The sequence below is a fragment of the Mercurialis annua genome, linkage group LG8 (genome assembly GCF_937616625.2).
Source record: "Mercurialis annua linkage group LG8, ddMerAnnu1.2, whole genome shotgun sequence".
Classification (NCBI taxonomy): domain Eukaryota; kingdom Viridiplantae; phylum Streptophyta; class Magnoliopsida; order Malpighiales; family Euphorbiaceae; genus Mercurialis; species Mercurialis annua.
Window position 1 is genome coordinate 34,359,136 of NC_065577.1, and position 72,089 is coordinate 34,431,224.

Here is a 72,089-nt window from a genome sequence, read left to right on the forward strand (position 1 = left end):
TGGCTATTCCTTGGTCTCCTCTCAGCGTCACTACTCCCTTTTCGGTTGGTATTTTCATTGCCAACGCTCTTATGCTGGTTACTGCTGCCGAATCATGGAGGAAAGGTCTTCCTAGGATGGCATTGTATGTCAGTTCCATGTCCACTATGTTAAATAGTGACATGATTTTCTTGTTTATTCCTCTTTCTGGGCCGATTATTACTTCTAAGGTGACTGCTCCCAGCGGAGTGATGGAGGGGCCACCGAGTCCAGATAGCGGAATTGGGACTCGGCGTAGCCTTGACGCCGTTCCTCCCAGCATTTTGTATGCTGCGTTTGTCATGAGGTTTACCGCGCTTCCTTCGTCGATTAGGATTCGCTCCATGTTCCAATTTTCAATGATAGTAGTCACCACCAAAGCATCGTTGAGGGGTGCTTTGACGTGTTCATAGTCTTCTACATCGAAGATCACTGGCGGCATGTGAGTTTCTCGTATGTTCATTACTTCCTTCCTCTGCTTCCTCCTGATCGTGGAGCTGCTATGTCCTCCACCGTTAATCATGTGTATGGTTCCCAGAATTTTGGATGGGCGCTCGTCTTCTTTTTCTTTCGGCTTGTCTTCTCTGTTTCTTTTTTCTCCCTTGTCATTGCTCTTCTCTTTTCGGGCCACAAATTTCCTCAGCTCGCCTGTGTCAATCATTCTTTCGATCTCGACCTTTAAGTCTCTGCAGCTATCCGTTTCATGTCCGTAATCGTCGTGAAATTTGCAGTACTTTCTGGTGTCTCTTATCTCTGCTTTCATCTTTGGTGGCCATACCACGTTTTTGACGTTTTCTTTGATCCACATGAGGACATTAGTTCGGCTGGTGTTTAGCGGAGTGAAGTTATTCTCGTCATCTCTGGGATCATATCTCGATTCATATCTTGTCTGGGGGGCGAATCGTCTGCTCTCTTTGGGTCTTCCTCTCCTGTCATCAGGTTTGGACTTGGTTTTTTCTCTGGATCTCTCTTTTGATTCTTTTCCTTTTGCTTCCTTTCCGCGGATCGCCCTTCGCCCTTCGTCTAACTCGAAGTATTTCTGGGCTATGCCCATTAAGTTCGAGAAAGTTGTGGGTTTATTGACTAGCAGCTTGTCCACCAGTTTTCCGAATCGCGTCCCTTCTCGCAATGCTTCTGTCGCCATGTCGACGTTCAGGTTGTCTATCTTCATAGCTTGCTTGTTGAATCGTTCGATGTAGCTTCGCAGGGTTTCTCCTTCTTCTTGGATGCAGGCTCTTAGGATACTGGTAGTGGTTTTAGCTGGGATGTTTGTGAGATATCTATTAAGGAACTATGTTGAAAGCGAAGCGAAGCTTTTGATCGAGCCTGGTTTTAATTTGTTATACCATCTCTGGGCTGTGCCCGTGAGTGTAGTAGGGAAAACCCTGCAGAGAATGGCGTCTGATACGCTGAGTAGCCCCATGGTCGCTGTGAACCTAGAAGTATGGTCTCGGGGGTCTCCTTCCCCATTGAAAATTGGCAGGATCGGCAGCTTCATGCTGTGCGGGATGGTTTCCTCCATGATCTCGGGCGAGAGGGGTGATCCTTTCAACCTGAGGTCGTCTATATCCAATTCTTCAGATTTTAGTTTTTTGAGTGCTTTGGCGATCTTCTCTTCTAAATCTTCTTCCACCACATATGTGGCCTTGCTTTTTTGGGGTGTCTCTGACGATTCGCCCTCTCCTTCTTGGTGTTTTTTCTTAGTCTGCTCTTTCCCTGCATCTCTTTCTTGTCGCTTGCTCCTTGGCGGGGCGTCTTCTTTTTCCTTCTCCCTTCGTTCGTCTCTCTTTGAATTCAGACCGCTCCGGGCGTCCTCCTGGTTGTGCTCATTTCTGGGTGTCTCCGGTGATTCCTCGTTAGATTTGTCTCTGTTCGGACTTTCTTCGTCGCTGGTTCTATTTTCTCGCTGGTTTCTTGCTTCGTTTCTTTCTCCGTTCCCTCTGGTTCGGGGTTCCTTGCTTTTATTGTTTTCTGCCCTTGTCCCTCGTCGGCCTGGGTTTGCGTTTTCTGTTCTTTCTCTTCTTCTGGGAGCTGTAGGGCTGAAATTTTCCCTTAGGATTTTCATAGTTTCTTCGTGCCTGTCGTTTGTTCTTTTGGCTTCGCTAGCCAATCTGTCAAGATTTGCTTGTACAGATTCTAGTATCTTTTTCAGTATTTCGTTGTGTGGATCTTGTGCTGCTGCGTTTGGTGCTTGTTCTTCAGTGCCCAGATTGAAAGCAATTGGGTTGCTTCCCCTTATCGGATTAGTTTGGTATTGGGGTGTTGAAAAAGAGGGCCCTCCGGTATTGCTTTTTTCCCCGGAGTTGTGAAGCCCGTCTTCCGTCACGTTGATTATCTCCGGAGTGCTTTTTGGGTCCATTGGTTGTTTGTCTTTCAGGTTTACTCTTTCAGAAGTCATCTTCTTCAATGAGATTTGTTTTTGAGTTCAGAAAAGCTCCTTCTTTTGAAGTTTAGTTAAGCTTTTCCCACAGACGGCGCCAATTGATGGAGTCTGCCTTCTGAACCGGTGAGTAAGACCTGCAAAACAGGGTAGAAGCTAACCGGACGGTGGTTGTCCGATTAACTCTCCGATGCTAAAGTCAGTCTAGAGCTTTGAGCAGCGTTTTGAGTATATGAATGTAATTGTGTTTCTAGGCATACCTCATGCTCCTTTTATAGTAGTCGAATATACCTAGTAGAGTTGTATTAGGCAGGTGAATCCTACTTTATAGGGATTCGGCAATATCGTAGAGATTCTCCTGATTTGTCGTGATCTACCTTAATCTGATAAGAGTCCTATTTAGGAACGTCTTCCTAAATAGTCTTATCTTCCTAAAGTAGAGCTTATCCTTCCATATGTAGTGTTTGTGTCCGAATAGGACAATACTTCCATACTTAGTCGATTACCCGAATCCCGGACCTGACGCGCTTTCGGCGGATCATGTGGGATTCGGTCTTTGTAGGCATATCTTCGAATTTCTAAGGATTCGGTCTTTATTAGCATGTCACCGAATCTTAAGAGATTCGGCTTTTCCTTCATATCTTCGGATCTTTAGGGGAAGTCCGGTATCACCTGAGAGTGGATCTCCTGCAACTCGGCTCCATTATACTTACAATAGGATTCGGTATCCATCAGTAAAGCAATAAAATATGCCTTTAAAAGAAGTAAAAGGTGAGCATCATGAAAGTAATTAAAATAGCATTATTGGTAAAGCAATAAAATATTGGAACATATACAAAAAGCTAATATCAGAGCTTTGTTATATAACAGTTATGATACATATGGCTTATTTTTTCAAATTGAAAATAAAAATGGCGCACGGTTCAACTACTATGTATATAGTGTAATTTCCTCCATGGTGTAAAAATAGGCCCCTTCCATTTCAATTTCTTTGATGGAATGGCCCGCTCTAACTAATCCATAGTTACCTTCAATATTTTTAAAATTGAAAATTTTCAATTCGACCGGTTCAACTACTAGTTTAATTGGTTAAAAAAAAATTAAATATAATTTAAAGTTTGGACATAGTTTATAGTCAAACTAGTTGAACCGTTGTCCATTAGCTGTTTTAACAAAAATTAAAATTTTCAATTTTCAATCAGTTAGACTAAATTGCTGGTTGATTTTCAGTTCAACTGATCTGACCGATCTGGTTTTTTATTCGCTGATTTAACCATCTATGTAGCCCCAAAATACTATTTTTTGTTGAATTTATGAATTTAACTTATTCAGATAATTAATATTAAATTTTATTTATTTAATTAATTTATAATATATTCTTATCAAAATTTTAAATTGTTATTATCTATCTTGAAATTAAATTAAAAATGTAAAAAGTATAATGGATGTATTATTATTTACTATTTGTATTTCATAATTTTGTCATGAGAATAATGAATGTATTTTACACATAACTATCTTCATGAATATATGTTAACACTAAAATGTCATGAAAAATATGATACATTTGAGTTTGTGAAAGCAATAATCTTAAAAAGGAATCCACTATTTAAGATTATAAAATATCTACCATTCATTTGAATTTGCAAAAGCAATTAGGAAATATTTATAGGAAAAATTATAAAATTGCAAAATTCAATCTATTTTTTTTTTTGAAAAATGCTTCTTTTAAGAAAATGTGCTATATATTTTTACTTTCTATGCTGTGTATCAAAAATTTATTAAAATTGTATTATCTAGGTATTTTTTAGATATCTAATATGTATCTGTGATTTATATTTTTAGGGGGAAAATGTGAAAAGTATTTTTTTATCTTTTATAACAAAGATGAATTTTTTGTGTGATTTGTACGTATATTTCAAAATTAAAATGTTCTTTTAAATAATTTTGTTATTTTTTTCAAATATTTATGGGCAGAACAGTCTCCTTAAGGCCATAAGATGTCTTTTTAAGATATTGGAGTAAGCTATTTTAAGTGAAATTAACTTATATTTGGATAAAATTAATTGTTCATAAGAGAAAATGTTGAAACAATTGCTGTAAAATGAACTGAGTACGATAAGGGTGAGTCGCGGACTAGGTCGCTCTTTTTTAGGCGTTTCGCGGCACAGTTCGGTGGTGCAAAGCTGACTATCAACCGCGGCGTCCCTAGAATAAAACAACCGGAAATACTGATTACACTGCACTGTGGAATCAGCTCTAAAACACTTTTTTTGTATTGCTCTGTATTTCTGTGTATCTCCAAATGAAAAATGAAGCCAGTATTTATAGGCTAAAAAAATATAGCTGTTGTGTAAATAATTAGTACAAAAAACGTTTTCTGATTAATGAGGGAAAACAGCAACAGTCAAAAACGTGGGGAGGTAAAATCAGAGAGTCAAAACAGTTACAAAAGAATTGAATAAAAAAAATATTAATACTTTTGTATCCAAAAAATAAAGTGCTGGCCGAACCGAACCACCCACCCACCCAGACCAGGCCGGACGGCGCGCGCGTGGTTAATACGGAAGGATGTAACTCCTACCCCGTTCACAAAATTGGGTACCTCTTGAGGCCCAAACCCATATGAGAAAAACCAAACTTATAAACCTAATGTATTGAGTTCTCCTAAGCAATGTGGGAAAACCACAAAACTCTCTATCTTCTCATTTCAAGTTACAAGGCACTTTTTTTTTAATTTTTTAAATTCAATAACTTTCCAACAATCCCCCACTTTGAATTTTCAAAATAGTTTTTCGAGCAATTTCTGTATCAATAAGATTATGCATAGACAAAGGTATCTTTCGATTTGAACCTTTGCGTAGTGAATAAGATTCTGATTCAACAAGAGTGACTCGTAGTCTTGAACTCTATCTCGGACATCAAACCACGCACGTTCTTTTCATAAGTGTTTTTCTAAAGCCCGTGCATTTATGGCCCTGCACGTCTATCCCAGTTTAGTGAACGCTCTAAAAATTTTGCCTCAAACTTCATAGGAAGCGGCCCCACTTCCACATTCACAAAGGTGAAGCTATCAAGAGTACTCCTATAGCTAGGTACTCCACTCCATATGGAGTATAGACTTCATTAAGAAATTCTATTAACTCATCCTTTACTTGCTTCAGGAATCATGCATTAAAATTGCATGTTCTAGCTCATATTCATTCATAACTTGTTATTACTCATTGAACCTATTTTTTGGGATCTCCAGTCAGTTAGGTCGGGTTACCATTATGAATGATTCATTGTATAGGCATTAGTCCCATTCCTTTTGGAGTTTTATGGACTTTCTCTCTAGCTAATCCTTTCGTCAAAGGATCTGCTAAGTTATCATCAGTGCGTACATGATCCACTCTAACAGCCCCTGTTGAGATAAATTCTCTAACAGTGTTGTGCTTACGACGTATCTGTCGTTTCTTACCATTATAATAACGGTTCTCAATTTTTGCAATAGCCGCGGTACTATCGCAATGGATCAACACAGCTGGTGTCGGTCTTTTCCATAAAGGAATCTCAGCTAGCAGGCTTCTTAGCCATCCTGCTTCTTCACTAGCAGCAGCTAGTGCTATCATTTCTAACTCCATCGTAGATTGAGCCAGAATCGTTTATTTCTTCAATTTCCAAGAAACAGCTCCTCCGGCTATACTAAAAATATAGCGGCTCATAGTTTTGGAATCATCGGACAAAGTATTCCAATCTGCATCGCTGTATCCTTCAAGTACAGCGGGATGCTTCTGATAATGTAAACCAAGATTCATGGTTCTTTTAAGGTATCTCATTACCCTTTCAATAGCATGCCAATGCTCAATAATTGGTCTACTAGTAAACCTACATAGTAACCCAACGACATATGCAATGTCGGGTCTAGTACAATCAGTAGCATATCGAAGGCTGCCAATGATGCTCGCATAATCAGACTGTCGTACACTATCACCAGTGTTCTTGAATAATTTTACACTTGGATCACATGGTGTACACGCAGGTTTACAGTCAAAGTAATTGTATTTCTTAAGAATCTTCTCAACATAGTGAGATTGATCTAAAGAAATTCCTTCTTCAGATCTAGTTATCTTTATGCCAAGAATGACATTCGCTTCACCTAGATCTTTCATATCAAAGTTGGCACTCAACGTTGATTTCACAGCATTCACAACATGAATATTTGATCCAAAAATCAACAAGTCATCGACATAGAGACATATGAAAGTACAAAGTTCCTTTTCAGATTTGTAGTAAATACATTTGTCACTTTCATTCACTTTAAAACCATTTGAGATGACAAGATTATCAAATTTCTCATGCCACTGCTTAGGTGCTTGTTTTAGACCATACAAAGATTTGCCTAACTTGCACACCTTCTGTTCCTGACCATGTATCACAAAATCTTCAGGTTGGTCCATGTAGATTTCTTCCTCCAATTCACCATTTAAAAAGGCAGTCTTAACATCCATTTGGTGTACAACAAAATCATATAGAGCAGCGATCGAAATCAGCACTCTAATGGATGTTATTCTAGTAACAGGTGAATAGGTATCAAAGAAATCAACGTTTTCACGTTGTCTATAACCTTTGGCTACAAGTCGAGCTTTGTATTTGTCTACTGTGCCATCAGGTTTCAGTTTCTTTTTTAAGATCCATTTACAACCTATGGTTTTGCAACCGGGAGGCAGATCAGTCAAATGCCATGTCTTATTGGACTCTAGTGAATCCATCTCATCATTGATGGCTTCTTGCCATAAATCAGAATCTAAAGAAGTTAGAGCTTCCTGGAGGTTTGTAGGATCCTCCTCTAAAGAATAGACATGGAAATCAGTTCCAAAATCTTTCGAAATTCTAGCTCTTTTACTTCTTCTGATTTCTGGTTCTGTATCATCAGTAATCTCATTATTCATGACCACAGGAACATTACTAGATGACTCGCCCCCACTATTTCCTAATTTAAAAGGAAACTTCTGTTCATAAAATTCAGCATTTACTGATTCAATAATAACTCGTCCAGTCAAGTCATAAAATCTATATGCTTTACTATTGACTGCATACCCAATGAAAACACATTCATAGGCTCTGCTAGCTAATTTTATTCGTTTCGGATCAGGAATCCGAACATAGGCTAAGCAGCCCCAAGTTCTCAAATAAGACAAATTTGGTTGTCTTTTCTTTAGGACCTCATGAGGTGAAATCTTATTGTTCGATTTAGGGACTCTGTTGAGTACATAACATACAGTCAACAAAATTTCACCCCACCAACAAGAAGCAGCTCCAGAATTCAATAAAATAGACACTACTGCTTCTGTAAGTGTTCTATTTTTTCTTTCGGCTTTACCGTTCATTTTAGAAGAATAAGGAGCTGTTATTTCATGCACAATACCATGTGAGTTATATAATTCTATAAACAAGCTAGATTCATATTCAGTACCTCTGTCACTGCGAAATCTTTTGATTTTCTTATTGAATTGATTTTCAATTTCTGTAACAAATAACTTGAACATGTCAAGCGCATCACTTTTATTTTTCATCAAATACACTTGTGTAAAATCAGAACAATCGTCAATAAAAGTGATAAAATATCTTTTACCATTTCTGGTCAAGGTACCATCAAGTTCACATATATCAGAATGTATTAAATTTAAAGGTTCAGATTCTCTAACTACTGATTTATGTGAGTTTTTTGTTATCTTAGCTTGACTACAGAATTCACATTTTTCAAACTCAGTTTGGTTCATTTTAGGAATTAATCCTAGGGTACTCATGTTGTTAATTATTCTTTTATTTACATGACATAGTCTAGCCTGCCAAATATTAAAATCACAAACCATGTAAACAGAAGCAACATCTTTATTAATAATTTCAATATTCAGTTTAAACATACCCTCACAAGCATAGCCCTTTCCCACAAAAATACCATTTCTAGTAATGGTGTACATATCTCCACCAATGGTTTGAAAAAATCCAGCTTTGTTGAGAAGATATTCAGACACCAAATTCTTCCTCCTTATAGGAGTGTGCATCACATCCTTCAAGATTAGTATTTTTTCTGAAGTCAATTTCAGTTCAACACTTCCAATTCCAGCAACAGTAGTAGTGTGGGTATCACCTAGTAATACTTTCTTATCATCCACAACAGTGTATGTTTTGAACATAGAACGATCATGGTAAACATGGCGATTAGCGCCCGTGTCAACCCACCAACCACTTGATCCACCAACAAGGTTGATCTCAGCCATCATTTCTGTTATCATAGCCGTAAAAGGCTCTTCAGTCTGCCATATGACCCGGTTTTCCACAGTTAAAGCATAGAAATGGTGGCAGGTCATTCTTAATAGGTGGTGCATGTTTCACAATATGGTTCCTAGAAGGATTATCATTCTGGTTCGCTTTATTGCGATTCACATTTTGGTTTAGGTTCGAATTGCGATTCTGATTCTTAAAATTCTTGCCATTAGGCTTCAGACTCATCGAACTAAACTTTCTTGTGTTGTTAGAAACAACCAACACTTCATCTTTTAGATCATGTTTTCTCGCCTCTTCCTCAATCCGAAGATGAGTGATCAAATTTTCCAGCGAGAACTCTTTTGTTTTGTGCCTGAAAGAATTCTTAAAGTCCCTCCACGAAGGAGGTAATTTGTCAATTAAAACAGCAACTTGAAACTGTTCATCAAGAACCATACTTTCGGAAATGATCTCATGAGCTATTTTCTGCAATTCATGGGATTGCGCCTCGACAGATTTTTCATCACTCATTTGATATTTGAGGTAGCGGCTGACTGCATACTTTTTAGTCCCCGCCTCCTTGGTATCATATTTCTTTTGCAGCGCCTCCCAAGTTTCCTTTGCAATTTTTCCATCATTGTAGTAATCATAGAGATCATCACTTAGTGCATTGAGAATAAAATTCTTGCACAAGTAATCATTAGTCATCCACTGTTGAAGTTCACCGTTCCGGCAGTTTCATCAACAACAGGCATTGTCATTGTCAAAACACAAACCACCTTCTTGATGGTTAGGGAAAATCCAGTCTTCTGTTTCCACCTTTTGAAATGCAAGCCTTCAAACCGGAATGGTTTGTTGGCATCAACAGTAGAAGAAACGTAGGCAGCAACCTCATCGGTATTCATGGCAGCAATTGTAAAGGGCCACGTCTAAAAATTGTTGAAACAATTGCTGTAAAATAAACTGAATACGATGAGGCTGAGTCGCGGACTAGGTCGCTCTCTTTTAGAAGTTTAGCGGCACATCTCGGTGGTGCAAAGATGACTATCAACCGCGGCGTCCATAGGATAAAACAGCCGGAAATACTGATTACACTGCACTGTGGAATCAGCTCTAAAACACTTTCTTTGTATTTCTCTGTATTTCTGTGTATCTCCAAATGAAAAATGAAGCCAGTATTTATAGGTTAAGAAAATATAGCTGTTGTGTAAATAATTAATACAGAAAACGTTTTCTGATTAATGAGGAAAACAGCAACAGTCATAAACGTGGGGAGGTAAATCAGAGAGTCAAAACAGTTACAAAAGAATTGAATAAAAAAAATATTAATACTTTTGTATCCAAAAAATAAAGTGCTAGCCGAACCGTACCACCCACCCAGAACAGGCCGGACGCCGCGCATGTGGTTAATACGGAAGGATGTAACTCCTACCCCGTTCACAAAATTGGGTACCTCTTGGGGCCCAAACCATATAAAAAAAAACCAAACTTATAAACCCAATGTATTGATTTCTCCTAAGCAATGTAGGAAAACCACAAAACTCTCTATCTTCTCATTTCAAATTACAAGGCACTTTTTCTTTTAATATTTTAAATTCAATAACTTTCCAACAGAAAATTAACATGGAAATGACAAATCAGAAGTACTGCAACCTGCCAAAAAGTGTCCCGTTGCCACATCGCATGGATTGATTATTTTTATTTTTGTTTTATTTGGGGATAAGCTGCCACATCGCATGGATAAAATGTAAAATGTGATGTGTTGTTTCACTATTGGATGATTAGCTGAGCGTCGAAGCTGGCGGAGACAACGTCAAAAGACATGTTGAGAGAAGCAATAAAAAAGGCAGAGTCAGATGACATGTCACCACTTTTTATTAATTACGTACTTTTAATTTTAGCTTAAGCATTATAAAATATTCAACTTTTGCGATCATCAATTATATTCAAAATTTTAACAATCAGCCTGTTTAACTATTTTTGAGTATATTAATTTCTTTTTTAGCCATTCATAAATCAAACCAATTTTTCTAAAAATAGGATAAGCTAACATGGCAATATCCACACTTTTAACCAACCAGCCACTAAACCGATAACTATCCAAACAAACTAAAACTAAAACTACTCCAACACGCTGTGTTTTTCTCAAATTTTAAAAATAATTTAATTAAATTATTATTATAATTATAATTTTTAAATATATTTATTAAATATACAATTAGTTTATATTTTTTAAAATAAATCAAAATCTTTATTTTTATTAATAAAAAACTAAATTTATAAAATTTATTTCAAAAATAAAATCTATCCCATAATTTGAAATTCCGCTATTCTCTACTCCGGCCACCGCTACCTTCTCCTCCCTCTTTTACCCCGGTTACCAAGCCATGGCTGGAGAGGTCATGGCTTTATTCTTCTCCATGGATTGAGAAATTCGGTCTTGAAGATCTATTCGTTCTTCTCCACCTGGAATAGAATAGATTTGTTCTTCTTCAAGTTGAGAAGAACATCCCACATGAAGAAGAACAGGGTCGAACTCCTCCTACCATGGAGACGATGGCCTGAGAGATAGAGGGAGGAAGAGGGCGAGGGTGGCCGGAATGGAAGACATGGAGGGTGACATATTTTTAACTGACGAGATAAAATACTATTTTAATTAGTAAGTTTAGAAAATATATTTTTTAGGTTTGCTTGTTTGGATAATAGTTGGTTCAATGGCTGATTGGTTAGAAGTGTGGATATTGTCATGTCGGCTTAATTCATTCCCCATCCCTGAGATGGCAACCAGATGGAGGTTGTATTGGCACAAAAATCAGTTTGATTTACAAATTGCTATAAAAAAAAACTAATATACTCAAAAATAGCTCAACAAATTGATTTTTAAAGGTTCAGATATAATTGACAACACCCACAAAAATTGGCAAGTCTTTAATTTTTAGTTATTTACACAAGCAATTTAACGATTAGTGACTGCCGAAGTCTAACGAAAAGAGTTATTGCATCACTTTGAAAAACTTAGACTGCTCAAGTGGTCAAAAAATAAATATATGCTTGTGTATTCTTTCTAAAATATTTGGGGGCTTTTTTAGTATATTTTATCTTTCTATTTTCAAATAACTTGAATATAAAGTTTCTAATTTATTCTTTTTTTCTAATCATTTTAAAATAATTTTCATAGAAAATTTACTATTATTAATGAGGATAAATTGTAAAAATATTTATTAATAAATGTTTTTTAATATTTATATGAATAAAATAGAACTTTTAAATGAGAAGAAATTATATATTTAAAAATATTTCTAAAAAAAAAAACTATTAAACATAAAATTCAAAAGAAAACCTGTTCATTTTAGAGAATAATAATTGAAATAGTTATTTATAATTTATAGAAGTGTATTTTGGCAGATATTCTAGATCAATTATTTTACAGGCCATGAACTAGATCAGAATCATTTTCAACAAGTCCATAATAAGTGATCCCATTTTTTTCATCGGGTCCCTTTTTAATGATATATAAAAATATTATTAAAAAAGTAGTTTATTGTAAAATGTTTACCTTAGTAGTAGTTTATTAATATAAGTTTATTTTAGCCCGCGTTTGATAAAACTAAAAAATTAAGTGCTTAAAATTAAGTGTTAAATTATAAGTGCATAAAAATAATAATTGCTGATTTTTTAAGTGCTGAATTAAATGAGTTTATTTGATAATTGTGATTACTAAAAATTATTAAAATTATTAAGTTTACATATTAAATCTTTGAACATTAATTATAAAAGTAAAATTATTAAATAAAAATTATATATTATTTAAATGCTCATAATATCAAATAAATAATATTTAAAAAATATTATGAATATTACATATATCATAAAAAAATAGTAAAATTTAGTTGCATATGTTGACAATTAGTTCTTCAAGATTATCTAATTTTCCCCTTTATTTTGAAAATTAGTCCTTGAAATATATATTATTCTTAAGACTCTAAAAACATTTAAATCTGATAACAAATTTTGTGCGTTACAAACAGACGTCCAAATTATATTTTAGAGCTAAAATATTATATAAATGACATATATACTTTAAAAATAAAGGTGAAACAAAATATTTATAATATAAATATAAATAATTCATAATTTTAAGTGCTGGTGTATGTATAATACGCTCACTGTGATATTAAAAAAAATTAAAAAAACTAATTTACGTTAGATAAAAATTTTTTATTCGTGAATAATAATTGAAAATAACAAGAATATGAAGTTTATTCAATAATAATTTATAACTAAATGTGTTAAGTATAATAAAAGTCAACTTTTTTGATTAATTATTTTATGTAATTTTTAACTTAACTAAATAAGTTAAGTTGATTTTTTTAAGTTATTCACCAGTTCAAAATAATTAAGTGCTTAATATATTAATTTAAGTAATAAATAGGATTATCAAACACCTCCTTAGTTATAAAAAAAATCAAATACTATATATATAATAGCTATTATGATCATGCGATAATTATATAAACATATCTATCTCTTTTACAAGAAGTTTATTTTAATTTTACAATTAAACCATATACTATTTTAGGGAAATGTTTGATTTTAGAAATCAAAAACGCACTCAAGCATCTCAACTAGGTGGACACCCTCTCAGCATTTACATCATGTTTTTAGAAAACCATATATAAAATAAAATCCAAATGTCATACAAATAAAAACGAGAGTATAGCAGAATTTATAAAAAAATATGCCTACTATAAATTCTCTGAATCAAAGAAAGAGTGACCAAAATTTTGGTTCATTTGGAAAATTATCCGGACCAATTTGATTTGTTTTGATTATTTAATTAGTTTAGTTAATCGACATTTTGAATTAGTTTAGTTTTAATGTTAGGATTAATAGATCATAAATGATGGAGTCTGCCTTCTGAACCGATGAGTAAAACCTGCAAAACAGGGTAGAAGCTAACCGGACGGTGGTTGTCCGATTAACTCTCCGATGCTAAAGTCAGTCTAGAGCTTTGAGAAGCGTTTTGAGTATATGAATGTAATTGTGTTTCTAGGCATACCTCGTGCTCCTTTTATAGTAGTCGAATATACCTAGTAGAGTTGTATTAGGCAGGTGAATCCTACTTTATAGGGATTCGGCAATATCGTAGAGATTCTCCAGATTTGTCGTGATCTACCTTAATCTGATAAGAGTCCTATTTAGGAACGTCTTCCTAAATAGTCTTATCTTCCTAAAGTAGAGCTTATCCTTCCATATGTAGTGTTTGTGTCCGAATAGGACAATACTTCCATACTTAGTCGATTACCCGAATCCCGGACCTGACGCGCTTTCGGCGGATCATGTGGGATTCGGTCTTTGTAGGCATATCTTCGAATCTCTAAGGATTCGGTCTTTATTAGCATGTCACCGAATCTTAAGAGATTCGGCTTTTCCTTCATATCTTCGGATCTTTAGGGGGAGTCCGGTATCACCTGAGAGTGGATCTCCTGCAACTCGGCTCCATTATACTTACAATAGGATTCGGTATCCATCATTAGCCCCCCCGCAAGTGAGCTGAAGTAGTTTGGCATTTATGCCTTAGTGGATTTTGGCTCTTTTGGAGCTGAGTTCTCTTATACGGGCGAGTCGTTTTGTATTTCGGGCGAGTCGTTTCATATGTTTGTGGGTGACGTTTCTTCTTTAGTAAGATGCTGTGTTGCCACGTGTCGGCATTTAGTGATTCAACGGTTAATGATTCAAAAACTCTTTGTATTTAATCTCTTTGCATTTCTTCTTTTCCCTCTTACTTGCTTTTCGAATTTATTCTTATTTCTTGCAGCTATTTCCTTTTCGTTCTTTGTTTGATTATTTGGTTCTTCGTGACTTGTTTCATCCAGATTTTTCAGGTATGTTCTCTTTTGTCGCTTGGATGTTAATATGGTTTTCTTCTTTTTATATGTTCTCCATGATTTGTATTCTGGAAATTCCCTTTCTGTACTTGGTGTTCTTCGACGTGTTCTTCAACGTGTTCTTCAATATATTTCTTGTTTGATCCTTATTCTGTATTTATGTTTGTGATTTCCTGTTCTAGGATGCCTCTTAGTCGAGTGGAAGATGCATGCGCTGCTATGGCTTTTACCAGATCAAAGCTTCGTAGGGATGAAGTCTTAGATATCTATTTTAAGTATAGCTTTCCTTTCGATTATAGGGTAATATTACCTGGTGCCGATATGGCTGCTTCCGATTCTCCAGGATCTTCTTGTAGGGCGGTTCTCTTCGAAGAGCAATTTGCTGCTGGTCTTAGGTTTCCTTTAGATTCATTTTTAGTAGAAGTGTGTAGGGATTTAAAGGTTGCTCTGGGACAACTTTATCCTGGTACGATTAAAGTAGTGCTCGCCTTTTCGGAGGCGTGTAGGCTCCGGGGTTGTGCCCCTTCTCTCAACGTGTTGTATCATTTTGTAGACTTTAGGAAGTGCGATGGTTGCTTCGTTTTCGCCCTTGGCAGAGAAGGGCGATCTCGTATTTATCTTCCTTGCCTAACCAGTCGCTGGCGAAGGCGTTTCTTTATTGTTTACCATAAATTTGTTTTTCTTCATTTTTCGGATGGTTTTTCTTCTCACCAAGTTCGGAGTTGTTCGTCTCCTTTAAGTTTATCCGAGTCAAAACTTGCTTTCGACATATCTTCTTGTGGTGTTGTATCGCGTCCCATTCTAGATGTCTTGGTCAATAGTCATCTTCGGCGTCGATGGTTTCCTTTGGAGGATCCTCCTCGAGGCTTGGCGGATCTTTGCTACTCTTTTGTTCAAGGTATATTAATTTGCTTAAGTTCTTTTTGATGTTTTTTTTGTAGGATGTCTTCTTCTTCTGACGATTTCCTTTCCGGGTTTCAAGTAGATTTGGACGTTCCGATGGGTGGTCCTGACGTTCCTATCGCCAACATTATTCTTGGCGACATTGACGTGGATGTGGCTCCTGTTGATATTCCCATAGCTCCCGTCGAGATAGCGTTGCCTGCGGGTGGTGAGGTTATTGTTGTAGATGATGATGATGACTTGGCTGATCCAGTAGGTGACGAGGCGGTTCCGCCGCTACTTCCCCCTCTAGCATCATTTACCGTCTCGGGGGGAGTTGGGGATGTGACTTCAGAGGGGCTGGTTGTTGCTGATTCGGGAGAGATTTCTCTGGGTCGAGACCCGGATTCTCCGTCTAGGAAAAGACGTCGAGTTGGCGATGGTTCTCCATCGCGGGAGAGTTTTCCTGGAAACTCTTCTTCTGCTCCAGATTTGGTGCAGTGGGTCGAAGGTCAGGATCCTGCTAGTTTGCTGAATCCTAGAGTGCTAGCGGAATATATCCGAACTTTGGCGATTCCTGATGATGTCACGTGGTTTTGTGGTAGGCCGGGTCAGGAGCTTTCCGATCTGGCTTGTTTTCATGGTTTCTCTGTAAGTGCTTTCTTTCTTGAATATAATATGTTTTTTGTATTCAGTTGTTTCCTTATTTGTTTGTTTCTGGCGTTTGTAGGCTCTTCAATCTGTTCTGGTATTGAACGATCGCCGTCAGTGTGCCGAGGAGGAGGTTGAGCGTCTGTCTTCTCTTTTGGCGACTTCCGAGTCTGAAAGGGCAAAATTGAAGGCCTCTTTGGAAGAGCATGATTCCCTTCTGGCGCAGCTTAAGGCGCAGGATGCGATTAATGATCGCCAAGTGAAAGTGATCGAGAAGAAGACCGATGACTTGACTCAAGAGATTGAGGAGCTTATTCGAATCAATTCCCTTGTTGGTGGGGAGAGGGACAGTCTAAGATCGGAGGTTGAAGGTCTTCACATCCGTTTGCTAGATACGAAAGCTTTTTACTCTGCTTTGATAAGCGAGTATCGCCTTGCGATTCGGAGGAAGCTTCTAGAGCAGAATCTTAATATTGATCTTTCTGGGATTAACGGGTTGGATCCCCAGGCCATCGCTCGTGACCTTCTTGTCAAGATGTCTAAAGATCGTGTCTAGTATTTTTTCTTTTGATTGTATTTGCTGATGTACTAATTTTGCTTTTTGTAATTCGCAATTTATGAATATATTTTCTTCGTGTTTCTTCGAAATGTGCATTCGCCTTATATCAATTTTTATGTACTTGTCTTGCCTCGAGGGTTATTCTAAACCCTGTTCTTGGCGTTGCTTTTTATAGAGTTAATCTAAACTCTTTTATTTTTGTTTTTGTTTCGAGTTAATCTAAACTCTTTTTTTGGCGATTTGCCTTTTCTGAGTTAATTTAAACTCATTTTTTAGCCTTTTGTGGCGATTTGCCTAGTTTGGCGATTTTGCCTTGAGTTAATTTAAACTCATTTTCTTGGCTCTTAGCCTTTTGTGGCGATTTGCCATGTTCGGCGATTTTGCCTTGAGTTAATTTAAACTCATTTTCTTGGCTTTTAGCCTTTCTTGAATTTGGTCTTTAATTTATTTTTTCTTCTTTCATCTTTGATTTAATCATTCGTGACTGTTCTTGATTTTTGTTTCTTTAGCGGTTCGTCTGGCTAATCAGATAGTAGCAAAATTGAACTTTTATTGATAAAAAGATGGCATACAAAATATTAAAGATAGATTTGACGCCATCTGGTAAGACGTAAAGTCGTTACCGATGATGGATCGTTTTCCGTTCCTATTCTTCCTTCTTTTCGGTCTTGTTTTCTTGGAGATCCACCACTGACTCGTCATAGCACTTCTTGGCTATTCCTTGGTCTCCTCTCAGCGTCACTACTCCCTTTTCGGTTGGTATTTTCATTGCCAACGCTCTTATGCTGGTTACTGCTGCCGAATCATGGAGGAAAGGTCTTCCTAGGATGGCATTGTATGTCAGTTCCATGTCCACTATGTTAAATAGTGACATGATTTTCTTGTTTATTCCTCTTTCTGGGCCGATTATTACTTCTAAGGTGACTGCTCCCAGCGGAGTGATGGAGGGGCCACCGAGTCCAGATAGCGGAATTGGGACTCGGCGTAGCCTTGACGCCGTTCCTCCCAGCATTTTGTATGCTGCGTTTGTCATGAGGTTTACCGCGCTTCCTTCGTCGATTAGGATTCGCTCCATGTTCCAATTTTCAATGATAGTAGTCACCACCAAAGCATCGTTGAGGGGTGCTTTGACGTGTTCATAGTCTTCTACATCGAAGATCACTGGCGGCATGTGAGTTTCTCGTATGTTCATTACTTCCTTCCTCTGCTTCCTCCTGATCGTGGAGCTGCTATGTCCTCCACCGTTAATCATGTGTATGGTTCCCAGAATTTTGGATGGGCGCTCGTCTTCTTTTTCTTTCGGCTTGTCTTCTCTGTTTCTTTTTTCTCCCTTGTCATTGCTCTTCTCTTTTCGGGCCACAAATTTCCTCAGCTCGCCTGTGTCAATCATTCTTTCGATCTCGACCTTTAAGTCTCTGCAGCTATCCGTTTCATGTCCGTAATCGTCGTGAAATTTGCAGTACTTTCTGGTGTCTCTTATCTCTGCTTTCATCTTTGGTGGCCATACCACGTTTTTGACGTTTTCTTTGATCCACATGAGGATATTAGTTCGGCTGGTGTTTAGCGGAGTGAAGTTATTCTCGTCATCTCTGGGATCATATCTCGATTCATATCTTGTCTGGGGGGCGAATCGTCTGCTCTCTTTGGGTCTTCCTCTCCTGTCATCAGGTTTGGACTTGGTTTTTTCTCTGGATCTCTCTTTTGATTCTTTTCCTTTTGCTTCCTTTCCGCGGATCGCCCTTCGCCCTTCGTCTAACTCGAAGTATTTCTGGGCTATGCCCATTAAGTTCGAGAAAGTTGTGGGTTTATTGACTAGCAGCTTGTCCACCAGTTTTCCGAATCGCGTCCCTTCTCGCAATGCTTCTGTCGCCATGTCGACGTTCAGGTTGTCTATCTTCATAGCTTGCTTGTTGAATCGTTCGATGTAGCTTCGCAGGGTTTCTCCTTCTTCTTGGATGCAAGCTCTTAGGATACTGGTAGTGGTTTTAGCTGGGATGTTTGTGAGATATCTATTAAGGAACTCTGTTGAAAGCGAAGCGAAGCTTTTGATCGAGCCTGGTTTTAATTTGTTATACCATCTCTGGGCTGTGCCCGTGAGTGTAGTAGGGAAAACCCTGCAGAGAATGGCGTCTGATACGCTGAGTAGCCCCATGGTCGCTGTGAACCTAGAAGTATGGTCTCGGGGGTCTCCTTCCCCATTGAAAATTGGCAGGATCGGCAGCTTCATGCTGTGCGGGATGGTTTCTTCCATGATCTCGGGCGAGAGGGGTGATCCTTTCAACCTGAGGTCGTCTATATCCAATTCTTCAGATTTTAGTTTTTTGAGTGCTTTGGCGATCTTCTCTTCTAAATCTTCTTCCACCACATATGTGGCCTTGCTTTTTTGGGGTGTCTCTGACGATTCGCCCTCTCCTTCTTGGTGTTTTTTCTTAGTCTGCTCTTTCCCTGCATCTCTTTCTTGTCGCTTGCTCCTTGGCGGGGCGTCTTCTTTTTCCTTCTCCCTTCGTTCGTCTCTCTTTGAATTCAGACCGCTCCGGGCGTCCTCCTGGTTGTGCTCATTTCTGGGTGTCTCCGGTGATTCCTCGTTAGATTTGTCTCTGTTCGGACTTTCTTCGTCGCTGGTTCTATTTTCTCGCTGGTTTCTTGCTTCGTTTCTTTCTCCGTTCCCTCTGGTTCGGGGTTCCTTGCTTTTATTGTTTTCTGCCCTTGTCCCTCGTCGGCCTGGGTTTGCGTTTTCTGTTCTTTCTCTTCTTCTGGGAGCTGTAGGGCTGAAATTTTCCCTTAGGATTTTCATAGTTTCTTCGTGCCTGTCGTTTGTTCTTTTGGCTTCGCTAGCCAATCTGTCAAGATTTGCTTGTACAGATTCTAGTATCTTTTTCAGTATTTCGTTGTGTGGATCTTGTGCTGCTGCGTTTGGTGCTTGTTCTTCAGTGCCCAGATTGAAAGCAATTGGGTTGCTTCCCCTTATCGGATTAGTTTGGTATTGGGGTGTTGAAAAAGAGGGCCCTCCGGTATTGCTTTTTTCCCCGGAGTTGTGAAGCCCGTCTTCCGTCACGTTGATTATCTCCGGAGTGCTTTTTGGGTCCATTGGTTGTTTGTCTTTCAGGTTTACTCTTTCAGAAGTCATCTTCTTCAATGAGATTTGTTTTTGAGTTCAGAAAAGATCCTTCTTTTAAAGTTTAGTTAAGCTTTTCCCACAGACGGCGCCAATTGATGGAGTCTGCCTTCTGAACCGGTGAGTAAGACCTGCAAAACAGGGTAGAAGCTAACCGGACGGTGGTTGTCCGATTAACTCTCCGATGCTAAAGTCAGTCTAGAGCTTTGAGCAGCGTTTTGAGTATATGAATGTAATTGTGTTTCTAGGCATACCTCGTGCTCCTTTTATAGTAGTCGAATATACCTAGTAGAGTTGTATTAGGCAGGTGAATCCTACTTTATAGGGATTCGGCAATATCGTAGAGATTCTCCTGATTTGTCGTGATCTACCTTAATCTGATAAGAGTCCTATTTAGGAACGTCTTTCTAAATAGTCTTATCTTCCTAAAGTAGAGCTTATCCTTCCATATGTAGTGTTTGTGTCCGAATAGGACAATACTTCCATACTTAGTCGATTACCCGAATCCCGGACCTGACACGCTTTCGGCGGATCATGTGGGATTCGGTCTTTGTAGGCATATCTTTGAATCTCTAAGGATTCGGTCTTTATTAGCATGTCACCGAATCTTAAGAGATTCGGCTTTTCCTTCATATCTTCGGATCTTTAGGGGGAGTCCGGTATCACCTGAGAGTGGATTTCCTGCAACTCGGCTCCATTATACTTACAATAGGATTCGGTATCCATCAATAAAGACAAATTTCCTAGATTTTTTACAATTTTAACCGAATCTTTAAAATTTTATAACTTTCTAATTCAATTTTGCGACTTTTAGCCGATTCGCTGTAATCGATTTACTAGCAATACTAATGCCTCTATCAAAAAAATATGCCGACACGAGATCAATGAATTGTTTTTCGACCTTTTACAGTTTTAGCCAAATTGGAGCGAATTGGTTAAATTGTCGTAAATATTTGAAATTGAGTTATTAAAATTTAAAGTTTTAGTTAGAATTATAAATATTAGAAGGTTTGGAATTTTTATTCATAAGACCTATGATTTTATACTTTTGGTTAGTTTTATTTTAGTTTCAATTTTAGTTTAATAGAAGATATTAGGATAAAGTAAGTATTTTTCTTGCCTGTATAGCTGTTATGCCATGTATCTTTTTACTCGCATGGCTGATATATCAAAATTCATTTTTAATCTTATAGTTTAATAATATGAAAAAAGGGAATTAAAAATATATTGTTGTTGCTTTTTGTGTTTAGCACTGTTGTTTTTTAAAAACCTTATTATATATGAAAAAAATTCGAATTAAAATCATATTTATACAAAATTGATGAAATTCCACGTTGAAAAAAGAAGAAATTATTTTAAAATCCTCCATTTATACCACAATTAACGAGTTAACATCTCTCATCTCAAATCCTACTTATTTATTTATCACTTTCAATTATGTTAACTACTAGATCCCTTCGTGAATTTTCGCATTTATTTTCAAACGGTTTGATACTTCAGTTTTAATTTCGTTAACGATTTGATCCCTCATTTTTAATTTTATTCACGATTTGATACTTCACTTGCAAATGATTTGGTATCTCACTTTTAGTTCTGGTAATGATTTGATATCCCAAATTAATAGAATGGGCTAATAGTTAACGAAATTGAAAATGAGAGATCATTAAATAATTTTTTTATATAAAATATATCAAACTGTTAATTATAATTGTGGGATTTTTATAATAATTGCTCTAAAAAAACAAAAATATTTTCACTCGAATTTTATAATTATATGATAACTGAACTGAAATTATCTATAGTAATTTGATTTCTTTTTCATAATTATCATGAAAGTTCGAATCAAACTTTTTCTCTGATCTCAATTCTCTGGTTTAAGCTTTTCAATGATTAGTTTAGACTCAGCTTGGCTTGATTGTTTAAAAATAAGTCCTAATGGTAAACAAAATTCAAACTTTTACTACTTGTTATAATTATATCCAAACCTTTAAATTTTTGCAATAATATCCAAATTGCATTTTTTTGTTACAATAATATCCAAATTGCATTTTTTTAATAATAATAGTCAAATTGATGGCTAAACTTGTTGTTTTCAATTAAGATATTAGGCTATTATTATGTTTTGATGTATAATAATATAATAAAAGTCCCAAAAAATGGCAAAAAATTCAAAAACATTCACATAAAAAATACAGTTTGGATATTGCAACAAAATAATGCATTTTGAATATTATTGCAAAAATTAAAAGATTTATATATAATTGCAACAAGTTATAAATGTTTGGATTTTTTTTGCCATTAAACCTATAAATAAATGATACGTGTCCTTTTCCTATTTACCCTTTGAATTGTATTATTACTAATACCAAATGTTTTCATGATATTTTAATGTGTAATATATAATATGACATAAGTGCATGATTAGATTATATCATACTGGTTTTGCATTTGCAAATTTTATCATGAAAATTCAGTGAATGTAATTTCACATAAATATTTTCATGAGTGATAACACTAAATTGACATGAAATATGTAAAGAAAATTTAGGAAAGAATAAAAAAGAAATTCACTATGTAAGGATATGAGATCTCTAGCATACATTTTAATTGTGAAAGCATTTAAAAAAAATCTTAAAATAATAATTCTGAAAAATATAGGCATAAGATGTCTTTTAAGATATTGGAGTAAACTATATTAACTTAATTTTATTTGATTGATGAGCTTCAATGTTTAAACAGAACTAACGAAAAGACATAAAAATATTTAATTATAATTCTTATCTAACAGTAAAAGTAGATTATTATTATTTTTATAGATATTAGATGATGAGAATATTTTAATCAAAATAGCAGTGGATCAGAATATGTCAAACTTCAGCAATGAGATACTCTCTCTCTTCCTAATTAATTGACGTTCTAGAGTTGGGCACACATATTAAAAATGTAGTTAATACATATAAAAAATTTTAAAATACCCATAGTAAATGAATGTGTTTACATAGAAAAAGAGAGCTTTTTACCTTTACATCTTCTCCAAACTCAATCTCCATATTCATCAATGGCGAATCTCTTATGAAAATCGCAATTTTATTAACAAAATTTGTATGTGTTGATTTGTTCTTCTTGTACATAGAAAACCAAACTAAGACAGTAAGACTCATCTGAAAGTTATTTAATTGAAAAATATAAAAAAAAAATTGAAATCCAAGTCATTTTTCTCCAAATCCGCTCTCAAATTCATTGAATCTCGATGAGCTTCCTATCATCAAATTCAATGGGTCAAAAAAACAGCACAATCTTTTAAATAATTGGAGATTTCATCTATTATCAAGTCTAATTTTAATGAGAGCATATAATAAAACTTATTCTGGGTTAGTATAATCTAGATAGACAACTCATGAAGTAGGATCTTTAGTTTTTCATCAGCTCATGGGTGGGGCATCTGTAATTTTGAGAAAAAAGCTTCTAAATTTGTTCAAGAAATTTATCATATTTAATGGAAAGAGTTACATTTTTAGAGGTAAAACAAGAGTTATTTTAGGCAAAAAGAATGCTAATTGTTCAGAACGTCAGATATTGTCAAAGTCTAAAACGAAAATTATTTGGGAATAGAGGGAGTATTTTACTTGGAATTAAGTGGTAATATGCCCCCTAAACTTGTAAGCAATGGGCAATTAACATATAAATTAATTTTATGGGCAAATCAATACACGAACTTGATGATTATAATTTACACCATTTTGGCAATTTGCCCCCTCAATTTGTAAGTTAATTGTCTCTTAAATTAGCAATTTGTCCCATTGATTTATAAGTAAATTTGTCAAAATGGACAAATTGTCCATAATCATCAAATTCGTGTACTAATTTGCCAACGAAATTAATTTATGTGTTAATTACCCATTGCTTACAAGTTGAAGGGGCAAATTTCTACTTAAGTCATTTTACTTGGACTGTGTACCATTTAAACTAAAGCAAGTAATTTCTGAAAGAAGTAATGAATTAAGAAAAGCTTTTTTTTATCAAGTTTCTCCACCACCGTGAATCCCTCTTTTTGAAGAAGATTCGCGGCATGTCAAGCCTTGACTTCATTTTAAACTCTTTAATCTTTTTTTTACTTTCTTCTAGTGTAGATTGACATCTCTTTTGAAAGAGAATAGGACTGATAAGTACTTTTAAAAATTGAATATTACATTTCAAATATTTAGATATGCTTAATTGGGAGAAATATTTAAGCATGCAAAAAAAAGATTCCTTTATACCTCCAAAAGTATTGATGGCTATTTTTTTACGTTTATGGATTTATAGTTTAATATTTCTATTTAGCGATTAAGGTTATTGGCAATAACCTATTAAATCAATTTGGAAAAAAACATTGGTGGAGTAAACTCCCTTTGATGTGTTGGAGCAAGAACAAGTATTAAAGCCAATCTATTACAACCAATGTGGTTGTTCATATTTCATTTTATTTCCCCAATTTTTTCAGAACCTTCGGTAACACAGTTAAGACGGCAACAAGTTCTTTGCCCTTTAAAAGTGGGAAAAAATGGATTTTTCGGGATAAAATTTGTGGCGTCAACCTATAGAATTTATCTTTTTTTTATTTATTTTCTAGTGGGGTGTGAGGATTACCTTTTGAAATAAAAATAGATATAAATAAAAAAATATCTAGATAATATTTGTACTAAATATTATCTATAATAGAAATAATATAAAAAAATATAAATAATCATAATCTAAATAATATTCGACATAAATTATAATTATTACAATATGTAATAAATAATAAAAGTATAATCGAGTAAACAGAAATGATAAAAGAAAACCCAAAATTTTGTGAAGAAAGCATAGTCGAAATTGTTGTTTTTTGTATACTAATAGGCCACATCAAAATGGCATGCCTGGTAACTCATGAGATCGTTAATATGGTATTCAAGGTTTTTTGCTTGCTCCCAAACAAAGTTTAATATATCAGTGATGGCTAAAATTCCAACTCCTGCAAGTATGTAAAATGAAATTGTAATGTACAAGATCGTATATATATACATATATAGACAATGTTCACTATTATTTATATTAAATATAGCTAAAGATAATTTTAAATTTTATTTTTATTTTAAACAATTAAAAGAAAAGTAAATAAAACAATGAAAAGTATTGATTAAAGATAGATTGATGACAAAGAACACTAGAATTTCGAACTTTCACTTAATATGGGATTCATTGTTGATTATGGAATCGATTATATTTCAATGACGGTATTCAAAGTTGCTAAAATATTCTCTCGTATCAAGAAAGTATATTCAATTAACATGAGTTTATTTCTCAATCCAAACACTAATTTAATCAAACGATGAAGAAGTACATCATATATATCATGCATACATTTCTAGATATATTTTTATCCTAAAATAGTTAATTGAATTGATTTTAGATCCAAATTCATGCTTCACCTCTCAATACATGGCATAAATTCTAAATAGGTGGTTAATGAATTAAACATATATCAACACAAGAATTAATTGCTTCCTTCGGTCCATAATAATTTTTACATTTGGTCATTTCACATAAATTAAAAAAGTAATAAATATGTCTTATCTTTACATATTTTTACCAAATTGTCCTATTAATTACTACTACTTTTATGTTTCACTAACCCTTTAACCTCACTAAGTTATTTATTGCTAGAAGATAAACTTGAAAAAAAAGCAATAAATGTTTTTGTAAGACTCTAAAATCAAAAATATTATCAAAAAAATTCACAAATGCGACAAATATTATGAACCGGAGTGAGTACTAAAATAGAATATTAAACATCTCTTACTAATGTAAAATTCAATCTATAAAATAAAGGTTAATGTCACAAAAATTCACTAACTTTTACACATTTTCTCAATTTAATCACGTTCTTTAAAACGTCTCATGAAAGTACACCAACTTTCATTTTTTTCCAAAAGTATATATTCATTGGTTAAACATGACTTACACCTCAGCAAATTGCATCATTGAATGAGTGTCACATCAGCCTTGTTTATAAATTTGGGAAAAATATGAAAGTTCATGTATTTTTGTGAGAAGTTTTAAAAAAACATGATTAAATTAAGAAAATGTGTAAAGTTTGTGAATTTTTTTATAACATTGCCATATAAAATAACAAAGAATCACACAATTAAACTACACCGTTCACCCTAATGTAGGAATTTGGCTATACATAATTTGAAAATAAGAAACAAAAATTATATCTAAAGAGTTCATTGAGAAAAAAATAAGAAAAACGGGAGGAATATTAAATGGCCTCCGGAGATAAAGGCACCCAAAAAGGGATACAAAAAAGTCATGTAGATTCCATGATGAGCACCGGCATGATACTAAAAACATGCTGAAACCTCAAAATGGAGATTAGAAGGATGATTGAATCATGAGAACTGAAAAAAACAAATTGCCATAGAAGGTACATGAAGACACCAATAGAAGAAGATGGTGTCGAAGAGAGAAATGAGGGTACGAACCCAGAAAATCAAGGCAATGATGCTCAAAATATGCGTGGAGAGCAAGTTGATGAAGAAGCAAACAGACGGATAGAGTACCTCCGGCCAAATCAAACCAGACTAAACCATCTAGGCAAAGAAAAAACACAAAAAAATAGGAGGAAGAAGAAAGAGATTTCTCTGAATCTCCCAACATGAGTAAAGCCACTAATGTAGCTGAAGATGATCTCGAGGTGAAAATTTCCAAAGCTTTGGGAAAAATCAGGGTAGAATAATTAACTAGATCTGGACGACTTGAAGTTGAAGGGCTCACTCTTATCTGTAGAAATCGCAGAGGAAACGATTCTCATCAATATGAAATTGCCGACCCTGTCCACTTTCAATGGTGACGGATATCCAAGAGACTACGTCTCAAAATTATATGCAACAATAAGATTAGTCAACGTGACCGATGCTATCATGTGTCGAGTTTTCCCGACAACACTTACAAGCACTGCACAAAGATGGTTCAACAGGTTAAAACCTTAGTCTATTAAAAATAATATTATCGTCTTTAATGAGTTTTTGAGAAGGTACTTAACCAATATACCTGCCAGGACTATAACGAGTAGTCTTGGAGCTTGTAGACATGAAGAAGTCGAAACCCTTTGCAGATATATGGAGAGATTCAATTAAGAGAATTTAAGAATAGACAATCGTAATGCTAACATGGCCACGGAAGCCCTCAGAGAAGGAACTCGATTCACTAAACTGGTTAATAAATTGTTGATAAACAAACCAACAACTTTCTCAAGTCTTATACGCATCGCCTAGAAGTACTTCAAGTTAGTTGAAAGGTGAAGATCCATGTGGGGAAAATAGGAAAAGACCAAAGAATTAAGGAAAGGAAACCGAAAGAGAGGCAAAAATCAAAAAACAAAGAGAGGAGCCACCGGCAGGAAGATAACTAGCGGTTCCAGTAATACAACAAGTATGATTGCAGGTCAGATGACAGGAACTACACACCTCTCAACACAAATATGAATGAGATCCTAATAAAGATAGAGGAAAACAGGAGGAAGGATAAATGTTCTCCGAAAATGAAGGCATCCCAAAGAAATACAAAAAGATTATGTAGGTTCTATGATGAGCAGGGGCATGATACAAAATAATACGAAAACCTCAAAATGGAGATTGAAAATATGATCGAATCATGAGAACTCAAAAACAAATTCAAGAAAAAGAAAAGGCAACGAGCACCAAGAAAAGAAGAGGCACATGGATGGAAAACCTAAAGAAAAAAGAAGAAGAAGAAGAAGACTCTAAATATAAAAGGATCACCCATTCAGACGGTAACCTGTTAAACTGAAGATTTCAAACATGTCAAATGCCCACATAATGATGCTTTGGTAGTAACGACAGTGATTGAAAACTCGAATGTAAAAAGAATATTAATTGATGACGGGAGTGCAGTAAATCTGCTAACTGAAAAAACTACAAAAGGTCCTCATCCCCCCACTCGGAACTTGGGGGTCCGCCGATCAACCCTCTAAGAGAAGTGAAGCTGACAGTCATGGTTGGACCAAAAAAGAAAATAAATAAGAAGATAGTCACACTATTTAACATAGTGAATATAAATCTGCCGTATAATACCTTCTTAGGGATACCGTTTTTGCATGATTTGTCGGTAGGAACTAGTATAAGGGATTTATCCATGAAAATCCCGACCGAGAAAGAGGTCATTAAGATAAGGGGAGACATAGGAATAGCTAAAACAATTCTATGACTCATCGGTTGAAGAATTCCATGAGGCGATGCCTATAGAAGAGATCCCGAACCATGATCTAGATTTGGAGGAATGCAAGAAAGAAGAGAAAATGCTGCATCTGGAGTTAAGCAAAGAAAAAAAAGTAAACATTGAGCGAACCTTATCCCAAAAGCACGAGCAGAAATTGAGCTGTCCTGACAGCAAACAAAGGAACCTTCGCCTTTGAGGCCCAAGAAATTGATGGGATCAATCCGTAAGTAGTCACCCGCGACCAGAAGAGGCGTTTCTAGTAAAGTAGAAGAAGAGAAAATTCTCAGTAGAAAAGCAGAAAATAATAGCTGAATAAGTTGATAAAATGTTTAAGGCAGAATTCATTATGGAGGTTCACTATCCCGACTGGATCGCCAACGTTGTAACTACAAAGATAGTGACTGAAAAAAAAACAGAATGCATTTTGGAGTAAGTCAAATTTATAAATGAAAAATTAAAAATTAAAAGTAGAGGAATACTTACAAAAGACTTCTTATGCAAGCAACATTGAGGAAATTCGCGTCGTTGTTGCTATTAAAATTCTTTATGTCCACAGGAATCACCGATCCATCCTTAAACCAACTGAAAATGTCATAGTTTATAAGTTAGGGGTGATCTTGCTGCTCGATCCACTTAAGGAGGTTCATCATGTCATCCATGTAAGGGCCTTTTGCCTTGGGTTTCTTAGCAAGACTTTTCTTGCGCTTTTTTTTTTGTAGGAGGGTTATCGCCCTCATTAGTGGCAGGTCGACGACCGCCAGCATTGGCACTCAAAAATTTGATACTCCAAGGCCATTGGCTTAAACATCCGCCAAGACTTTATTATTCTAGTTTTGGAGTTCGCCAGGGGGATCTTGATCCTCAATAAGAGGATCTTAGTTCTCAATTGGAGCACTCTAGGTTTCACCCATGGGAGTAGACATGTCAACTTCAAAACTAGCGAATAAAAGGTAAAGATCAATTGTCATCCTACAAATAATGAAATAAAAGAGGTTAGAAAAGTACCTATGCTTAGATCTTCATAAGATAATTCTTCAAGTCCTCATAGGGATCCTCAATAGGTAATCCCCGATGCAAAATATATTTTCTAATTAAAGTAACTACATGAGGTTTTGTCATTTGGTACTCGAGCATCAGATCAGAAGCAAAATTAGATTCACATGGTTTTAAGTAAAGAGCTCTAAGGAACTTTCATGTAATTCATACCCTATAGAAATTATCGAAGGAAAACTCGTTATACACAAGGAAATATTTTAAAGTATAATTTTTTGAAGAAAATGAGAATTTAAAGAGGGATAGTCTGGGTCTCACTAGAGTAAACAAATATTTTTAATTTTTTCTACTAAAGAAATAAAAATTTCTAACGAGATGAAGAGAAGGGGTTCTCCCCCCCCCCCCCCGAAGCTTACAAGCTTCAATAAAACAAACCAAGATCCTAATGGTATTAGGGTGAAGTTGTCATAAGAAAATCCCTATAAAAAGAAATATTTGTAAAATGAAGTGTTCTAAAACAACTCAAAGACCAATAATGAAATAATTTTCAAATAAAGTAATCTCATTTTTTGTCTCAGGACAATGATGAGGCCTAAAGAGTCTATCGTGCCTCCTAATATCATAACCAACAGAAAAATTATACTTAGAAAATACAACTGTAAGACTTTCATAAAAATTACATTCAATTTTATTCATCTCATTTGTGGCTTCCGAAAACCCTCTAGAGAGAGAGTGAGAGAGAGAGAATTTGAAAAACTAAAAGATTAAAATAAAAAAATGGAACAAATTTAAAAAGCCATAATAATTAACAAAAAAGAACAATGAAAATTTCTATAAATTAGAAAATAAAAAATTAAAGGAGAAATTGAAATACCAGGATAAAAAGTATAACAAATTTAAAATCAAATTAGAAGCAACACAAAAAGCAAAGAATCTTAAAAAAGATATTTCGTTTGGGCCATGGCGGCCAGTAATCCTAAGAGTCATTAGTTCAAATCAAATAGTAGGTAAAACCGACCGGGAGAGGACAAACAACAAAAAAATAAAAAAATGGAATAAATTTAAAAAGCCATAATAATTACCAAAAAGAACAATGATAGTTTTTAAAAATTAGAAAATAAAAGGCTAAAGGAGAAATTGAAATACTAGGATGAAAGTATAATGGATTAAAAATTAAATTAGAAACAACACTAAAGCGAAGAATTTTAAAAAAAGTTTTCGTTTGGGCCATGGAAGTCAGTGATCTTAAGAGTCATTAGTTCAACTTCAATGATAGGTAAAACCGACTGAGTGAAATTTTTTTGAAAAAAATAACAACAGAAGATTAGAAGAAATTTGAAATATTGTAGAGAAAAAGTGCGAAGTTTGGAAAGAAGAGAGTTAAACTGGTTTTCCAATACAAAGGAGAAAAATCAAAATAACATCGGTAAAATAACAATTCGAAGGAAAAGAACCTTAAAATAGATGCGCTTAGATGTTGCCAATTGTCAAAATCCACCAACCTCTACACCATGACTGGAAAATGTGTCAACGTGTTATGATGCAAGACATGAAAATAAATTAAAAAATATATTGTCTATTATATGTCAGGTTATCAGATTAAAATTTCAAATTATTCCGAATTTTTTACAAATCTAACTGTTTCATATTTATTTTAATGAGATTCTATAAATTCAAAAAACAAAAATAATGAAGTCTTCGCCGATTTCTCCAAGATAAAAGGCTTCACCAAAAAAAGAAAAATACAGAGCTAAAATCCAACTAAGAGTATAAATACCCAAAAACATTATCTTATTTATGAAGTAGCTAATGATGGAAAGTGAACATATCGGTCCAATATCGGATCTATGCATCTGAATCCTATAGAACAAAATATCAATTAAATAATCTATCAACCACCGAATCCCTAATGATTTGCCCACTGAATGTGAACCCTCTAAAATTTGCCCAACTATAACTGAGCCCAACAGGGTTTGTAAAGGAAAAAATGACATAACTATACATAAAACGCCAAAATATTACAAAAATGCTAAAATTCCTAAAACATTACATCAGCACATAAAAGGAATGATATATTACAACATGTACGTACTCAATCTGAGCATGCCACGTCGCAAGAAAAGAGAGAAGGACCACAATTTAAAAACACACGGAGAGAATCACGTGATTTGATTCTTTAACAACCAAAAAGAATCACGTGTCCAACCAATAGATGCCACATATACAAAACTCTAACAACCAAAAATATTTGATTCGCTCAAATCAAAACAAAACAAATTCTCTCAAATCTGAAACTAAAAACACGCGATTTTTTTTACCTTCCTTCATCACATTTACAATCTTATACAAATATGAACCGCCATTGATTATAATCTCAGAGCTCAAAAACTGGTAAGTTCTTACAACTATTTTAATTTGTATATATCTGGAATCTAATTGGTATCTTATAACACTAATAGATCTGTATCTCGTTTGTATTTAGATGGAATCTCTACTTGTTATGGTCCAACACAGTGGACAATGGATTGAAGAAAATACATATGCAGATTTTCAAGTTATTGGAATCATGATACCAAAAGATTCATCATATTTGGATCTGCTGAATCAAATATCAAATGAGCTGAAATTGAAGCTACAAGAACAGAGAATTGAGGTCAAGTATCAAGTTAAGAATCAGTATCCACCGTTAAAGATTACTGATGATTCGAGCTTCAAATTTTACATGGATATCAAAAAAATGCAAACAGACTTTACCATGTACCCTCTTTGCATAGATGTTCATAGTGATACACTATTGATACAAGCAACCCAACAGAGTTCAAGAAGTATATCTACAGGTATTTCATATTCAGATTATACTAACAATTATCAATTTACAGAGATGGAAGTGGATACATCTGCGATACATCTACCATACAGTGGCGATACCTTTTCAGAAATAAGAAAATATGCTACTCTACTTGCAAAGGACAGTGTTGAAACAAGCAGTATGAAGGAAAAAGAAATGGTAACAGAAGAGAAAAGTGCACAAACAGTGACTGAACCAGTGCAAGAGATACAATTAAAAGTTGGACAATCTTTCAAAAACAAAGGAATTCTTCAAACATGCATGATATTTCACGCAATTAGACATCACTATCAGCACAAGACTGTCAAATCTTGTCAAAAGCAACTTCTACTGAGATGTATCAATGATACATGTGATTTGTATCTTAAAGCTTCTAGCATCGGCAAATCAAAATTGTTCATCATCCGAAACCTGAACATGAAGCACACATGTCCTGTAGATACAAGATTTAACAGCCAGAGACAAGCTTCATCGTCATATATTGCAGAATCCATCAAACAGAAATACCTCAATGTCAAATCGACATACACACCAACTGATATCAAAAATGATTTAGAGATGATCGATGGGGTCAAGGTCAGCTATATGAAGGCTTATAGATCAAGAGAAAAAACATTTGAAATGATACGAGGCAATCCATCAGAATCATATAAATTTCTACCAATTTTGTTACAAATGCTTGGAACGACAAATCCAGGATCAACAATTGATATTCAGGTGAGAGAAAATAAATAATACATCTTTGATACATCTTTATTGTTTGTTCTAGGTACATCTGAGATGTTTTTAATATTTCAAAAGTATATGAAATTACAAGATACATCTTAGATACATAAACAATACATAAATTATTTATTAAAATGTCATAACTAATGAAAAATGTTATAATTAATATTCAGGTGACAGAAGACCATTATTTCTTATATGTTTTTACTGCCTTGAATTCTTCAATTAAAGGGTGGCAGCACTGCAGGCCCGTTATGATTGTTGATGGAACGTTTTTAAAAGCGGCATATGGTGGAACCCTTCTTGTTGCAACAGCACAAGATGCAGCTGGAATACTTTTTCCTTTAGCTTTTTGCATCGTAGATTCAGAGAATGATAAGTCATGGGAATATTTTTTCAGTCAAATTAGAAATGCATTTGGAACAAGAGCAGGTATGTGCATTGTATCAGATAGACATCTGAGCATTGATAATGCAGCAAAAAAAATATATCCGGAGGCTGACCATTGCTTGTGTATCTTCCACCTTCTGAATAACATCAAGACAAATTTCAGAAGAAGTGCAAAGAAAGTGAAAGAGCCATTCATTGCAGCAGCAAAAGCATACACGGAGAAGGATTTTAATTATCATATGAATGAGCTAGACGACATAGATACACGGATTAAGTCGTATCTTCATGGTATCAGATACAAAAGATGGTCAAGGTACCACTCAGAATGCAACAGATATAAGACAATGACTTCGAACCCAGCCGAGTCATTAAACGCAGCAATAAAGCATGCAAGAGAACTGTCGATAGCAACGCTCCTTATGTATTTACATGACCTCCAACAAGAGTACTCCTACAAGAATAGAAACATTGCCATGTACACTATGACAAAAATGACAAAAAGGCATGATGTGCTAGCACAGAGTTATGTTAATTCACTCAAATTACAGGTATGAAAATCATTCTTCTTTTAAAACTATTAAAACTGATGTATATTTTATGTATAAAACATGTATCTACTGTTAAAACATGTATATACTGTTATTAAAAACTCTGTATCATAGATGTATCAACTATGTATTAGATAACCATTGTTTATCTTCAAAAACTATTTACAGGTAAAACATTCTACAAATGAAGTGATCACAGTGTTGAATGGTAGCATCAAATACACAGTCGACATGAAAGATAGAACATGCACTTGCAAGAGATTTGAAATTGATGAAATACCGTGTCAACATGCAGTAGCAATTATCAATGAAATGAACCGAGATCCTTATCAGTATTGTTCAATCTACTACATGAAAGAAACTATGCTAGCAACGTATAGTGAAACGGTATTTCCAATGGCGAAAGAAGATGAATGGGATGTACCGCAACAAGTAAAAGACTTTATTGTATTACCGCCGCAGCATAAAACAAAAAGCGGAAGGCCAAAAAAGGAAAGGTTTAAACATACTTGGGAAAAACTGAAACATGCAAAGTGTACTCGTTGTGGTGACCGTGGACACAGTCGAAAGACATGTAAAAACGTGCCAAAGAAACACTAAATACAGACTGTGGACAGAAAATATATTTGCTTATTAAATAGTTTTATTACATTTTATTTTTTGACTTTGTTATCATTAAATTCTTTTTTTATATATTTATTTTATATACATTAGTGATACATTTGTTATACATATTGCATGTTTTATGCCAGATATATCTTTCATCACTGTAATCAATTCACTGATTATGTGTTTATGTCAAATACATAAATTATACATCTTCAATACATTTTGAATATTTCATGTTTATCTGAGATGTTTTTGATATTTTAAAAGTACAGAAAATTTAAAGATACATCTTTTATACAAAGTAGATACATAAACAATGTATTGAAAAAATCTAAAATTAAAATTAAAATGTCATAACTAATTAAAATATATTGCTAAAAACTAAATAAAAATGTCATAACTGATTAAAAACAGATAACAGGTTCACATACAAACAAACATAACAATTTTTTAAAAAATTCTAAACATAAACTGTATCATGAACTAAAAAACTATCGAATTACCGATTCTTTCTAAAATAAGTAAACACTAATTCTTCATTTCGCCTTTTGGTTTCGCCTTGACATGTTTAGAAACATGCTTCGCCTTTGCTTTTCCTTTTCTGTTCACCTCACATCTATTTGAAGAACTTTCAATATTAAAGTTGTTTTTCCAATTGCCATAGTTGTACAGACCGAATGCAAGACGCCTTCGATGATCATTGATACAATATTCATTCACCATATCGTCCTCTTTTCCATAAGCAACGTATTCAGCAAAAGAATATACAAAAAAACCACAATCTCTGCATTGTAAAAAGTAACATAATCAGAAATGAATAGACTTAAAAAATCAAATAGCAAATTATAAAAGTGACATACTTGTACACTTGAAGCGGCAGACAGTCGTCAAAAAGCACATCAAGTGCATCAGTAGACCCTTGGCTTATGTAAAATGGTGAGCTCATATCACAAACAGAATTGAGTTTGAAAACATCAAGCATGTCAAGAAAATAAGGAAGCACAGTCGCATAATAAATAGCAATCACCCTGGCTGCATTTACACTTGACGGTGTACGCAGAGAATTCATAACAGTCAGCCTCCTAAACCTCAAATTCAGCGCAAGAAGGATCCAATGACTATTTTCTTTCACATGAACCGGAATGAACATGGATTCACAGTCCTTCCAAGCTGTATTAGCATACATATGATTGCCTTTTATGTACTCACCAATCATATCATCCCCAAGCAACAAATCTGTATCAAATTCACCTTCCATGAAAATACTTGCAAATGATTGAAAGCTTTGGTCGAATAAACTGTCCGTTGTCGTAAATTTCAAAGCCAAACTTTTGTCATACTTGCCTTTTTTCCTCAAGTAGTAAAATAACACATCCAAGTGCTGCAATCAAACAAATAAACAAGTTAAAAATGCAAGTCAGAATTACGTATCAATAAGGTATCATTAAAAAAACAGTAATAGATCAAAATTAACAACAAAGTGTATCAAATATGTTAAAGGTATGTATCAACAATGTATCATTAGTGTACACTCAAAATAAAAAAAAATACCGAATTGGACAATTCCATATCCCGAAACGTAATTGGGTAAAACCAATCTTTCGTGCTAATTTGTTCAACACCAAAATTAAAAGGTGGATCAATTTTGGTCACTGCTTCCTTATAATACCTTCCCCTAAATAAAAATAATAAATTATTGTAAATAATAATATATATTTAAAGAATAAATACTATATTAAAAATACAAATACTTACTCATATGGTCTAACCACCTTCAGTTTTCCATAATTGATCCAACCCTCAAATTCAACTAATTCAGTAGACATAAGCACATCTCCAATATTGTTATCGAAAGGGAATAGCCTACTCACTGTAAGAACATTTCCAACCTCCTTAACGTCAACATCTCCGGAACTGAATTGAGCCAAAAACGGAGATTGTAATAAATGACTGGGCCTCTTTATCCTCTTTCTGTCCACAGGTGTATTTTTATTATTTCCAGCATCAGTGGATGTACCAGCATTTACATTACCTTATCAGAAACAGCCTACAAACAATTTCAAAAATAAATATCTATAAAAGTATATGAAATACATAAATGATACATAAATTATACATACCTTAGATTTCACAGAAGGAATGTCACTACCATGAACACCAGCAATATCATCCCCACCAGCATCACCCTCTTTTCCATTACCACCACCAATCTCTCCAGCATTACCACCAGCATCACCATCGTCCTTATCGTCCTTACCATCATCTTCGCCACCATCATCTTCCTCATTTTTATCCCGACCCTCTTCTTTTTCCTCTTCCTCATCCTTATCCGATTCTATCTTATCAGCCATCTTCAAGTCCTTGACAATGCCATCGCTCTTCTAATATATAGTTTCAAAAAAATCAGATATTCAAGACATACAAAATACATATAGCCAATAAGGAAATACACAATACAATACCTCAATATCAGTCAAAGCGGGACCAGAATCTTCATTATTGGACGGCTGTCGTACTGCATTATCTTCCTTCTCCAGTGCCTTATCAGCTAGATTAGCTTGAACCTTATCATGAATACAAACAATAAAAAATATTAAACAACACGTAGAAAACGACTTGCATAAATACAAATTATTTCATTTTCAAAATACCTCAGAAACGTTTACATCAGATTCATGAACAGTATTATCACCATCCATACCAACATGGACTTTATCCTGAAAATTGCAGTTATGGAGATACAACTATCAGATACATAAAAAATACATAAAAAAACATATCAATGAGTGAAAATAGTACCTATAGATCAGACAACACAGCAAATATGGTTTCACTAATATTCGCAGCTCGTTTAACAATAAATGCAACTTCCTAAAAAATATTTTTTCACAACAATTTTAAATTACAGTTTTTTAAAAGTATAAATATAACAAAAACTAATTCTACTTACTGAATCAGTGTCATCATCGATATCGTCATCACCGACATCATTAAAATTCTTATCAGAATTGAATTTTTCATTACCAACCGAATTATATTGCATAAAAAGGAATAAAATTAGATAAAAAAATATAAACCATAAATAATAATGCGCTAATCAGCTTACCTGAAATTGTTGCTCGATGCCTAGAGATTTCCCGATCACAAGCAATGCGTCCATAACAAAATTTAACTTTTTCTCAATGGATGAAATTGCAGTGGATTGCTGTTTTGACTTGCAACAACTGAATCCAATTGCAGTGGATTGCTGCTTTTAACTTTTTTTCGTGGAAAACTGTCTCGCCTCTTAGATGATTCGCCCTTTTTCAGCTTCATATAGTCACCAAGTATCTGATCGTCATCACTTGAATAGTCGTCATTTTCAACAATTTTTGTTTTACTAGTTTGAAAAAATCCAGAAATATTGGGATTAGATTTTTCTTCAACCGATGGCACAATATTCTTCAACTTCAGCTGATATAATAAAAGTTAAAACAGCCAGTAAACAAAATGTGGTAGATACATAAAAAATGACTAAACAATACTGATAATTATCAAACCTCTTGACGCGACAGATTGAAAAAAGTTTCATTGAGATACTTTTTCTTTAGTTTCATATCAGTGTTGTACCACTTTAACATTCTAGGTACCATTGCAGCATCTTCATTCAACAAACAAATCTTCATTCTCGCAACGGGACAAACCTCATAAAACCACAATTGAAGTACAAGCGGAAAGTTATTAAGCCTATAAAATTAAAGACGCTTGTTCGAAAGAACTCGATTTTTCATATCAGAAATTGTATTACGAAAAACCAAAATTCCCTACGGAAAGGAATTGTAATCACCGCTATCAACCATATCTACTAAAAATCTACTCACATTCTGATATTTGGTTTCATGAGAAAACAGAAAACACTCATACAAATAAATCACAGCCAACTTGACAGCATCCTCATCACTCCTAAACGACTTATTCATCAATAAAAAGCCTAAACTGTCTCTAGTAATCTCACTATTTGGAAAATATGTATCTAACAGAAAGTTTTTAAGAGTAGAATACGAAAGAGTATTACAATCTCCTACACATTTTAGCCCGGTTATAACTGCAAACTCCTCTATGCTAAAACGCAACTTGTAGCCAGAAATCTTCAACCAAAGTTCAGAAGCATTAGGATGTTTAACCTCATGCATCAGCCGGGAATGAAGCAGTTGTGGCTGGTTAAAAACAGGCTTAAAATCAAGAAAATGGCCAAGAAAAGTACCACGAAAAAGTTCCAACTGCCGCGGAGTTAAAATATTCTTTATATTTTCAATAATATTGAACCGCGGGGCAATTGTAATTCTGCAACTGTAACGGTTTTCAGGAGCAAGCAAGTAATCCCAGTTCTACAAAAAAAAAAAATAGAACAAAACTTAAAATACACAGTACAAAACACAGATACGTAAAAAATACATAAAAATACATCAATATGTACAAAAATTAGGTTTCAAAAAGGATGAAAATAACAAAAATACATTACAAACAAATGAAAATAACCCATTTAAAATGAAAGACAATACATAAAAAATACATACAAAATCAGGTTTCAATAGATGAAAATAATACTTCAAAAATACATAAAACAACAAATGAAATAACCCATTTTAAAACAAAAACACAGTATCATATATATAAAAAAATAACGTATAATAATCAAAAAATAAACTAAAACCCATAACTCTAAAAATGAAGAACATGCAAATCTCTTTTAGTGTGATGATAAAAATACCTTCAGTAAACGGTAGGATCTTTAAAAACAACTAGTTTCTCCTCTAACTTTTCAATAGAACCCGCATCAAAAGTTAGCTTCCTCTTTTTTGAAACCCTAGTCTCAACAACCTTCACCTTCGTTTCAAAATCAGAATCTGATGCTTCTTCACCAGCAGCAGCACTTGCATTTCCCTTTTTACTTAACTTCCGCTTCATTTTAGGTTTTTTCTTTTTTTTTCTTTCTCAGAATTAGGCGTTGATCTAGTAGCAACTACCATCGTACTATTTATAAAAAAATATTTAACGAAAGTAACTGTTAAAATCGTGCCTACAATTTAGGGAGAGATAATGAAAAAGAAGAAAATGGGTAGACGTTGAAAGAAGTTCAAGAATTAAGCTCTGAAAATGGCAGTTACCGTAGAGAGAGAAGAAAAATGCGAGAGAAAAGTGGAGAAGAAAGAAGCAAGAAAGAGCACGTGTTAATTTTAGCATTTTTTTATTCCAATCTTGTGCCACATGTAGGGCAGAGATCAAGTACGTAAATTATGTAAGAAATTGCCGTTATTAGACATTAAATGAAATAGGCAACTTAGCAGTTAATGAAAAGATTAAGTAAGGTTAGCTTTTTTGTTAATTTTTGCCGTTTTATGAATTTTTGTGTAATTTTTCCTTTGTAAAGAGCATTATTCCGATTAATCAACACAAATCAAATAAGATCTTATCTTATCCAATTATGAACCACTTGGATCATATAGAAAATTAGACCTTTTAGAAGACCTCTTGAAGATCATCCTACTCGGATAAAATATGTTACGATATAGAAATTCTAATCTTATTTGGATACTTCTAGGTATTACCTTGACTTAAACATCGGAGTGCTCATCGGACAACCACAACTAATCAACATTCTAGCCTCTGTTTTGCAGATTAACCTGTCAAGAAGACAAACTCCATCAATATATATATTTGTCTCAAATAGAGCTTTTTCCCACGAGAGGTAATTAAAAGAAATTCAAAAATGGATTGCTACAATAAAATTAGGTAGATCGCTCGCATAGTTCCCTATCCACGATACTGCTATTTAGTATTTTTTCTCTTTAATTAAATACAATGGAAAGGAAAGGTTTGATTTTAAACCTGAAAATAAGATTTAAGATGGGGGGGTTTTGGCTGGGTTGCTAGAGATGGGGGGTTTTGGCTGGGTTGCCGAATTCATTAGAAGCTAGAGTGGCAGAAGCTATTGAAATCAGAGAGGCTTTAAGTTGGGTTCAGAAAGCGGAGATGTCTAAGGTAGTTATTGAATCGGATGCATTAGATGTGATTAATTCTAATCCCTTATTCTCAAAAAAAAAGTAAGCATAGATTAATAGTTTATTAGATTTTAACTAATAAGTAAGTTTTTGTAAAAAAAAAGGCTTAAATGCAACAAAAATCATAAATTTTCGCGCGTTTTTGATATTTAAAATAATCTTTTTATTTTGGCAATATTTAACATGAATTTTCCAATTTTTTACAATTAATACCACGTGTGTGTTTTCTTTTAAAAATAGTGTCATTTTACATTTAAAACGGTTCCGTTTTAATCTAAAACGTGTCATTTTATATTTATAACGACGCCGGTTTCATTAATTGCAACATTTTGAAAGTTCATGTATTTTTTTGTCAAAATTAAAAAATTATGTTAAATACCAACAACATGCGAAAGTTGATAATTTTTTATGCATTTAAGCCAAAAAAAAAAGTACGCAAACTTAAAACATAATAAGATGCAGGAATAGAGAGAAAGGAAGAGCATATATTATATAAATTGTTTTATTTATCAAGTGAATATTATTTTACATTCATATTAATCTTTGACATATGTAAAAAAACAATCATATACTTTTTTTTTCTTTGTAAAGACTTGCATCTCTAATTTCTTTAAATACAGATAATGATCTTCCAAAATATACATAGCATTAATACCCAAATCATGTCAATGCATCATGGTGCATTAACATGTTTTCCAGTAGAACACAAGGTAGCACCAAAAGTATCGTAATTTATATATCGACTCGGAGCAGAAGAACGATGAAATCCTTTCGGCAAGCAATTCTCCACTTCTTTACTACGAAACCCTTTCCGACCATGACTTATTTTCGGCTTGAAAGCCTCAGTTTCTATCGATGATTTCGATACCAATGGCCTCGCAGCTGCCACGAAACAAACCTTAGCATTCGCACCAAAAAATGTCGCGGGAGAAAATAGAACGAGAGAATAAAATAGTACGAAGAAGAAAAGAATAGAGGTAGACATTTGAAATAATTAGTTTAATTTTTTTGTGAGTTGAATTTGAAGGGTAAGGTAGAGATTTATATAGAGAGAGCTCGTGAAGGAAATGAAGTAAGTAGATATGACCAACTCATAGCTAGCAAAGCAAATTATGGCGGTTTAGTAGTAAGAGTAATTTCATGCACTTTATGACAATGCAATATGAGGATGCCCGTGCTCTTCATTACTAGTAATTTTCTTAGGTTTAGTTTTTCTCTTATTGTAAGTCAAATTCTTCAAACATTTCTACATCAACATGTTATTCTACATTCATTTTAATCTCTTGATATCTATATGGTACAAGTGTCGGTTCGATGTTCGAAATTACCGTTCAAAATAATTAGGATCAAGCCGGGTAGGACTCGTTAAAACGATATATCTCAGAAGATTTTTCAAGTTGTTCCATTTTAGTGTTCAAATATGAGACCTTCAATTAAAGGGAACGAGTCCCTGTCGCTCCATCTCAATCCCCGCTGATAATTTTTTGATATTTTTGTAAAAATTAATATAATAATCTAAATTTTTAAAATATTAAAGATCATTCACTTTCTAAATCAGTCATCAATTGCCTTTAGTTCTCTCTCCATCACACTATTGGATAATATTTGCTTGCGAGTATATATTATATAAAAACAATCTATATGTAATCTATAAATTTTTGGAAAATATTTACTAGCAGCTAATATTCTCACAAGAACTATCCAAAAATTGAGGATTAATTCAAATTTTTGCGTACTTGTTAAATAATATAATTTGTATAATTACTCTTGTTTGATGCATAATTTTGTAGTTAAAATTAATTTTCTTTTGTTGAAAAATATATACAATGACAGAACTGGAAAAAAGGCTTCTTGTTTGAACCTTTTTAATCGCTGCTCCTACACAAGCTTGTTTCAAATAGCTTTTTAAGATTTTTTTCCTTCTTCTAAATGCTTTTTAAATACCTTTTTTGTGAGTTGTTTTTAGTGTATGCAAATTGCTTGAAGCTCAACTTGCCCTCATCCGCCAGATTTTTTAACTAAAATATTAATTTATGTGCAACTCTTTATTGATTTAGATATGCAATGTCATAACAAAAATAAAAAAGAAGGTTAACATGAGTTGTTTTTGGTGAATGTAAATTGATCTTTCTTTAGTTGGAAAAATGGCAATTTAATCATTTATTTTCTGGCATAATTTTTAAAAGCACTAAATGTTATAAAAAAACGAAAGCCCTTCTCCATAAATTCAAATAATAATATAATTTATTATCAAATAAATTTTTTAAAATTTAAATATTTTTTTAAATATTTTTTTTTGTATTTTAATATTGAAATAACATTTTATTATTAATTTTCTGATTTATGGGGAAAATGATTTTTTGTTCTTTTTATAACATTAAATGCTTTTTAAAAATAATACTAAAAATAAAGAATCAAATTAGCATTTTTCCAAGTAAAAAAGGATCAATAAAGGTGCGAATTTTGGTAAATTGAATAAAATTGCAATGTCGGGATAAAACTAAAAGGGGGCTAAAAATTGGAGGTTTTTTTCGGTGATTAGGCAAAAAAAATTAATTAGGTGGGCAAAAGTATATTTCTAAATTCTTATTATTTAAAATTTTATATTAAAAAGATATACATTTATCCACCGTACAATTTACGTAGCTCTGGGCATTGTCCATAATTATGATTAATTCCTTGTTTATACAACAAGCAAAGTTTTTTAAGAAAAAACTAAATAGATTGGGATCTCTCATTTATCAAAAAAAAAAAGTTGAGATCTCTCAAGTTTGCTTTAATTTAAATAGTATAATTTAAACAAATTTATAGCATTTTTTAAGGAGATTGTCATCTAAATAGAAAATAGGTTGAGTATATTTCTGTTGATAAACCTCGAGTTCAAATAAAAATCTGGAAACAAAAACATCAAGACAATAAAAATATTCCTATTGACAATATTTTTAAACATTTACAAATTGGTCTTCTTGCTCTGAATAATATAGGTGCTGCCCATGTTAATTCTGTTTCAGAGCTATACAAGAAGACAGCAGTAGAACCACATAAAAATGCAGAAACTTTTTGAAATTGAAAATCAAAATAAGGTAAGGACGTCTTTGACTTGTGATTTTAGAGCTGTAATATTAAAAGATTTCTACTCATGTAGGTATCTTAATTGCTGAGAGATGGAAAGATTTGGTTGATCCAGATTCTTTAAAGGATATTTCAGATAATTTAAATGCAAATGTCGACAAATATTTAGGAAGAGTTGGTTTTCAAAATTGGTTAAATAATATGCAAGAAAAAAAATATTGCACTACATTTTAAAGGAAAAATTCTGCGTATCAGAAAACTTTAAGGTAAATGTTTTTAAAAATCTCCGAGAAACCAGCAAAATTAAATTTATGAAGAGCGAGAAGATCCTAGCTATTTCCGAACAATGATCTGATGTTGAGATTTTTTTTAGTTTTAGTTTTTTTTATTCATTATAGAATTGTTTAGTTTAATTTTGTATATAAACGTTTTATTTTTATTTTAATAATATTTGGCAGCGAGAAATGTGATTTTTAGACTCCAATTTTTTACTTAATAAAAGGAGCGAAATTCAAATAAATTTATGTCATTTTTAATAAAATGAATGATGTAAAATCAAAAGAGTCTAATTTTAATTAAATTAATTTATACAATTTATTTCATTCAAAATAGCATGTATCTATGAATTTGACCCTTTAAATTAAATAAATTTTAAAAAATCATAATTGAAAACAAATTCATATGCCCACAACTTTGATGAATTGATAAATACTTTTTAGATATAAAGATTTAACAATTTGGGCGAGTGATATTACGATTTTAGTCCTTTATATTTAAGAAGCAAAAAGAGATAACGAGTTCATATAATTAAAATACAATTACCAAATTCTCAAAAAAAAAAAAAAATACAATTACCAATGATCTATAACTCAAATGGTATAAGTGCTAGGCAGCAAACTGTTAGGTCGTGGGTTCGATTCCTCCCACAAACGTTCCCCCTCCCCAATTATAAAAAAAAAAAATCAAAATCAAAATACAATTCAATTCAATATAATTTGCTATTTTTAGAAAATTGATCCATATCTAGAGAGTTTTATACAAAAAAAAATCTATAAGAATTTGTAAAATTAAATAATATAATTTTCTATAAGAATAAAAAAATTAATAATACCAAATTAATTTTAACGAATAAACTAGCTTAAATAATATAAACGCTAGGCATTAATTTAATAAGTGGTGAGTTTAATTTCTCTCACAAATTCTCTTCCTTCCCAATTATATAAAAAAATATTTTGAACTTTTACGATTTACTTTTCAACAATAAACTAATTTATTATTGAAATATATTTATTTTTATCAATTAAATGTTTATCTATTTTATTTACAATTTGAATATAATTGATATTAAATAATTGAATTAAATTGTTAAATTATTATTAAAAATATATTGGGAAAATGGTATATACATGTACGCATGATTGGTGAATTAAAAAGATTACTGTTCATTTGGTCTAAAAAACTTGTTTGTACCGGTATTAGGTTATTATTTTCGATTCATTTTTTATTAAATTTAATTAAACTATATTAAAAATTTGAACTATTGAAATATCTAATTAAATTTTAATGAAATTTATAAGTTTTGGTAAGGGATTATTTTCCAAATATATGTTTTCGGCAAAGTATTTACAGCATTTCGGCCCATTTTTTTCTTATTCCTACGCTGCCTATTTTTCTAAGTTATTTATAAAAGTACCCAGTATGTATAGAAGTCTTATTTTATTTTAGGTTAAACTTTTACATAGCTACTCTATTTTTTTTCTCTTTTCTCTCAAAATCTTTTCTTCTTCTTTTTCATTTGATTTTCAGTTTGCCTCCTCCGATTACTTTTCTGTTTGTCTTTTCCGTTCGTTTTTCCTTTCGCGCTTCTATTCGTCTACTTCCGATGGATTTCTCGTCGTTTCCGGTCGTTTTTCCGGTCGTTTTTCGTCTTTTCCGTCCGCGCTAGTCCATTCGTCCGATCTTCCGTTCACGCTATGGATTTCTCGACTCGTTTATAGATTTGTGTAAATTTTTAGGTTTTTTAATGATTTAAACATTTTATAAATAAAATTATTGTAGATTTATAATTTTTTGTTTATAAAATTGTTTTATTATTCATATAATTATTTATTTTGTCTTTCTCTTTTTCATAAATTTGTTTATTGTTACTGATTTTGTAAATAACAAATTGATTTATGGTACATTTGTTGTAATTTTACAATATATTTATGTTTTAGTATATATTTTTTTTGGTGTATTTATAGTGTATTTCTGGTGTTTTCGGGATATCTATGTTTTTTGGTGTATTTCTGTTGTTTTTTAGTATATTTATGGTGCATTTATAGTGTTTATGGTGTATTTGCAGTGTTTTCATGTTATAGACCACAAAACACTACAAAATGCCATAAATACGTATTATATATACACTATATATATATATATACTATATATACACTAATCTTACACTATAGAAACATCATAAAAACACTATATATACACTATTGTTATACTATAAAAAATGAATAAAAATTTCGGAAAAAAATCTATAAAAAAAATTAATTATTAAAAACTTAAAAATAGGGTTGTGCAATCGATCGGTTCGGTCGGTTTGTTCGACCGAACCGAAAAATAAAAACCGAAATTGAAAACCGAAAAAGGTATTTGTGAAATTAAAAAAAAGATATTTTTCGTAAATAAAAAAAGTCAGAAAAAAATAAAACTTTAACAGATAAAAGTGTAAGTAAGTTACCGAAACATGTATTTAAAGCAATTACCGCTTTTGGTAATTTGATTTTCCACAATCTACGTAGTACTTGCCAATTCATCATGAAGAGAAAGACCCACAATTTTAGTCTGAAGTCAACTCTAAATCACAGATGGTAGCATATCATTGGGCCACGTAAGAGTACTGACCTAATCTGGTCGGCCAACTTTAATAATAATAGGATGCTCTTTTACACATCATATAGCTTAAGCTGTATTGCTTAACCATCCGCCACGTGTTATATTTGAATTTTTAACTAGCAAATCTAAGAGGGCACAGTGTAAGAAGGGAAGGTGTAGAAGATCTCAACAACCTTTGAAAATCTATTGGAAAGAAACTAATAGAAAAGTAACACGTGTCATCAAGTTTTAGCTACTAGTTTAAAGTTAAGATGACGAACATGTATAGTTGGATTTGATTTTATAGATGTTACAATTAATTTTTTAGGATATGCATACTCATTTGATTTTGTAAGATATTTATAGCACTCAATTTTGAAGAAATTATATATATGAAAAATTACAACTCAAACGGTATAATTGACGAGCAATATTATGTTGATATTGTTAATTTATTTTTTTCACATGCGCTCCTCCTTCATTTTAATATTTATAATTATTCGCAGGAAAATATTTCCATACTCGAACCTTCGAATTTATAGATGGGTACTGTGTGGATCGATGCTTTAATCGGTTCGGTCCAAAAAGTTGAACAGGGTTTGATTTATCTAAATTAAAACATTAATCTGGAGGTTAAGAAACTCAAGCAAGATTATTGTTTAAACTACTCCTACTCCTAAGTTAACCAACTGCGGGGGTTGGGGATAGAAAACGCAGGGCTTTGAAGTTTGTGTTTGATTGATAATTTGAGTTCTCCCTAATACAAACCTAAAGCTAGCTATTTATAGGGGACAAATCCTAAAATAGAAAACCTATTCTAATGAGATACAATCTCTTATTTAGATAAATACTAAGCTAAATAACTAAGATAATGACATAAAAAGATAACTACTAAGTTAAGATAAGAATAAAAGGATAGTTGATGGCTTTTGGGCTCAAAAATCCGAATTAGCACATATGAGCTCTTTTTGGGCCAGTGTAAACAATGCCCCCCACGTTTTTTTAGCTGGATGTCAAGTAAGGTGAAGAGACGTATTTTTATGGGTTTTTCTCATAAACAACCAAAATTTTGAAGTTTACTACTTTTATACGGATATAACTTTTCAATATTAAAACTACAATACACGTTAGAAATATTTTTTTTTATACGGTCCAAATATATACCCCTCATCTCAAACCAACCTTCATAATTACAATAATTTTCTCTCTCATCATCATCATTTTCTCTCATCTCTCTCAACTCATATTTCTCTAATTTCTCTTAAATCACACAGCCTCCATCGACTCTTTCAGATCCGCCGCCCTCATCCATCTATCTTAACGCCGCCGTTCAACATCGCTTCAAGTTTCGTCAATATTGTTTCTCTTTTCGCCGTTGTTGGTGCTGAAGATCCGCATAGGGTTTCGGCTTGTAAAATGACTTCTTGTTGTTCTTGCGTTGCTTCTTGTTGTCGTGTTTCTATTTTGATTTCAGATCTGAAATTCACCGTTCTTATTCTTCCTTCTTTCTTAGATCTACAAGTTTCTTTCTTTTTTATTTACTGTTTTATATAACAATATTTTTTTTTATCATTAAACATGTATAAAGATTATCTTTTCATGTTTAAAAAATAATTTTGTAATTTTATGGAGGCTTAATCACAATAAAATGCCAAACGTATGCGCGAGAGGTCAGTTATAGCCAAACGTTTAAAAATCGGCACATATAGCCATTTTTTACTATCTCTGCTTCTTTTATAGCCATTAGTAAATCGAACCGGATTTTATTGACAACAAGGCAGCCATGTCATCGCCAACATTAAACTAAAATCATATGTGGCACATTTAAACCAAACCAAACTCGATTCAAAAAAATAAAATCAAACCACATAATAATTAAACCAAAATTAAATTATTAAATAATAATTAATTTTTTTAAAATAAAATTATTTAAAAAAATTGTCTTCTCCTTCAATGGAGAAGACAAATCTGTGTCTTCTCCATTAAAGGAGAAGACTTGCACTGGTCTTCTCCTTCAATGGAGAAGACCAGCAGATTTGGTCTTCTCCATTGAAGGAGAAGACCAGCAGATTTGGTCTTCTCCTTCAATGGAGAAACCCAGAAATTGGTGGGTCTTCTCCTTCAATGGGGAAGACCCAGCTCGGTCTTCTCTTTCAGACCATTGAAGGAGAAGACCCAGATCGGTCTTCTCCACCCAATTTTTGAGTTTCTCCATTGAAGGGGAAGAACCACAGATCGTCTTCTCCTTCAATGGAGAAGACCCAAAATTTGGGTCTTCTACATTGAAGGAGAAGACTCAAATCTGGGTTTTCTCCATTAAAGGAGAAGATCCAGATTTGATTTGGTTAGTATAGGATTTAATTTTTTTTAATCGAATCAAGTTTGATTATGGTTCAAATATGACACTTATGAATTAAAACGCCGCCGTTTTGATGATTAGGCAATGACATGGCTGCTTTGTTGGTATAAAATTTGGTTCGATTCACCAATGGCTATAAAAGAATCAGAAATAGTCAAAAATGGCTATATGTGCCGATTTTTAAACGTTTGGCTATAACTGACCTCTCGCGCATACGTTTGGCATTTTATTGTGATTAAGCCTTTTATGGAATAAAAATTTGTTATTTCTGCATTTTTCTTGCATTTATTTGTATTTTTGCGTTTTTCTTATTGTGCAGCACGATTTGTTGATGATGATTAATTGCTAAATTATTGTAATGTTGCAGTGTGGTTGATATTATGTTGACTTTATGTTGATATTGTGTTGATAATCAGTTGGTGTTTGCTTGATTTTAACATTGACAAATAAGATAATATTGTCAGTGAAATAAACTAAAAAAGTAAAAATTTAGCTGAGGTTGGATAATGATATGTTAACATTTAGGTAAAAGACAAATAATAATTTTGAATGATTATAATGTTGAAGTGTTAATGTTATGTTAATTTTCGGTTGATATTTTGTTGATTTTGTTTATTTTAGTTTATTTCACGGACATCATTATTTTATTCGTCAATGTTAAAATCAATAAAATATCAACATAAAATCAACATAAAATCAACAACACTGAAACATTACAATAATTCATCAACTAACTATCATTAATAAATCGTGTTGTAGAATAAAAAACGCAGAAATGCAACCAAACACAGTAAAACTACAGAAATAACAGATTTTCATTTCATAAAATCATAAAATTATTTTATGTACATGAAAATTAGTATTACATTCTTTAAAGATAATCTTTACACTTGTTTAATGGTAAAAAAATCATTGTTATTTAATTACAATTAACAAAAAATTCTAGATCTGAAAATGAAAAAGAAGAAGAAGAAGAATGATGAATCATTTTGCCTCGAAATCTGATCATATGCCTTTAAAAAACTTCTAAAGTCGTTAAAAATTTCCGATATCTATTCTTTCTTCCGACAAAAACTCCGATCCAGATCTGGAAAAGAAAACACGGAAACAAAAGAATGGCGGCGGCGCAGCGAGGATGAAGGCGGCAGCGAAGCGCCGCTAAAACTTGCTGAAGAACGGCGACCATGAAATGTAAAGAGCAGGGGATGGAAAAATATGGAGAAAATAACTGTTAATTTGAGAGCCAAAATGAAAAATCGTATAAAAGAAATAATTATAAGATGTTAGGTTATATTTATAAAATAAGATGGTGGGGAAAGTAAAAAGATGAGATGGGCTGTATAAAAGTAAAGAGTCCTTCAAATGTTGTATTTGGCATAAAAAGCCCTATTTTTATCATATGACTTATATTTCACGACCCATTTAATTAATAATCGGTCATTTAGTCCGAAAATTAAATAATACTTGTCGGTTCTTTTAGCCGATCAATAATCATTCGTCTCAAGCCCATCAAATTTTGTGTGACATACAATTTAATCCGCCAGGTATTCCATATACTACTCCGCTTGCTAAGAAATTCACGGTTGCTTTGGTCATGATTCATGCATTGATCGGCAACCAAATGGACAAGACAAATTCTTGTCTTTTGATCATTCGCCATCTCCAGTCTTAGCCCATGTGAATTGTCATGCCTTGGCCAATAATATACAAGGAGCATGTCAACTAAAATAAGCAAGTTATACACAAATAATGGTAAAATTGTAATCCACAATTTTATTTGTATGAAATTATGAAAAGCAACTCCAATGCTTTTTGCCAGACCATTATGTATTAAAACCATGCCGCGTCCACTTTCTTATTTTCTATCGCCACATCACTGCTGCTAAAAAACTTTAAACGCCCAAATTGTCACGCAAACTAATCGCCTATTTGCATTTGAACCTTTCTTCGGCCGAATTTTCTTATCAGAATTTATTCTGTGCTCATGTCAGTTCGGCCAAACTATTGGCAGTATTGACGATACCTTACTCTAACAAGACTTTCGCAAATAATTTCAAAACTCTCGTTAACTTACCAATATCCGCCTTCATCTCCCTTCGAATTATTTTGATGGCTACATCCATCTGATTCATCGTCCCATCAAATATCTGCCGATTTCATTACGCATGGTTATAAAATCGGCGTGTCATAGTAAGAGGCGAGTGGGAGGTAGGTTGCGGACATAGTCATCTGTCTCTTCTTCATGTACTTGGTTCGGATGCTTGACTCCGAGGTCGACGGTCGTTGTCTCAGCGGGGGTGCGTCTGTCCCCTTTTGCAGCTGAAACGCGACGCCCGTTGTCACAGTGGGAGGTACGTCGGTCCTCTTTTGCAACCGCAACTCTGACTTGTCGCCCTTTGCCATAATCGCCTCCAAGTTTGAATCTGAATCATCTGATAATGTGCAACCTACTTCGGATTGGATTCGGCTACATGAACGAGTGCACCTGTAATTTTTCTTCGTCGTTCCGGTTTTTGTGCTCACCTTAAACGCGTCCCCAGTGGAGTCGCCAAAAGATGTTCGCGTGGAAATAATCCGCCACTCGAATCTTCGAATTTATAGATGGGTACTTTGTGGATCGATGCTTTAACCGGTTCGGTCCGAAAAGTTGAACAGGGTTTGATTTATCTAAATTAAAACATTAATTTGGAGGTTAAGAAGCCCAAGCAAGATTATTGTTTAAACTACTCCTACTCCTAAATTAACCAACCGCGGGGGTTGGGGATAGAAAAGCGCAGGGCTTTGAAGTTTGTGTTTGATTGATAATTTGAGTTCTCCCTAATACAACCTAAAGCTAGCTATTTATAGTAGACAAATCCTAAAATAGAAAACCTAGTCTAGGGAGATACAATCTCTTATTTAGATAAATACTAAGCTAAATAACTAAGATAATGACACAAAAAGATAACTACTAAGTTAATATAAGAATAAAAGGATAGTTGATGGCTTTTGGGCTCAAAAATCCGAATTAGCCCATATGAGCTATTTTTGGGCTAGTATAAACAATAATTAATTTCAATTCTGAAATGTTTTTAATTCGTTTTTAATTTAAGTTGAGTACGAGCAAACATTTGCGCGTACCAATACAGATGCGCCAAGTCACTACTAGACAAACCGGTTTTAGTGACAGAAATTATAAGTCTGTGACGAATTAATAAAGGATTTTAAATTTGTGACAGGATTTTATATCACAAATTCATTATTAAATTTTTATGAAGAATTTATGACAGATTTGTCCTTCACAAAAAATTTGTGACCGAAATAGTCACCCCAAACTTTGTGACGGATAGTTTCCATCTCAAAATTTTATGACGGAAGCGTCTGTCAGTTGTGACGAATTTTGATAGATTTTTCCATCACAAATATTTTTAAAAGTATTAATTTTTTTTAAAAAAAATTGTATACAAAATTAAAATAAAGATTTTTTAGGAAAAATTATTATTTTACAAAAGTAATTACCTTAGAAAAAATATTTAACAAACAATTATTTGAAAATAAATATTTAAAAAATATATAAAAATAGGTATTTTTAAAAATAAATAAAAAGTAATTAGTTAAAAAATTTGTTAAATATGCTTTTTATTTTTGGTTATTTCTAAATATATTATACAAAAATATATATCAATAATCTGAGTTGATAAAGATAGAATACTGCGCGGGCGACTTTCACAATTAAACGAGTTAAGGATGGAGCAATCTTAGGAAGGTTTACCAATTTAAAAGTTTACGAACATCTCAAAATTGATATGAGATAATAGCTAATATGAATAGCTATTATGGTTTAATTAAAAAATATTTTTCAATTTAAAATTTAAAGATTTATCCGCCAAAAATTATGTGGCAGATTTTTTCCATCAAAACAATATTATGACCAGGAAATTAGTTATCGAAACATCCGTTATAAATAGCAGTTTGTGATGGATTAATGAAGAATTTTTTGTCACTAATCGGCAGTTTAATAAAAGTGAGTGAGAATACCATAAAATGGAGTCGATGATATAGAAATATGATTGACATAAAAAAAATTAATACTTCTTCTACTATGTTCAATTTTAACTCACTCTGTGTTTTAGTTTAGTTTGGTCCCAAGTTTGAAATTTGATTAATTTACATTTTACTTGTATTAAATTAAATATTATATATAAATCACTATTTTTCCCACTTTATATCTGATGAAAAAACGCTTGTGAAAAAATTACGACCTAACGGTTTACTGTCCGGTTTACATATCATTTGAGTTGTAGTTCAACGACAATAAGTGATAATTATGATATTTTTAATGTGCAAAATATTTCTTAGATGATGGCCTAAAACCAGCCACACTACCAATATATGACATGTGGACACCAATTCTATTCAACCTCTTTACTTTATGGACTGGACTTAGTAAGCCCATAAGGTCCTAAACAAACGATTTTTGATTTTGCTCAAACTATTTTATTTTAAAAAAGAAAAATATTGGTAAAATAAATTTTATTTTTTTTACTTTTTATCGATTTAATTTTATTATTCAAGACGTTATAAAACATAACTTAAATTTTTCCATTTTTACATTTTATAACTCAAATTTGTTTGCCAGACAATTTTTACCTAACTGGCAGACCGGAGTGTCATATCAGATGCATGTTTTAACAGATTAAATTTCAACGTTTGCACTTTTTCACTATGTAGTTCAAAATTTAAATTGATTATTAATTTATTATTTATTTTTTCAATCTTATTTTATATATTTTTGAAATGTACAAATAGTTTATGAATGATCAATTGTTTTTTTAAGAATGAATGATCAAATTTAGGTTTCTTTCTTAATGTTATTTTGAAATTTTTGAAATTATCTTACTAGTTCATATTTATACATAATTTTAAATAAGATTTATGAATTATTTATGATAGTTTCTAATCTAAAAAAACTATTAATTCGATAGCAACTATTAATTATATTTTAATCTTATAATATTTTTTTTAGTCTAATAAATTGATTTTTTATAGAACAATTAAAAATGACGGAAACCGGATTATGGCTACATAGTGAAAAAGCGTAAAAAGTTAAGATTTATTTGCAACATTTTAAAACGTTAGAATTTAATATGTCAAAACATATGAAGTGGCTTAATACATAAATTAACCTCTAAATTTGTACCTTTTTACCCATCTAATTTTTAAATTTGACGTTTGACCTATCGAATCTCTTCCTCATTCCTATAGAAATCTTTCCCTAGGAAGAAATTTTTTTAATTTCTTTATCTAACTCGCTCAGAAAAGACCTCTCGCCCCCCCCCCCCCCCCTAAAAAAAAGGGAGAGTGATGCCCATCTCTTCTTTATGCACATCCTCGACTGAAAATGGAGCTCGACCACACCAAGAGAAAGCTTTCCATCATCGGTCAGTTGTTTTCGCTCCAGACGGTTGTCGCACGAGCCGACGGATTACGTCACAGAGTTCTCTGGATTACCAAGACACTACTAGAAAACAGTCGATTTGCGACGGATTTTAGCGACGGATTTGAAATCCGTCGCTAAAATCAAAATTTGCGACGGATTTAGCGACGGCTTCAAAATCCGTCGCTAAATCTTAAAGAAAATTGGCGGGATGAATCCCGCCACCGACGGAAATTCCGTCGCTAAAAGTGGCGGGATGAATCCCGCCAATTTGTTTTTCACTTTTAGCGACGGATTTTGTAATCCGTCGCTAAAAGTAATACATTTAGCGACGGAATACCATATCCGTCGCTAAATGCTAACTTTTAGCGACGGATTACTAAATCCGTCGCTAAAAGTATTATTTTTATTAAAAAAATTATAATTAAAAAATATATTTATTAATAAAATTATAATTAAAAAATATATTTATTAAAACAAATATTTATTAATAAAAACAATATTAATTATAAAACTATTTATTAAAAAATTATTTATTGTAATTATTTATTAATAAAATAATTATTTATTATAATTATTTATTTAAAAATAATTAATTATTTATTATAATTATTTATTAATAAAATAATTATTTATAACAAAATTATTATATTAGAATGTGGGAGTAAAGTGTAATAGTAATAACTTGTTGTTTTTATTTAAAATAATTATTAAAAAATAATTTATTTTATTTAAAAATAATTAGTATGAAAAAATAATTATTTTATATAATATGGGAGTAAATTGCGGGAGTATCTTTTTGTTATATTTAAATATAATATACATAGATATAAAACAAGAATCTGAGCTGGATAAGTTGGAGTCACGCGCGGGGGAACTACAAAGTTAAAGAGGAGTGGATGGGAGTAATGTGAAGGATGGGTGACCTACTGGGAAGTTGGAAAATTTGCGATATTTGCGGGTCAGTGCGGGTGTGTGTTGTATAGCCAGTGGGTGTGTGACGGTGGTTGACCGTTTAAATAATATTTCATTTTACGATTTTAATTAAAAAATATATTTTTTTTATTTTTAAAAATTTGCGACGGATTTAAATCCGTCGCAAAATCCGTCGCAAATTTTTTTAAATCCGTCGCAAAAAAAAAAGTATTCGGTCGCTGCAAAATTGGCGACCAGATATTTAGCGACGGACGTTGTCCGTCGCTAATCCGTCGCTAAACTCGTTTAGCGACGGAATTTAGCCATTTAGCGACGGAAAAATCCGTCGCTAAATGGCTGTTTTTTAGTAGTGAGAATTCATGTCACTGAGAATCGGGAAGAAAGGAAGAGAGCTCTACCATTGAAATGCAGCTAAAAGACGTGAGCGAAAAAAAAAATCGACTCCAAGTAGGCGGGTTTCCCTTTCTGTCGAAGTTTTGATTGATTTGTTAAATAATTCTTTTTGACTCCCGAATTTGATAATTTGTAAACATTTAACCCCCTCCTTTTCCACCTGGCTTTGGCGTGTGTGTACAAACAAAAATTGATGCGTTAAGGCAGAAAAATAAAAGTTAGGTGGACAAAATAAAATGGCTTAATACATCGTTTAACCCTTGAACTTGTACTAATTTACCTACTTGACCCCTAAACGTTTTGTTCAATCATCCAACCTTTAAACTTGTTAAATTATCCTTCTTAACCCCTAAATTTGGATGGTTTAAATTTATATTTCATTTTTAATATATGTTTAATTAAAATTAATAATTATTAAAAAAATAATTTTATATAAAATAATTAATTTTTTCCATACTTTATAGAGTAATTAACAAAATTACCACAAAAAATATTTAGTTTTACACTAAATACCATTTAACTAAAGAATCTTACACCAACACCAAAAAACCAATATTCTTTTCATTAATACCATCTGACACATGCATTAGCATGCGTCAGCGCGCGCGTCAGCCATGTTGGTTGATTGACGCGCGTCACAGCAAATTCCCCCCCACCCTTCAATTGTCATCTAATCAAATCTTAACTTTTAACACACAGGTGTTTTTATAAGAAATCTTTTGCACAAATTATGATTTTTTGTCCATTTCTTGCATATTGTTCATTTTTTATGCAATTGTAATTCCAACATTGACGCCATTATATTGGTACCATGCATCTTGCCCATCAATTTTCTTTATAATATATTTATTTATTATTTAAATTTCAAAATATTAATATTAATTTGAATTTTAAAAATCTAAATATATTAAATTTTACCAAAACAAATAGATAAATTTTAACAAAACAAATAGATAAATGTATCAAATATGTATTAGAGATGTATCAAGAATATATATCGAAAATGTATCCATTATTTATCTACAATGTGTCGGAGATGTATCCATCGTGTATAAAACATGTATCAGAGATGTATAATATATGTATCGATGTATCAAATATATATCGGAGATGTATCCATCGTGTATAAAATATGTATTTGTTATATAAGATTTAACAATTCATATTTTTTATTGTATGTTTGATAATTTATTAATCATTTATTTATAGCATAAAATGCACATTGATAATAAATATATGGAAAATGTATCAAAAATGTATCAAAAATGTATCTATCATGTATAAATATGTATCAGAGATGTATAAATATAAAACCGGACCAATCGAATTAGTCGGTTGATACAATTACAATCAATCGAATACTTAAATTATATATTAAAGATGTATCTATTTACATACATTTTAAAATATATCTATCATGTATAAATTATGTATCAGCGATGTATCAATTACATATATGTTTATAAGTTTTTCTAAATATAAAAACGAATCAATTGAATTAGTCAGTTAATTCAATTAATGTATCAAATATGTATCTATCATGTATAAATTGTGTATCAGAGATGTATCAATTATATATTTGAATTACAATTAAATATAGTCAATTAGAATTCAATAAACACTAGAAAATAACATTAGCAGGAATAATATATTCGAAACGCACTATCTAACACTCAAAAATTAAAAATTTAAACTCAATTCATTAAAAATAAAATTAGAGACGTATTAAAAATGTATCGTAGATGTACCAGAAATGTATCGGAGATGTATCCGATCTATTAAAAAATTTCTAACGCCGGTCTCGATTTGAACTTTTGATACGTTATATTTATAAAATATATAAATAAATTAATGACTTGAGTTTTTCTAAAATATTTAATATAAATATTTAACATTTAACATTTAAATAAATATATATATATATATATATATATATAAATAAATAATATATGATTTAAAAAATATATGGGGACCTTTGGAAAAAAGGTCCCCATTTTATTTGTTATATAGAAAACAGGTGCACCATGCACATGTTTTTCAAAACAATTGTGATAACAGGTGCATGGTGCACCTGTTTGATCACGTGCAGCAGGCCTGACGCGCGTCAGGCCTGCTGAAAAGGGGGACATTTTTTTTTAAAAGGGAACACTAAATCAGGTTTTAATAGACACGTGTGGATAATTGAAAAAGGTGGTGTTGGATGAAATAAAATACTCATATTTGGTAATAAAATAAACAAACTTAATAAAATTGTATTGTGTGAAAAGTAGAACATTTATTCTTGCTTTCTTGTTATTTTCTCTACTTTATATACAATTCTTTTCAATATAAAATTATTAATTTTGTATTTATTTTGTATACATTATTAGTTCTAATAAAATTTTAATAAAAAATAATTATACCTTATCTAATAATTTTAGTTTAATTTAATATTTATTATTTATTATTTATTTATAATATTTATTTATAGTTTATTAAATATTTATTTTATGATTATTATAATTTATTTATATTTATTATCTATTAATTTTAAATTTATTTTTCTATTATATAAAAACTATATTTACCAATAAGATATAATAGTTTTCCTGACTATTTGAGCTGCCTCTAACCTAATCATTCAGATCCCATCTTGTCCGTTGTAGTTGTAGAATAAATTAAAATTAGGGTTAATGTCATAAAAATTCACCAACTTTACACGTTTTCTTATTTTAATCACGCAGTTTAAATTGTCTCATTTTTATGCATGAACTACCATTTTTCTCAAATTCATGCACTGTGCTGAGGTGTCACGGCTCTATTGGTTTAATTCGCTAAGGTGGAGATCATTTTACACCAATGAATGAGTGCCAACTCAGTACCGTGCATGAATTTGAGAAAAAGTGGTAGTTCGTGCATAAAAATGAGAAAATTTAAACTACGTGATTAAAATGAGAAAACATGTAAAGTTCGTGATTTTTTTTGACATTAACCCTTAAAATTAAAATAAATATTTAATTAAATGAAAATAATTATTAAATAAAGTTTAACTATTTCTCATTGAAACTCTATTAGAACTGATGATATATACAAAATAAACGGTATCATTTAAACAAATAAAAAGTATGAAAAAGCAATTTTGTTTTTCAATTCTTTCAATTTATTTATCAATTATTTTTTAGAGGAATTTTATTAATTATTAATTAAACTAAATTAAAATAAATTTTAAACCCTCAAGTTTAGGGGTTAAGAATGACAATTTAACAAGTTTAGAGGTGTGATGGGTTAAACAAATTTTTTAGGGGTCAAATAAGTATATTACTACAAATTCAGGGATTAAACATATATTAAACGTTATATATTTGGTAATGTGGCAAACGAGCTGGCAGTCCAGTCAAAGATCTTTTGCCACGTCAGTGCATTTGAGACTCTATCTCCGTAATAGGGGTGAAAAAAATTATTTAACAAGTTCAGAGGTTCGATAGGTCACACGTTAATTTTAAAGGTAATATAGGCAAAAGGGTACAAGTTTAAGGGTCAAACTATGTATTAAACCAATCTAACACTATGATGGATGACGTGGCACTGAATATGCGAGATAGGAAATTCCGACAGTCACATACGTGAAAAATGGCAGGAAATTAATAATGGGCTACAATATGGAAAAAAAAAGAAGCAGAACGGTTGCAATTTGTTTTAGAGAAAATTAGGAAAGACACTCCATTTTTTAGAGTAATAGTAGTTTTTACCTTAACAAGTAAAAGATGAAGAAAACACTTCACCTTTTTAGCAATTTTTTTTACTCTAAGAACTTCTTTTAGGAAAAAGGATCATTTATGCTCCTAAGTTTTGTCTACAGGATCAAGTGAACCCCTAACGGCGGAAAGGTTCAAATATGCCCCTAACGTCTTAAAAAATGAACAATCAGGCCCTGATTTTGACTTATAAGTGAGACGTTGGAGGCATGGTTGTCATAATCGGGAGGGGGGGGTCTGGTTGTTCAATTTTAAAACGTTAAGGGCACATTTAAACCTTTCTGAACATTGAGGGCTTACTTGATCCTCGAGCCAAACATTAGAAGCATAAATGACCCTTTTCTTTTTTTTTATTATAATAATGCTTATTTCTTATAAAAGTTTACTTTCAATATTTTATTTTTACTCTAATATGTGTATCTTTTTTTTTCTCACGTTTCTTCTCTCTCTCTCTCTTTCTATTTTTTCTTCTTCTCCATTTTTTTTCGTCTTTATTTTTTTTTCTTTTTCATCACTCTGCCGCCATTCCTTCAATGATATGCCATCACTCTTCGCCACGTCTTCACTCCGCCGTCGATTGGCTGTTCTTCTTTATTTTTAGCAATTTATTTTAATTCGTGCTGTTTATTACGATTTATTTTGACTCTCAGATCTAAAAAATTATTCTTTATTCTTGAATTGTTTCAATATAAGATCTAAAAATCTACATTAAAAAAAATTATGATGAAAAAACGATTTTCTACAGAAAACAGCGCCTAATTATCATATCGATATCATTATGACGGTATCATAACACTGCAGAGAAAAACAATTTTCTGTTAAGAAAAATGCTTTATTATCATTTCGGTATCATTAACGTTAGCATGTTTGTATGATAATTGTCATATTAATATCATAACATTATACGATTATAATAATAGTGTGATACAATTATGATAATAGATAAATAACGTTATGATAACATTATGATAATAGTATGATAAATTTATGATAATAATATGATAAAGTTATGATAAAATATTATGATATAGTTATGATAAAGTACGTTTTGATAATGTTATGATAATATACTATTATGATTAAGTACGTCATGATAATGTTATTAATAATATTTTATGATAATGTTATTGATAATATTTTATGATAATGCTATGGTAAAATATATTATGATAATGTTATGATAATGTTTATAAAAACAGGTTATGATACTAGTATGATAATATTAAAGATAATAGTATGATAAAGTACGAAAAATAAATTTTACAGAAAAATTATGATACCGAGATGATAACATCAATGACAGTTATATTATAACAGAGTAAAATTATAATTATTTTAATACTCAGAGTAAAAATATAGATCTGGAAAAAACATGAGATATGTTTTGTAGTTTTTCTTTAAATAGAGGTAAAAAATGTCAATATTTTTATTTTTTAGATAAATATATAAATCTCTCTTTGGTTTATAACGTTTTGAACAATAAAATTAACTCGCTATAAAGTTAAAACATTTAGAATTTGTTTTATCATGATCCAAAGAAAAAAGCAAACTCGTTATGTGTACTCTCTCCCCAATGGCGGAATTAGAATGGGGCAAGATGAAATGACAGTTCCACTCCGGCTTTGAAATGTCTGCAACCGATGAGTACCTGGCATGTCGTTTAATTTGAAAAACTAAAAGAAATATGTAAAACAATAATAGCTGAAAAACGTATCATTTGAGTATATAAAAAAAATCTCATCCCATCTGAATAAAGTTTTTCAGTTCCACCATTCTTGCTCTCCCATGTGCACAAGTAGAATTTAACATTAATGCCCGCAATTCGAGGGTTTAAAGAACCTAACCAACGACAAGTACAAATTAAGAGGGTTTACAAAAACCTAACAAACGACATGTACAAATTAAGTGTTAAGCAGCCCATTGTTTTGAAGTTACACACAAGTGAGACACACCCACATTCACAAGGCATGGGTTTAGGAGTTAATCCTCAATTTCGAAAAAGTTAAGATTAATTAATCTAATCCAAATTAATTATCTATTAAACCAATTGCTTTACTAATAAGACAACATTGATCAACAATTTCAAGGTTAAGTTTTATAGATTATGAGCATCGTCGTTTATGCTAACATATTACATATGACCGTTTGGTTTTATCGACACCTGTTTAGATAGTATGAACAAAACAACTAAATATTAATATTTTTGGATCTATTTATTTTTATATTGAGCAATTAGTGGGTGTTGCAATAAAATATCAATCTCGTTAGATCTAATCATTTTCATATTAAACAAACGAGTGATGGTCAGATTCATCATGTGAATATATATTTTTGATGATTTAATTTGATATGTCTTAGATTTAGTTGTCGCTGTAGTGATGATAATGATAACAAAGAAAATAATTTGAAATGACTGGCATCATTTATGCAAACTATGTCAACTTTTCCAAAATTTTATTTCTATGATTTGGCATTTATAAATGACATTGGTTCATTACATATGAAGAAAAAACCATAGTATATATAGAAGGAATTACAAGACATGCATAAAAGAATCTTTGAAATCTATTTTACATGTAAAAGTAAAAGTAAAGAGATTGTGGAGGAAAAAGTAGTACTAGGTTGTTGGCCATGAGGAAGGCATATAGGACTATTATTTTAAGCTAAAGTTTAATTTGGTCACACAAATGTTAATTATAGCTATTGATTTATAAAAGAAAAGGAAATTGCTTAGTACTTTGGCACTAGGCACTAGATAATGCAAATCTAGCATTTTTTATTGGATTGGTGGTGGTACCCATTTATTAATGTCCACCGGTTGCTATGTGATGAAACTACAAAGATGGTTTAAAATAGCGAATATACTTATAAGTGAAAAAAAATTACAACTATAAATTAGAAATCATATTTAATTTAAAATTTTAAAATAATAGATTATTCAGTCTTGTGAAGTTATAATTTTTTTTCATCTTGTTAGTAATTTTTAATAAAAAAATTCATTATACTTTTTTTTATAATTGGAGATTTCATTAAACTTAATATTCAATGATTTTCATTTTTAATGTAAATTTGTCCCATTAAACTACTCAATTTCTCTCCAATTTGTGAATAAACCGGACTCATTTAGTTTTATCATTCTTCAGAAGTTGATCCAGAATTACATTGTCCTCCCCATCTTAATTAGACAATTATACATTGTTAAGGCCATAAAAAACGAATATATATATGTATAATACATTATGCGCCTATAAAGGGAATCATAGCCATGAGTCAAATACCATACCACGTTCAATTTAAAGATTAATAAAAGATAATGAGCTAGTCGGTTTTTAAATTGAGCAAATTACTATTACACCTCTCATATTTGACATAATTTACAGCTTAGTCATTCTTGTTCAAAAATTGAAATATATAGCCTCTCATTTTTGTTTTTTATCAACGATTTAGTCCTTCCGTCCATTTTGGATGTTAGTCAATAAAGTTAACGAAACTATATGGTCCCCCATTTTTATTTTTCTCAACAATTTCACCTCACTTTTATTTTTGTCAACGATTTCGTTCCTCAATTTTGATAATTAATTTAGCCATAAGTCATTTAATTTCGTTGACCAACACTAAAAATAGATAGAGAGACTAAAATGTAGGTGGAAGTAAAAGTAAGAGGCCACATAGTTTAGTTTTCAAACAGGAGAGATTAAAGTATTAATTATGTCAAATGTAAGGAGTCTCATAATAATTTGCTCTTTTAAATTTTTATATATATATCATCACATTTATTCAACAGTTTCACCTTCAAGTGTAAAATTTACCCATATTAAACCGCTCAACTTTATTAATCTCTAAAAAAATTATAGAGTAATATTTTTTTATCCATTCAAACTAAACTCTTGATACTAATTTTTGGAACCTCAAGAAGTACAATATATAGATAGAATATGTTCATGAGCTCAGAAAGAAAACTAAAACCATATGACATATATTACATTTAACCCAAAATCCTAAGATAATAGATGAATCAGTCATTTTCATTTATATGTTCTCCATTCTAATCATATTAAATATGGTCGAATCGGTCATCTATCATTTTTAAAATTTTAGTTAGTTTAACTATTGATAAAGGCAGTTAGATAAAAAAAACTAAATAAATAACTAGTTAAATAATTTAGTATTTGGATGTTATTTTAACTAATAAATAAAAAAATGACAGTTTTTAAAGTTTAATTGATTAAATATTCTGTAATTCTTTCAGATTAAAAAGAATTTAGACTAATTGTTGAGAGAAGAATCAAATCAAGTTGATCTCCGATGCACAGCTAAACAGATTAAATCGATTGATCTAGTGTTTTTTTTTATCAAGGATAGACCTATTTTAGGGTTAGTTGTTAGCAGGGTTAGCAAGAATTAGTATGCATTTTTTAAAATTAAATCGGACAAATTACGGTCTGAGGAGAATTGGAGGCTCAAACCCCGACCTCATGCAGTATAAGGACCTGGCCATTAGGCCAGGTCCTTCATCTGCGATTGATCTAGTTCACTCTTAAAACACTCTTAAATACATTGTATTTTTCTTTTGTAATTCAGGTATGTATAAATAATTATATAATGTATCAATCTTTTTACCAAATTTATCATGTATTCATAAGTGTTAATTAGGTTTATATTAAACCTAGGTCACCTGTAATTTTTACTAAAAATAAAAAATTTAAAGATATTTACTATGCAATTGTGAGAAATAAACTATATGTATTTAAGTTAGTACAAATAAGGATTAGTAACGGATTTTTCAAATTTTTTATTAAAAAAAAAATATGACAGCCGATAGCTTAGGTAAGAGCATCCATAATAAGAGACTCTTAATGCTTAATATTGAGCACTTCCCACTAAAAAGTGCTCAAGATATTGAGCAGTTGGTATGCGCCAACCGCACAATATTAGCTATTCTTTTGAATTTAAAAATTAAAATATTAATTAGTCTCTATTTTATATATATATATATATATATATATATATATATATATATAATATGTTTTAAATTAATTTCCTCTAAAATAAATTTTTCTTTTTTATTATCATATATTATGGATGCTTAAATCAATTAAATTTTTTCAATTTATTCTTTTTTTTCTAATCCAAATACATCAAATATTAAGTATCTAACATAATAGTCTAATATATTATTATTAAATTTAAAATAAAAAAAAATTATTTTTAATAACTTATAATATATGTTTTTTTTTTAAAAATAATTCATAATTTATACGTAATATATAGATAATCTATAAAAACTGTATAAATGAAAGGATTAATGTTATAAAAATTCACCAACTTTACATGTTTTTTCATTTCGATACAACTAACAACATCTAACAACAACTACTATGTTCTAGAATTTATAAAAATTTAACCATACATAAGGAAAATAGGATGGCTCCCAAAAAGTAGAGTTTGAGAGGACGCAACATCCCCTAAAGATAAATCCTGAAAGTGGAAAAATAACGGAGGTTAGCTAATACTGAGTGAGTTCATAATATTACAATTAATCATTAAGTGAAATCAAAACTTTTTAAAACATATAAATATGATGTTAACTATTTATGGAAGTATATATAACTCTAAACCATTATCTGAGTAACCACAATATATATTGCTCAAATCAATCACTTAATTATCCAAAAGCCTTGGTCCTAAGAGTAAAACTCCAACCGAGATACCACCAACCGCACTTAAACCACAAATTGGAGTTCTGAGAGTTAGACTCCACCGAGTTACTCAACCAAAACAGGTTCCGAGAGCGGTGTTACAACCGAGTTACCCTAACCATTTATTGATCCAAATATCAATTATATACTTACTGATCATAAGCGGTGCACACAGTCCTATTGCCGCCCAGAAGGAAAACATGTTCCTATAAATCTAAAACGGTTTTGAAAACATTTGAAAACAATATATAATATATAATTTGCGTAAATAATAATAATTTTACTTAGTAAATTAAAAGCAATAATATAAACTCATGATACACTAATCTCCAAAACTCCATAATGCTCCACTATCCTCGTCCGATTCCGATGCTTGAGTAGACGACGGGTTAAGAACAAGACATAAATCAATAAAATTTTAAACACACATCCAAACTCTATAGAATTTCAAACGCAACTCAAAAACCATATAATCCAACATATCAATCATATAAACTCATTAATACTAAACCAATCCATAATCAACCAATCAATAGCATTCAAATTTTAGTTGTGCTCCAAAGTTTTAAAGTTAATTTCCGGAAAATTCCCTTTTGAATTTAAATAGTAATAATAAAAATATAAATCTCATAATCTCATAAAAACCAAAGTGGCCGAGTTCTCACAACTCCAAACTCGAACTATCAATTTTGGAAACTCAAGTTAATCCAGCAATAACCATGACTTAAACATAATTACAATATCCCATAAATCCGAAAATACATTTAGAACATAATCGTATAATCCCAGTTATAAACTATAGAAGCACAATATGAACCCAAATCCAAACCAACCATAATCTCCACTACATAAGCAATTGAGCCATTGCCCATGACAGAAGGATGCCACACAACACTCACTACATGTAGAACACATGGCAACTAACATTCGTAACTCCTTCAACCAATTCAAGATAAGTCGTATAAACCCTAACTATGGGTAACAACCAATTCCAACAATCAATAATGTCCAAGACATATATATCATGGCAAATAGGCTAATTAGCATCTAAACTCATCAATTAAGCAAAAACAACACAAATACTCACAACCTCTGCATATTTTCACAAAATCCAAACCCATAAACACATAATCAAACATCAAGAGATATAATTAATTACCTCTTGAAGATCTCCAAGGCAAATCAAATGGGTTAAGGAAAACGTAGAAGGAGTTACCATTAAGCCCCAAAAACTTGAAGTTAGAGTTGCACCCAACACCTAAATCACCAAAATAAACTCAATTCCTTATTTTAAAAGTATTAATATAAGTGTTTTGAAGTGTTTGAGAGTTTATCTCATAAGAATATCATAGATCTAAGTAGGGGGGACGAGTTGGGGGCTGAGAAACCATTCTAGAGTTTGTGTGTTCGCATAAAATGGTTTTAAACAGCGTATTTATATAAATTGAAGGGTGAACGATTATTCAAAACCTTGAACGATTGTCCAAAACTTTTGAATGATCGTTCAAGGGGTCGTTCACCTTGCAGGAATTCTCAAAAATTGTCGAGGACGATCGTCCAAACCACATAGACTTCTGAAACTTGGTCGTTCTTTGCTAAAACAATTGGTTAAACTCTTAGAATACTGAATAATATCAACAAACATTCAAACCACTCCAAAACATAATATATGGGCAAAAACGATATTCCGAACTAACAAAATTACGTCGGAAAACTCATCGGAAGAAAATAGCAAAACTGTTATTAAACTTCATAGATACTAACAGATCTATTTTTGATACTCAACTGAAAATCAAATGATACTCATAACTCAAACGTCAAACGTCAACAAAATTAAACCAGAAACTACAGGGTATTACATCCTCCCCCTAGGACAGTTTGTCCTCGAATTAAGGCAAAATGGATCGAACAAGCCAAATTAAACAACACATAGAAAGACAATGCAAAATATAAAACACATAGCATACCTCAAGGAAAAGAAACATATATCAACTATGCATATCAGATTACGTCTCTCAAGTACACTTCTCAACCAAGTGATCCCACCAAAGAACTTTAACCATAGGAATTTTCTTGTTCCGTTATTTACGAACTTACGTATCAATAACTCTAATGGGTCATTCTTCGTACGCTAACTCCTTGTTGATCGCAACACTTGAGAAATTATCACATGAGAACGAATGAGAAGTGTACTTCTGCAACATCGACATATGAAACATGGGATGAACCAAAGACATATCTGATGGCAAAGCCAACTTGTACGCCGCCGCTCCAATACGCTCAACAATCTCATACGGTCCCATATATCTCAATGTTAGCTTACCTTTAACACCAAAATAAACAACACCCTTTATCGGTGAAACCCAAAAAAATTCATAATCCTACAACTTAAAACTTTATATCCTTGCATTTTGGATCTGCATGACAATTATGCCGACTAGAGCATTTTCCATTCTCCGTTTTGGAATTGTTTACTGGATATATTAATTTTATTTTATTTTGAATTTTTTTTATTATTTTTTTGTCCTTTTTTTTAGAAAAGGATTGTTTATCGTTTCTTTATAAAAGGTTTAATTATCTTTTTTTATGAAGGATTTTTCAGGTGATATCTAAATCAGATGTCATGGATGTTGTTTCTGATACCATAAATCAAGTTGTGACTGATGGCGAGGTTTTGGTCAAGGAAGCATGTCGTTAGATAAACAGTTCGATTTTTTTTTTCATAAGTAAATCTATAAATCAGATAGCACACTTGTTAGCATAAAATCTATATTTCATATCAAATTATCATATTTAGTTTAAAAAATTTCTAAATATCTTACAAATATAACTATTTCGGATTCGATTTAATGAATTTTGAAAAAAAAAATGGATAAAGAATTATACAATTCTCCAATTTCATAGCTTATCGATGAGGGTCAGTATGCATTTTAATTTCGTTGGAGTTTATATGAAAAAGCGGAACTACCTTAGAAAATGAGGGGAAAATGCCTCCTGAACTTTTTATCATTTACAAAAATCTCTTTAAATTTTAATTTTTCTATAATTAAACCCCTCAAACTTTGTTTTTTTTTTTAAATTTTATATTGAAATATCTAGCTCTCTCCTTAACTTCTAGACCTAGTTCGCCCACTATTTGTATTGGTACAGATTTGGATCAGTGAAATATTTAGTTTTAATTTTTTTTATCAAAGGCATTATTATATATTAAGAAAACAAACCGGGATTATAACCTAAAACGTCGAAGTACAACGTAGATTAAAATTACAAAAAAATGAAAAATAAATTGAAACCCTATAATCCATGTAAAAAAACGAAATAAAAATAGAATTTTAAATATACAAATTTTACAAGTTTAAACAAGATGAATTCAAGTGTTGAGAATTCCCTGATACTAATTGCACCCTCTTAACTTCTATTGATCTCTTATTCCGCTGCTAATATACTTCAGACAATGAAATGAAAATTTTGGATCATTAAGAACTTGAATCTAAAATTTGAATAAACATTGGAAAGGCTTGAACAATTCAGACATCTACACAAATAAGCTACAATTCTATCAAAAACACTAGAAAAGAACACACAAATCTCCAATAAACAGGGCAGTTTATTCAGAAAACAAAATAAACAGAAAAATAAATGAGTCAAGAGACAATAATATTCGGTTAAAAAGCTGAAGATCACCGTCTCTTCCACTCAAAATCAAAAAAAAAAATTCTCTCTATAAAATTTTACTCTCTTTGAAGTAAAGAAAAGGCACCACTAATAATTAGAATTCTTTAGTCGGATTTAATTATTATCTAAGCAAGACTTGAAAAAATGTGATTGGAACGACCTCTAACGAATGAAATTCAATGTAATTATATTTTCCCATTTGAAATCATTCTTACATTAGGATAATAGAAACAATGTGATGATGATTTAATAATCACATTTGAAGAAAGAATAGAATAATAATGTGAGTTTGACGAAAAAATTCATATTAATCTTTTGTTTCATGTCGTGACAACTACAAGTATAATATAAGATGTTAGTGCGGGCCCCAAGGTTAGCATATCCTGATCAAACCGTCACTTCGTTTAAAAACAAACCAACCATTTTTAATTAAATCCTATTATTTTTTTAATCATGACCATTAAATAAATGGAATGAGTTAAAATTGAATTAACTAAAGGGTTAATTGCAAATTAATACACGAACTTTATCCTAATTTGCAATTACAACACGAATTTTAAAATTTGGCAATTTAATACACCAACTTTCATTTTTTTGATAAATTAGTACACCGACCAATCATACAGCAACACGTGGCTGTATATAACAATATCCACGTTAGTGTTTTTCCAGTTCGGTGTATCAATTCGCCAAAAAATGAAAATCGGTGTACCAATTTGCCAAGTTTTAAAGTTCGTGTTGTAATTGCAAATTGGGATAAAGTTTGTGTATTAATTTGCAATTAACCCTTAACTAAATTAACTGAATTTTAAAATATATATCTAAACTAACAGAATTGATAATTAAGTTATACCGATTAAATAAAAGAAGTAATTAATTAGGTTTAATAAAAAGATATTTTGTTATTTCAGTTAACCATTATTTTGAAAATATTAACCATAACCGAATATATGTCAATAAGGCTTCTTGTCATCTACTAACGAGTTGCAACTCAAATGGTATAAGTACTGGACAACAAACTGTCAATATCGTGGATTCAAATCCTCTCACAAACGCTTTCCCTCCCCAATTATAAAAAAAAAGGTTTCTTGTCATTTTCTAGCATGGCAAAATGCTAGGGGAAAGTTTAAGGATGTCATTGACAATTTCATTATTTTTCTTTTGTATTTGTTAGGCGATATGTGAATCAATGTGCGTATATATTAGCGTTTAATGTTTGTTTCTTGTCAGGTTATCCAGATTGTTTTTCGAACTTTTCCGATTCTTATGTATGAAACTGTTTCAATTTTTGAGTAATGAATTTCGTTAGATTCAAAAAAAAAAAGGAACAGATGAACTAACCAAATCAACTAAATTAATCTTAAATACATTTATTTATGGTTTAACCGAATTTTTAGTAGTCCCTAATATCCACAATTATCCTTCAGTCTTACTTTCCTCAACTTCCAATTCTCCTCTATCTTTCCAAGTGTTCCATTAAATTAAAAAGAGAAATGCTAAACATCACGAAATATTCCACACACGAAATGGCTAAACTTCTTTCCCATTTGCTCACGTGTGGAAGCTTAGTATTGTGTTGAAATCTAAAACAGAAATCTTCAATTTTTTTTCCTTTTAACTTTTTGCTATTTATTTTATCGTCAAATAAAAACTCTTTTTTTTTATTTTTTTATTTGTTTGTTCTATAGTTTATTTTTATTAAAATAAATAAATAAAAAATTATAAAGACAAAAGATATAAAAAAACTCAAAATTTTCTCAAAAATACAATCAGCCTTTATACTTTTGAACACAAAAATTCTCATTGATTTTAAATTGAATCACATTTTTTGTACCTTATGCCAATTATAAAATCAAAGTTATAAAATTGAATTTTTGTTAGTAAAATTGTGAATATTAATAACATAATTAGTTAAATAAATGTTTTTTTATTAAATTTTTAAAAATAAAAATAGAAAACAAAGAAAGAAAATAAAAAGTTATAAAATATATAAAAAATAATATCAAGAAAAAAGAAACTAAAAATTTTGCTTTGAGAAAATAATAACAAATAATATAAGCAAAATTTTCAGTTTCTTTTTGTAAATAAAAAAATTAGAATTATTTAGGAATAAGAGGATAAAATAATGCTAAAAAATTTATAAATATAAAACTGATAAGCATTTTAAACATTAAGAATATTTTTAATTTTTTTTTCTAATGCCACGTCAGCTACTTAACAACCGTTAGTAAAAGTCATGGATAGAAGATTTTTTTTTCAATTTAAAAATAATGAGGATTTTTTAGTTCCAGAAAAAATTAAGAGCTAATCTGTATTTTTGAAAAAATTTCGAGGATTTTTTTATTCTTTTTACCTTTATAATTTTTTATTTATTTATTTTTATAAAATTAAACCGTAGAACAAAGAAATAAAATAATAAAGCAAAGAGTCCTTTTTACAATAAAATAAAGAGTTATAAAAAAAATAATAAGTAATTAAAAGGAAAAAAAATTGAAGATTTATTTGTTACATTTTAACACAGCACCAATCCTTTACACGTGAGCAAATGTAAAAGAAATTTAATCATTTAGCATTAATTACAGCACTTACAAATAGCATTACTCATTAAAAATACTTTAGTAAACATCTAATGCAGATTTATTTAAGCACAAAATGCTTCATATCTTTGCCTTTTTATTTATATTTTAAAACTTTCAAAAACATCAACTTATTTTAATTTTTAATTTCAATTATATTCATTTTTTTCAAATTAATTAAAGCAAAAAAAAGTTTAAATACACCATTCATGTTTAATATGTAATTTAGTCAAATTATTTGATTCTTATATATGAAAAGAAATACAAACATACAAAAATTACTGAAATCAAATCTTACATTTCAGATACGATTTAAATAGCAATTTGCCCCCTTAACTTGTAAGCAATGAGCAATTAACAAAAAAATTAATTTTATTGGCAAATTAGTACACGAACTTGGTGATTATGGGCAATTAGCTCATTTTGACAAATTAACTTACAAGTTGGGGCAAATTGCCAATCGAGGAACTATAAACTTACAAATTGAGGGGCAAATTGCCAAAATGGTGTAAATTGCCCATAATCACCAAGTTTATGTATTGATTTGCACACAAAATTAATTTATGTGTTAATTGCCCATTTTTTACAAGTTGAGGGGGGGTATATTTCAACTTAATTGTTTCAAATACTATATTTTAAATTCAAATTCTTTGTTTGAATAAGGAAAAGAATTGAAAATCTTAAATTTAACATTGAACCTAACTGAAAATTTCCTTTTAGAAAAATCTGATTGAATCAAAATTTTAACAGGTTATAGCTTTCAAACAAAAATTAACTGGTCGGTTTTGCCGTTTGATTCAGTTTTTTAGATTTGTTATTTCATTTACTTTACGTTACAAATTAGCTAAAAAAAACTTTACGTCCAAAACAAAACCGAAAAATGAATTTTTTCATAATAAATAACTGAATAGCTCTAAAAAAATTTATTTTTAAAATCGACTCGAACAGAACAAAATCTTTATTTTTTGAGAAACCAAACTGAACAAAAAATTTGATTAATTTTTCTAACCAAACTAAATAGGTAGATTTGATTAGTTTTTGGTTCGTATCTTTCAGCTCGAGTTTTAATACAACTTTACCAATATTTTTTATGTTCAAAATCGAACTGAACTAAAAATAATAATTTTTTGTAACCAAACGTTTTTCAGCTTTTTTAAAACTGAATTGAACAAAAAAGTTAAATAATAAATTTTGTTGAACAAAATTAA

General features: G+C 31.7%; 3 protein-coding genes across 3 annotated transcripts; 1 reads left to right on the forward strand and 2 right to left on the reverse strand.

The window, feature by feature from the left end:
* Nucleotides 1-8,692: 8,692 nt before the first annotated feature.
* Nucleotides 8,693-9,355, reverse strand: LOC126661963 (uncharacterized). Its single transcript, XM_050355848.1, has one exon. It carries the CDS (start codon nt 9,353-9,355, stop codon nt 8,693-8,695), a length of 663 nt encoding a protein of 220 aa, XP_050211805.1.
* Nucleotides 9,356-31,479: 22,124 nt separating this feature from the next.
* On the forward strand, nt 31,480-34,109 carry LOC126661964 (uncharacterized). Its single transcript, XM_050355849.1, has 3 exons — nt 31,480-32,562; nt 32,745-33,509; nt 33,678-34,109. The coding sequence occupies exons 1-3, from the start codon at nt 31,480-31,482 to the stop codon at nt 34,107-34,109; spliced, it is 2,280 nt and encodes a 759-aa protein (XP_050211806.1).
* A 537-nt stretch (nt 34,110-34,646) lies between these two features.
* On the reverse strand, nt 34,647-35,885 carry LOC126661966 (uncharacterized). Its single transcript, XM_056104170.1, has 3 exons — nt 35,670-35,885; nt 34,979-35,499; nt 34,647-34,902 (listed from the first exon to the last, which is right to left on the reverse strand). Exons 1-3 carry the CDS (start codon nt 35,685-35,687, stop codon nt 34,647-34,649), a joined length of 795 nt encoding a protein of 264 aa, XP_055960145.1. The 5' UTR covers nt 35,688-35,885.
* Nucleotides 35,886-72,089: the final 36,204 nt, after the last annotated feature.

What these genes read in the sequence shown, in the direction of transcription:
- LOC126661963 (XM_050355848.1), bottom strand. Translation starts at nt 9,355, where the DNA reads ATGACTAATGATTACTTGTGCAAGAATTTTATTCTCAATGCACTAAGT.
- LOC126661966 (XM_056104170.1), bottom strand. An exon ending in CTGCCGCTTCAAGTGTACAA is followed by an intron (nt 34,903 to 34,978) that starts GTATGTCACTTT and finishes TTTACAATGCAG; the next exon opens with AGATTGTGGTTTTTTTGTAT.
- LOC126661964 (XM_050355849.1), top strand. Translation starts at nt 31,480, where the DNA reads ATGGAATCTCTACTTGTTATGGTCCAACACAGTGGACAATGGATTGAA. An exon ending in GATCAACAATTGATATTCAG is followed by an intron (nt 32,563 to 32,744) that starts GTGAGAGAAAAT and finishes ATTAATATTCAG; the next exon opens with GTGACAGAAGACCATTATTT. An exon ending in TTAATTCACTCAAATTACAG is followed by an intron (nt 33,510 to 33,677) that starts GTATGAAAATCA and finishes AACTATTTACAG; the next exon opens with GTAAAACATTCTACAAATGA.